General features: G+C 40.0%; 2 protein-coding genes across 2 annotated transcripts; one reads left to right on the top strand and one right to left on the bottom strand.

Annotated features, from left to right (window-relative positions):
- Positions 1 to 22,091: 22,091 nt before the first annotated feature.
- LOC139740362 (oncoprotein-induced transcript 3 protein-like) lies at positions 22,092 to 26,562 on the bottom strand. The gene is made up of 5 exons (XM_071650955.1): positions 26,413 to 26,562; positions 25,521 to 25,921; positions 25,005 to 25,104; positions 23,151 to 23,331; positions 22,092 to 22,243 (listed from the first exon to the last, which is right to left on the bottom strand). Exons 1-5 carry the CDS (start codon positions 26,560 to 26,562, stop codon positions 22,092 to 22,094), a joined length of 984 nt encoding a protein of 327 aa, XP_071507056.1.
- Positions 26,563 to 33,621: 7,059 nt separating this feature from the next.
- On the top strand, positions 33,622 to 59,410 carry LOC139740361 (scavenger receptor cysteine-rich domain-containing protein DMBT1-like). Its single transcript, XM_071650954.1, has 16 exons — positions 33,622 to 33,673; positions 42,599 to 42,988; positions 44,481 to 44,846; positions 45,741 to 46,109; positions 47,318 to 47,322; positions 47,685 to 48,057; positions 48,618 to 48,989; positions 49,227 to 49,610; positions 49,998 to 50,375; positions 50,952 to 51,090; positions 51,916 to 52,106; positions 52,466 to 52,644; positions 54,053 to 54,459; positions 55,039 to 55,144; positions 56,609 to 56,828; positions 59,256 to 59,410. Exons 1-16 carry the CDS (start codon positions 33,622 to 33,624, stop codon positions 59,408 to 59,410), a joined length of 4,086 nt encoding a protein of 1,361 aa, XP_071507055.1.
- The last annotated feature ends 12,679 nt before the right edge of the window (positions 59,411 to 72,089 follow it).

Genomic DNA, 72,089 nt, shown 5'->3' with positions numbered 1-72,089 from the left:
ATGAATCAGGGTTTTTGTATTTTTAATGATTTTTTATTGATGTATGAGGTAATTTGCTATTTTTATCATTTTTGAGAGTGACTGGATGACTAGTCTCGTATGGAGGCTCTTAACTTTTTTTAGAGCTGGACAACATCCCAAAATATGTTGTTTGCTTGAAAGCAGAGAAAATTTCCCTTCATCTACTTCAATTTTAAAAAAATCTATGATTCGATTGATTTTTCATGATTCATGGAATATGCTGCATTTAACACAGGTTTATATGGAAGTCCGGAAAAGGAGCGTGAGGCCTATACTGTGAGACTGGTATAGGCAGTGGGCATGAGAGTCGTCTGCTAGAATGCGATGTTCTCGCCAGCAAACGGCGTGCAGAGTGTACGGGAAGGTTCCCGGGGTTACTGCCATGGTACCTGCTAGCTTAAATTCGGAAATATTCTTTAAGGGGTAAGTCAGACCACTAGTAAACAAGTGTAGTCCTATTTCTAAGGTAGCCCTTGCCCTCAACTGTTACCATAGAACTAAAATTGAATCCATTGCCGACCCAAAGTTAGATTTCAGCCCCAAATCAGATTCTAACCCCAAATTTAACCCTAACATTAGCTTTTAAAACCCCTACCCTAACCCTAACCGAAACCCAAACCCTAACCCAACTCTAACCATAGCCCTAAAGTTGAATCCATTGCCGACCCAAAGTTAGATTTCAGCCCCAAATCAGATTCTAACCCCAAATTTAACCCTAGCTGTTAAAACCCTAACCCTAAAACCCTATTAACCCTAACCCTGTACTAACCCTAACCCTAACCTAACCCTAACCCTAACTAACCCTAACCCTAACTAACCCTAACTAGCCCTAACTAGCCCTAACCCAAACCCTAACCCTAACCTAACCCTAACCCTAACCCTAATCCAAACCATAGCCCTAAATGCCAACCCAAAGTAAGATTTCAGCCCAAAATCAGATTCTAACCCCAAATTTAACCCTAGCTGCCTAGTAATATGAACAAGGCTCAAATTTAACCCAGTCTAAGCTAGTGTAGAACTCTAACGTTAGTCTAAAGTTAGACCGAGTACCGGGTATGGCAACTTACGCCCTAGCCCTCACCCTGCCTAGCTTCCCCTCGTCCTAACTGTGGGCCTATAAATATATCCTTAAGTTTACTTGTACACCTCAAAACTAGCACCCAGTGACAGTGTAACTGTATTATTTTCACTTTTACTGTGAAAATGGAGAGCTATGTGTGTAAAAACTGTGATGGACGTGCTTGGTCCCATGCAGACAGTGGTTTTTTGTGTTGGAAGTTTCCTTGCTGTACGAATTCATGTTCACGCACCAGCCATGCATGTGCCATTTATTCACCACTCATGGTCTACACATTCACTCCATTGCATTTCATTCTAACAACGAACTCAGCATCATTCTCTCAGAAAAAATGTAGCAGGACTATCAGTTTTCAAAGTGTCATAGTCATTTACTGACATTTAATGAATAATATATCTGTGTTGCAGGTTGTCATACACAATATTCTGGTCCTGGATCTGAGGGAGCCAGCAGGTTTGTTCATGAACGTTTTTATACAACAGTGTTTGTTTCTTTCTTTATTTCTTTCTTTCTTTCTTTCTTTCTTTCTCTGTTGTTGTTTTTTGAGGGGGGGGGGGTGTTTTATGGCGACAAGCAAGAAGATTTGGATATGAATGCGGAAGAGTGGAGCAAACATTATTCCAAACAGTTAGAAATTAAGATGGACAAGAGTGCGGGTGATGATCCAGTGGTATGCTGGCTTTTTACAGGCCGAGTCAATAAGGCTGTGACCATGTAAATGTGTTGGAATAATAATACTGGAGAACAGTGAATAAAGAACACTTGCATTCTGACTCCAGATCAAAGCAGTCAAGCATCTCACTAACCGCACAAAACATAAAATGTATAAACCTGTACTCATGCTCTCTGTTGTTGCCCTTATGTAGGGCCATTCTGTAGGCATGTCCTGGAAACCCCCCCCCCCCCACATTTCCCATCCTATCTTATTCTATCCTTCATATTCTAACCTCTGTGAACTCTAATCCCTACCTTTATATCGAGTTTTACAGTGATATATATTTTAAAAGTACATCATAGTATATTTATGGCCTGGTGGTGGGCTCAAATGCTCCATGGAACAGTGAAATTGAACTTCCCTTTCTTGCTCTTTGAACTTAAATATTTACCTTGATATAATATGAATAATTATTTTGATATTTTGGGAGGTTTTCAGGGTATCCAGCATTTAAACCTTCAAACTGGACTGAATGAATGTCATTGAATTATTGTCTATTTGGGCCCTACATCCAATTTCACCGAACCCAAGGTATAATGCCAGCAAGGGTGCATTGATTGGATTTCAGTACATGGTGCATTGTAGCTTGATGGGGTCCACTCTGCTGAAAACAAGCATGAAATGTAAAAAGTTTTATATCGTTGTAGTCGGAATTAATATCTCTACAAGATGAAAGCGCTATACTGTGAGACTGGTATAGGCAGTGGGCATGAGAGTCGTCTGCTAGAATGCGATGTTCTCGCCAGCAAACGGCGTGCAGAGTGTACGGGAAGGTTCCCGGGGTTACTGCCATGGTACCTGCTAGCTTAAATTCGGAAATATTCTTTAAGGGGTAAGTCAGACCACTAGTAAACAAGTGTAGTCCTATTTCTAAGGTAGCCCTTGCCCTCAACTGTTACCATAGAACTAAAATTGAATCCATTGCCGACCCAAAGTTAGATTTCAGCCCCAAATCAGATTCTAACCCCAAATTTAACCCTAACATTAGCTTTTAAAACCCCTACCCTAACCCTAACCGAAACCCAAACCCTAACCCAACTCTAACCATAGCCCTAAAGTTGAATCCATTGCCGACCCAAAGTTAGATTTCAGCCCCAAATCAGATTCTAACCCCAAATTTAACCCTAGCTGTTAAAACCCTAACCCTAAAACCCTATTAACCCTAACCCTGTACTAACCCTAACCCTAACCTAACCCTAACCCTAACTAACCCTAACCCTAACTAACCCTAACTAGCCCTAACTAGCCCTAACCCAAACCCTAACCCTAACCTAACCCTAACCCTAACCCTAATCCAAACCATAGCCCTAAATGCCAACCCAAAGTAAGATTTCAGCCCAAAATCAGATTCTAACCCCAAATTTAACCCTAGCTGCCTAGTAATATGAACAAGGCTCAAATTTAACCCAGTCTAAGCTAGTGTAGAACTCTAACGTTAGTCTAAAGTTAGACCGAGTACCGGGTATGGCAACTTACGCCCTAGCCCTCACCCTGCCTAGCTTCCCCTCGTCCTAACTGTGGGCCTATAAATATATCCTTAAGTTTACTTGTACACCTCAAAACTAGCACCCAGTGACAGTGTAACTGTATTATTTTCACTTTTACTGTGAAAATGGAGAGCTATGTGTGTAAAAACTGTGATGGACGTGCTTGGTCCCATGCAGACAGTGGTTTTTTGTGTTGGAAGTTTCCTTGCTGTACGAATTCATGTTCACGCACCAGCCATGCATGTGCCATTTATTCACCACTCATGGTCTACACATTCACTCCATTGCATTTCATTCTAACAACGAACTCAGCATCATTCTCTCAGAAAAAATGTAGCAGGACTATCAGTTTTCAAAGTGTCATAGTCATTTACTGACATTTAATGAATAATATATCTGTGTTGCAGGTTGTCATACACAATATTCTGGTCCTGGATCTGAGGGAGCCAGCAGGTTTGTTCATGAACGTTTTTATACAACAGTGTTTGTTTCTTTCTTTATTTCTTTCTTTCTTTCTTTCTTTCTTTCTCTGTTGTTGTTTTTTGAGGGGGGGGGGGTGTTTTATGGCGACAAGCAAGAAGATTTGGATATGAATGCGGAAGAGTGGAGCAAACATTATTCCAAACAGTTAGAAATTAAGATGGACAAGAGTGCGGGTGATGATCCAGTGGTATGCTGGCTTTTTACAGGCCGAGTCAATAAGGCTGTGACCATGTAAATGTGTTGGAATAATAATACTGGAGAACAGTGAATAAAGAACACTTGCATTCTGACTCCAGATCAAAGCAGTCAAGCATCTCACTAACCGCACAAAACATAAAATGTATAAACCTGTACTCATGCTCTCTGTTGTTGCCCTTATGTAGGGCCATTCTGTAGGCATGTCCTGGAAACCCCCCCCCCCCCCCCCACATTTCCCATCCTATCTTATTCTATCCTTCATATTCTAACCTCTGTGAACTCTAATCCCTACCTTTATATCGAGTTTTACAGTGATATATATTTTAAAAGTACATCATAGTATATTTATGGCCTGGTGGTGGGCTCAAATGCTCCATGGAACAGTGAAATTGAACTTCCCTTTCTTGCTCTTTGAACTTAAATATTTACCTTGATATAATATGAATAATTATTTTGATATTTTGGGAGGTTTTCAGGGTATCCAGCATTTAAACCTTCAAACTGGACTGAATGAATGTCATTGAATTATTGTCTATTTGGGCCCTACATCCAATTTCACCGAACCCAAGGTATAATGCCAGCAAGGGTGCATTGATTGGATTTCAGTACATGGTGCATTGTAGCTTGATGGGGTCCACTCTGCTGAAAACAAGCATGAAATGTAAAAAGTTTTATATCGTTGTAGTCGGAATTAATATCTCTACAAGATGAAAGCGTTCAAAAAGTGTTTGGAAGCACTTGACTGCTCTATAGGCCTCACGCTCCTAATTCAACTCGCGCATTGCCTACCGGGAAGGCAGTACAAAGATGAGGTAATGTTATTTTTTACCAAGAAAATCATTAAAAATCAGTCAAGTGGAAAATTGCCACTTTTGGTAGTGTTTGACATTGCTTGAGGACAGGAGCTTCTGCAGGTTATAAAGAAATTGAATGAATCAGGGTTTTTGTATTTTTAATGATTTTTTATTGATGTATGAGGTAATTTGCTATTTTTATCATTTTTGAGAGTGACTGGATGACTAGTCTCGTATGGAGGCTCTTAACTTTTTTTAGAGCTGGACAACATCCCAAAATATGTTGTTTGCTTGAAAGCAGAGAAAATTTCCCTTCATCTACTTCAATTTTAAAAAAATCTATGATTCGATTGATTTTTCATGATTCATGGAATATGCTGCATTTAACACAGGTTTATATGGAAGTCCGGAAAAGGAGCGTGAGGCCTATACTGTGAGACTGGTATAGGCAGTGGGCATGAGAGTCGTCTGCTAGAATGCGATGTTCTCGCCAGCAAACGGCGTGCAGAGTGTACGGGAAGGTTCCCGGGGTTACTGCCATGGTACCTGCTAGCTTAAATTCGGAAATATTCTTTAAGGGGTAAGTCAGACCACTAGTAAACAAGTGTAGTCCTATTTCTAAGGTAGCCCTTGCCCTCAACTGTTACCATAGAACTAAAATTGAATCCATTGCCGACCCAAAGTTAGATTTCAGCCCCAAATCAGATTCTAACCCCAAATTTAACCCTAACATTAGCTTTTAAAACCCCTACCCTAACCCTAACCGAAACCCAAACCCTAACCCAACTCTAACCATAGCCCTAAAGTTGAATCCATTGCCGACCCAAAGTTAGATTTCAGCCCCAAATCAGATTCTAACCCCAAATTTAACCCTAGCTGTTAAAACCCTAACCCTAAAACCCTATTAACCCTAACCCTGTACTAACCCTAACCCTAACCTAACCCTAACCCTAACTAACCCTAACCCTAACTAACCCTAACTAGCCCTAACTAGCCCTAACCCAAACCCTAACCCTAACCTAACCCTAACCCTAACCCTAACCAAAATCAGATTCTAACCCCAAATTTAACCCTAGCTGCCTAGTAATATGAACAAGGCTCAAATTTAACCCAGTCTAAGCTAGTGTAGAACTCTAACGTTAGTCTAAAGTTAGACCGAGTACCGGGTATGGCAACTTACGCCCTAGCCCTCACCCTGCCTAGCTTCCCCTCGTCCTAACTGTGGGCCTATAAATATATCCTTAAGTTTACTTGTACACCTCAAAACTAGCACCCAGTGACAGTGTAACTGTATTATTTTCACTTTTACTGTGAAAATGGAGAGCTATGTGTGTAAAAACTGTGATGGACGTGCTTGGTCCCATGCAGACAGTGGTTTTTTGTGTTGGAAGTTTCCTTGCTGTACGAATTCATGTTCACGCACCAGCCATGCATGTGCCATTTATTCACCACTCATGGTCTACACATTCACTCCATTGCATTTCATTCTAACAACGAACTCAGCATCATTCTCTCAGAAAAAATGTAGCAGGACTATCAGTTTTCAAAGTGTCATAGTCATTTACTGACATTTAATGAATAATATATCTGTGTTGCAGGTTGTCATACACAATATTCTGGTCCTGGATCTGAGGGAGCCAGCAGGTTTGTTCATGAACGTTTTTATACAACAGTGTTTGTTTCTTTCTTTATTTCTTTCTTTCTTTCTTTCTTTCTTTCTCTGTTGTTGTTTTTTGAGGGGGGGGGGGGGTGTTTTATGGCGACAAGCAAGAAGATTTGGATATGAATGCGGAAGAGTGGAGCAAACATTATTCCAAACAGTTAGAAATTAAGATGGACAAGAGTGCGGGTGATGATCCAGTGGTATGCTGGCTTTTTACAGGCCGAGTCAATAAGGCTGTGACCATGTAAATGTGTTGGAATAATAATACTGGAGAACAGTGAATAAAGAACACTTGCATTCTGACTCCAGATCAAAGCAGTCAAGCATCTCACTAACCGCACAAAACATAAAATGTATAAACCTGTACTCATGCTCTCTGTTGTTGCCCTTATGTAGGGCCATTCTGTAGGCATGTCCTGGAAACCCCCCCCCCCCCCCCCACATTTCCCATCCTATCTTATTCTATCCTTCATATTCTAACCTCTGTGAACTCTAATCCCTACCTTTATATCGAGTTTTACAGTGATATATATTTTAAAAGTACATCATAGTATATTTATGGCCTGGTGGTGGGCTCAAATGCTCCATGGAACAGTGAATAAGTCAGACCACTAGTAAACAAGTGTAGTCCTATTTCTAAGGTAGCCCTTGCCCTCAACTGTTACCATAGAACTAAAATTGAATCCATTGCCGACCCAAAGTTAGATTTCAGCCCCAAATCAGATTCTAACCCCAAATTTAACCCTAACATTAGCTTTTAAAACCCCTACCCTAACCCTAACCGAAACCCAAACCCTAACCCAACTCTAACCATAGCCCTAAAGTTGAATCCATTGCCGACCCAAAGTTAGATTTCAGCCCCAAATCAGACCCTAACTAGCCCTAACTAGCCCTAACCCAAACCCTAACCCTAACCTAACCCTAACCCTAACCCTAATCCAAACCATAGCCCTAAATGCCAACCCAAAGTAAGATTTCAGCCCAAAATCAGATTCTAACCCCAAATTTAACCCTAGCTGCCTAGTAATATGAACAAGGCTCAAATTTAACCCAGTCTAAGCTAGTGTAGAACTCTAACGTTAGTCTAAAGTTAGACCGAGTACCGGGTATGGCAACTTACGCCCTAGCCCTCACCCTGCCTAGCTTCCCCTCGTCCTAACTGTGGGCCTATAAATATATCCTTAAGTTTACTTGTACACCTCAAAACTAGCACCCAGTGACAGTGTAACTGTATTATTTTCACTTTTACTGTGAAAATGGAGAGCTATGTGTGTAAAAACTGTGATGGACGTGCTTGGTCCCATGCAGACAGTGGTTTTTTGTGTTGGAAGTTTCCTTGCTGTACGAATTCATGTTCACGCACCAGCCATGCATGTGCCATTTATTCACCACTCATGGTCTACACATTCACTCCATTGCATTTCATTCTAACAACGAACTCAGCATCATTCTCTCAGAAAAAATGTAGCAGGACTATCAGTTTTCAAAGTGTCATAGTCATTTACTGACATTTAATGAATAATATATCTGTGTTGCAGGTTGTCATACACAATATTCTGGTCCTGGATCTGAGGGAGCCAGCAGGTTTGTTCATGAACGTTTTTATACAACAGTGTTTGTTTCTTTCTTTATTTCTTTCTTTCTTTCTTTCTTTCTTTCTCTGTTGTTGTTTTTTGAGGGGGGGGGGGTGTTTTATGGCGACAAGCAAGAAGATTTGGATATGAATGCGGAAGAGTGGAGCAAACATTATTCCAAACAGTTAGAAATTAAGATGGACAAGAGTGCGGGTGATGATCCAGTGGTATGCTGGCTTTTTACAGGCCGAGTCAATAAGGCTGTGACCATGTAAATGTGTTGGAATAATAATACTGGAGAACAGTGAATAAAGAACACTTGCATTCTGACTCCAGATCAAAGCAGTCAAGCATCTCACTAACCGCACAAAACATAAAATGTATAAACCTGTACTCATGCTCTCTGTTGTTGCCCTTATGTAGGGCCATTCTGTAGGCATGTCCTGGAAACCCCCCCCCCCCCCACATTTCCCATCCTATCTTATTCTATCCTTCATATTCTAACCTCTGTGAACTCTAATCCCTACCTTTATATCGAGTTTTACAGTGATATATATTTTAAAAGTACATCATAGTATATTTATGGCCTGGTGGTGGGCTCAAATGCTCCATGGAACAGTGAAATTGAACTTCCCTTTCTTGCTCTTTGAACTTAAATATTTACCTTGATATAATATGAATAATTATTTTGATATTTTGGGAGGTTTTCAGGGTATCCAGCATTTAAACCTTCAAACTGGACTGAATGAATGTCATTGAATTATTGTCTATTTGGGCCCTACATCCAATTTCACCGAACCCAAGGTATAATGCCAGCAAGGGTGCATTGATTGGATTTCAGTACATGGTGCATTGTAGCTTGATGGGGTCCACTCTGCTGAAAACAAGCATGAAATGTAAAAAGTTTTATATCGTTGTAGTCGGAATTAATATCTCTACAAGATGAAAGCGTTCAAAAAGTGTTTGGAAGCACTTGACTGCTCTATAGGCCTCACGCTCCTAATTCAACTCGCGCATTGCCTACCGGGAAGGCAGTACAAAGATGAGGTAATGTTATTTTTTACCAAGAAAATCATTAAAAATCAGTCAAGTGGAAAATTGCCACTTTTGGTAGTGTTTGACATTGCTTGAGGACAGGAGCTTCTGCAGGTTATAAAGAAATTGAATGAATCAGGGTTTTTGTATTTTTAATGATTTTTTATTGATGTATGAGGTAATTTGCTATTTTTATCATTTTTGAGAGTGACTGGATGACTAGTCTCGTATGGAGGCTCTTAACTTTTTTTAGAGCTGGACAACATCCCAAAATATGTTGTTTGCTTGAAAGCAGAGAAAATTTCCCTTCATCTACTTCAATTTTAAAAAAATCTATGATTCGATTGATTTTTCATGATTCATGGAATATGCTGCATTTAACACAGGTTTATATGGAAGTCCGGAAAAGGAGCGTGAGGCCTATACTGTGAGACTGGTATAGGCAGTGGGCATGAGAGTCGTCTGCTAGAATGCGATGTTCTCGCCAGCAAACGGCGTGCAGAGTGTACGGGAAGGTTCCCGGGGTTACTGCCATGGTACCTGCTAGCTTAAATTCGGAAATATTCTTTAAGGGGTAAGTCAGACCACTAGTAAACAAGTGTAGTCCTATTTCTAAGGTAGCCCTTGCCCTCAACTGTTACCATAGAACTAAAATTGAATCCATTGCCGACCCAAAGTTAGATTTCAGCCCCAAATCAGATTCTAACCCCAAATTTAACCCTAACATTAGCTTTTAAAACCCCTACCCTAACCCTAACCGAAACCCAAACCCTAACCCAACTCTAACCATAGCCCTAAAGTTGAATCCATTGCCGACCCAAAGTTAGATTTCAGCCCCAAATCAGATTCTAACCCCAAATTTAACCCTAGCTGTTAAAACCCTAACCCTAAAACCCTATTAACCCTAACCCTGTACTAACCCTAACCCTAACCTAACCCTAACCCTAACTAACCCTAACCCTAACTAACCCTAACTAGCCCTAACTAGCCCTAACCCAAACCCTAACCCTAACCTAACCCTAACCCTAACCCTAATCCAAACCATAGCCCTAAATGCCAACCCAAAGTAAGATTTCAGCCCAAAATCAGATTCTAACCCCAAATTTAACCCTAGCTGCCTAGTAATATGAACAAGGCTCAAATTTAACCCAGTCTAAGCTAGTGTAGAACTCTAACGTTAGTCTAAAGTTAGACCGAGTACCGGGTATGGCAACTTACGCCCTAGCCCTCACCCTGCCTAGCTTCCCCTCGTCCTAACTGTGGGCCTATAAATATATCCTTAAGTTTACTTGTACACCTCAAAACTAGCACCCAGTGACAGTGTAACTGTATTATTTTCACTTTTACTGTGAAAATGGAGAGCTATGTGTGTAAAAACTGTGATGGACGTGCTTGGTCCCATGCAGACAGTGGTTTTTTGTGTTGGAAGTTTCCTTGCTGTACGAATTCATGTTCACGCACCAGCCATGCATGTGCCATTTATTCACCACTCATGGTCTACACATTCACTCCATTGCATTTCATTCTAACAACGAACTCAGCATCATTCTCTCAGAAAAAATGTAGCAGGACTATCAGTTTTCAAAGTGTCATAGTCATTTACTGACATTTAATGAATAATATATCTGTGTTGCAGGTTGTCATACACAATATTCTGGTCCTGGATCTGAGGGAGCCAGCAGGTTTGTTCATGAACGTTTTTATACAACAGTGTTTGTTTCTTTCTTTATTTCTTTCTTTCTTTCTTTCTTTCTTTCTCTGTTGTTGTTTTTTGAGGGGGGGGGGGGTGTTTTATGGCGACAAGCAAGAAGATTTGGATATGAATGCGGAAGAGTGGAGCAAACATTATTCCAAACAGTTAGAAATTAAGATGGACAAGAGTGCGGGTGATGATCCAGTGGTATGCTGGCTTTTTACAGGCCGAGTCAATAAGGCTGTGACCATGTAAATGTGTTGGAATAATAATACTGGAGAACAGTGAATAAAGAACACTTGCATTCTGACTCCAGATCAAAGCAGTCAAGCATCTCACTAACCGCACAAAACATAAAATGTATAAACCTGTACTCATGCTCTCTGTTGTTGCCCTTATGTAGGGCCATTCTGTAGGCATGTCCTGGAAACCCCCCCCCCCCCACATTTCCCATCCTATCTTATTCTATCCTTCATATTCTAACCTCTGTGAACTCTAATCCCTACCTTTATATCGAGTTTTACAGTGATATATATTTTAAAAGTACATCATAGTATATTTATGGCCTGGTGGTGGGCTCAAATGCTCCATGGAACAGTGAAATTGAACTTCCCTTTCTTGCTCTTTGAACTTAAATATTTACCTTGATATAATATGAATAATTATTTTGATATTTTGGGAGGTTTTCAGGGTATCCAGCATTTAAACCTTCAAACTGGACTGAATGAATGTCATTGAATTATTGTCTATTTGGGCCCTACATCCAATTTCACCGAACCCAAGGTATAATGCCAGCAAGGGTGCATTGATTGGATTTCAGTACATGGTGCATTGTAGCTTGATGGGGTCCACTCTGCTGAAAACAAGAGCACTTGACTGCTCTATAAACCCTGTACTAACCCTAACCCTAACCTAACCCTAACCCTAACTAACCCTAACCCTAACTAACCCTAACTAGCCCTAACTAGCCCTAACCCAAACCCTAACCCTAACCTAACCCTAACCCTAACCCTAATCCAAACCATAGCCCTAAATGCCAACCCAAAGTAAGATTTCAGCCCAAAATCAGATTCTAACCCCAAATTTAACCCTAGCTGCCTAGTAATATGAACAAGGCTCAAATTTAACCCAGTCTAAGCTAGTGTAGAACTCTAACGTTAGTCTAAAGTTAGACCGAGTACCGGGTATGGCAACTTACGCCCTAGCCCTCACCCTGCCTAGCTTCCCCTCGTCCTAACTGTGGGCCTATAAATATATCCTTAAGTTTACTTGTACACCTCAAAACTAGCACCCAGTGACAGTGTAACTGTATTATTTTCACTTTTACTGTGAAAATGGAGAGCTATGTGTGTAAAAACTGTGATGGACGTGCTTGGTCCCATGCAGACAGTGGTTTTTTGTGTTGGAAGTTTCCTTGCTGTACGAATTCATGTTCACGCACCAGCCATGCATGTGCCATTTATTCACCACTCATGGTCTACACATTCACTCCATTGCATTTCATTCTAACAACGAACTCAGCATCATTCTCTCAGAAAAAATGTAGCAGGACTATCAGTTTTCAAAGTGTCATAGTCATTTACTGACATTTAATGAATAATATATCTGTGTTGCAGGTTGTCATACACAATATTCTGGTCCTGGATCTGAGGGAGCCAGCAGGTTTGTTCATGAACGTTTTTATACAACAGTGTTTGTTTCTTTCTTTATTTCTTTCTTTCTTTCTTTCTTTCTTTCTCTGTTGTTGTTTTTTGAGGGGGGGGGGGTGTTTTATGGCGACAAGCAAGAAGATTTGGATATGAATGCGGAAGAGTGGAGCAAACATTATTCCAAACAGTTAGAAATTAAGATGGACAAGAGTGCGGGTGATGATCCAGTGGTATGCTGGCTTTTTACAGGCCGAGTCAATAAGGCTGTGACCATGTAAATGTGTTGGAATAATAATACTGGAGAACAGTGAATAAAGAACACTTGCATTCTGACTCCAGATCAAAGCAGTCAAGCATCTCACTAACCGCACAAAACATAAAATGTATAAACCTGTACTCATGCTCTCTGTTGTTGCCCTTATGTAGGGCCATTCTGTAGGCATGTCCTGGAAACCCCCCCCCCCCCACATTTCCCATCCTATCTTATTCTATCCTTCATATTCTAACCTCTGTGAACTCTAATCCCTACCTTTATATCGAGTTTTACAGTGATATATATTTTAAAAGTACATCATAGTATATTTATGGCCTGGTGGTGGGCTCAAATGCTCCATGGAACAGTGAAATTGAACTTCCCTTTCTTGCTCTTTGAACTTAAATATTTACCTTGATATAATATGAATAATTATTTTGATATTTTGGGAGGTTTTCAGGGTATCCAGCATTTAAACCTTCAAACTGGACTGAATGAATGTCATTGAATTATTGTCTATTTGGGCCCTACATCCAATTTCACCGAACCCAAGGTATAATGCCAGCAAGGGTGCATTGATTGGATTTCAGTACATGGTGCATTGTAGCTTGATGGGGTCCACTCTGCTGAAAACAAGCATGAAATGTAAAAAGTTTTATATCGTTGTAGTCGGAATTAATATCTCTACAAGATGAAAGCGTTCAAAAAGTGTTTGGAAGCACTTGACTGCTCTATAGGCCTCACGCTCCTAATTCAACTCGCGCATTGCCTACCGGGAAGGCAGTACAAAGATGAGGTAATGTTATTTTTTACCAAGAAAATCATTAGAAATCAGTCAGGTGGAAAATTGCCACTTTTGGTAGTGTTTGACATTGCTTGAGGACAGGAGCTTCTGCAGGTTATAAAGAAATTGAATGAATCAGGGTTTTTGTATTTTTAATGATTTTTTATTGATGTATGAGGTAATTTGCTATTTTTATCATTTTTGAGAGTGACTGGATGACTAGTCTCGTATGGAGGCTCTTAACTTTTTTTAGAGCTGGACAACATCCCAAAATATGTTGTTTGCTTGAAAGCAGAGAAAATTTCCCTTCATCTACTTCAATTTTAAAAAAATCTATGATTCGATTGATTTTTCATGATTCATGGAATATGCTGCATTTAACACAGGTTTATATGGAAGTCCGGAAAAGGAGCGTGAGGCCTTCATGCCTCAAAGCCACACTCAAAGCACGCCGTTGTATTGAATACGTACTCACACTGACTACTGTATGTTGTACTTCAGTACTTTGTGTGCATCCTTCTACTGCCATCAACGTTCAGTGAGAACAGTTTTCCACCTCGGGGTTTTCTCCTTCCCGCCTTTGAAACAAGTTTAGAAGGCCTTAAAAGCGATTATTGATCCTAGACCCCTGGTAAATTATTTGGTAGTCCATGATTAATAACCCTAGCATGGAACTATGGCTATTGCTGATATACTAGTAGGCCTAATTAAATTGAATTTAATTGAACTGAATTAGATTGAAAGTTGTTTTATTAAAAATCATCCATGGTAACCCGTTTGAATTCGTTGAAATAGGTACAAAGCAATTAAAGACACACATAGAATAAAATATTCAAAAAAAAAACCGTGTCTTTTCCTACAAGACAGAAACAAATTTAATATTGATTACAATTTCTACTTCTTATACTATACGACCACAAGGTTTCCTGTCAATTTCATTGTTTTGTCAACCGATTTCGTATTGGAACAATTCATTTTTGCCAAATTTGCATCGAAAAACCATCAGAGAATCGAAATAGTTTTTCTTCGTTCAAATAATTGACTAATTTGGCAACCGATTGCGAATTTGCGCATTATGATTCATTCATTGAATGCTCATACATTTTCGGCAATGGTTATTTAACTTCGTCCCCACCTGTCACCAGATCTCAAGTTCGGATATGGGCAAACAAATGCGTACGACGTCCATTAAAATGCCCATTTCTTGTCCTACATCAATTTTTAAATTGAATGTTAAAACGTTTGTGGGTCACACATGATGATGGAAATAAGTATGTAAAATGAAGATACGATGACCATAATAGTTCAAAATAAAGATGTCAAATGAGATATACACAATTTGTTGGTTTTAATTAAAATAAAGATGTAAATTAGAGATAACTAATGTCATGTGATGACATGACGAACTGAGGATTTTATGTTGAAGTTTAGGTAACACGTTCAGCAAAGTAGGACCTCTTCGATGTCACGATGGGCTCATACGATGGAGCTGAGACATGCGAACTTGTGGGTGCATATACACCAGGAGAAATCGGCACCGTAATCCCGGCAAAGAAAACATCGGGCTCTACCGAGACGATGGGCTTGCCATTATCCACAAACCCCGCAGAGCAGCCGAGAACACCAAAAAGATGCTCTGCGAAAAATTCAAAGAGTTCGGGCTACAGATAACGGCCAGTACAAATGACACCATCGTCGACTTCCTCGATGTCACATTCGACCTCACCAAGAAGGAATTCAAACCGTACTCGAAGCCAGGGGACTCACACCTATACGTATACAGAATCCAATTATCCATCCACCGTCACCAAGAGAATACCACAGTCAATCCAGACCCGCCTATCCAACATCTCCAGCAACGAGGAAATCTTCAACAGCACCAAACCAGACTACGAGAACGCATTCCACGAGGCGGGACACCAAACAACATTGACGTACACCCCCAAAGAGACCAACAGCTGCAGAAAAGAAAGACAACACCAAAGGAAACGAAACATAACGTGGTTCAACCCCCCGTTCAGCAGACATGTTAAAACAAACATCGGGAAGAAGTTCCTAGCCCTCGCCGAACACCACTTCCCTAAAGGACACCAGCTCAGCAAGATACGCAACAAGAACACCATGAAAGTAAGCTACAGCTGCTTGGACAACATGCATACTATAACAAAGGCACACAACAACAAAGTAATTAACAACAGTCAAGAGCAAACCAGGGACTCCTGCAACTGCAGAAAGGAGGATTGCCCGATCCCTGGGAAATGCACAGCCAGGAACATCATATACGAAGCGAAGGTGGCGACCCTAGACGAGAAAGTACACATCGGCCTCACCTCAACCTCTTTCAAATCCAGATATGCTACACACAAGGCAAGCTTCACAAACAGGGAAAAACGACACCAGACAGAACTGAGTAATTTAATGCATCTGGGGACTGAAGGATATGAAGGCACTCCCTACTCACTCACATGGAGGATCGTCAGGCACGCCCAACCGTACTCGCCCAAAACAAAGCGGTGCAACCTGTGTCTATGGGAGAAATACCACTTCATCACGGCCAAGAAACCAGCAATCCTGAACTCAAGAACAGAACTCATTTCAACATGTAGTAAACATGATAGTGGGACAGATATGTGAAAAAGATGCTCACATCCGGCGGAGAGTATGAAATTTTACATTTAGGGGTATTTTGAGACGCTGATTTCAAACATTGCCGGATCCAAGAGATCTGGCCACGGGGTCGGTCGCCATTTTGAATTCCAATATGGCCGCCGTCAAAGATCCCTATCTTCAGTTCTGAATGACATTAGCCATTGGAATTTGATACATAAAAGCATGGTGATATGATGACTTCAATTACAGACTTATTTGATATGTCTGACAAGCTGCACGACAGCCAATTTGAATTTTTATACAAAGTTGCCATGTTGGAGTGTTGAAAATCTCTATCTCGGGTTTGTAAATTAGGCTACCTGATTGAGCGCGCGTTTGTAACTGATAGAGTGCGCGCTGCTGTATTTGCATTGTGACGTCAGTGAAAGTTGCATTATGCTTCCTTTTTGCTGCACTTTTTGACATGCCCGTGAATGTTAGTCGTGATGTTTGTCTTCGTAGCCACATTGGAATTCAAAATAGCAGGCATTGCGTTTGTCAGACACATCACATCAGTTAATATTTTAACTCAGTATGTTAGAATACTTGTTTACACCTAATTTCAGCGTCACTCACCACTTAGAAATCGAGATAGGGATTTTGAATATTTCGTCGTGGCGGCCATATTGAAATTCAAAATGGCGGCCATTCGATGTTTGTCAGACACTCCAAATCAATCTGTCATCAAATTCAATGTGTCAAAACGCTCATGTGTACCAAATTTTGGTGCAACAGGTCATTCAGAACTGAAGATAGGGATCTTTGAATTTGTCTTGTGATGGCGGCCATATTGGAATTCAAAATGGTGGCCGACCCCGTGGTCTGATCTTTGGATCCGGCAATATTTGAAATCAGCGCCCCAAAATACCGCTATATGCAAAATTTCATACTTTCCGCCGGATGTGAGCATTTCGACCAATTTTTGCTACATATCTGTAAGAGAAAAAGTTTTCCCTCGCAGAGCTTGGTTAGGCCCCCCCCCCCCCCCTGCGACCACATGTAACAATTAAAGCCATATTACCCCTGCCTTACGCAGTACCAGTGTCATTATCAACTTTATTGTGTTAAGTAACCACGTGCATGTATCTTTTGTATCTTTTGTTTGCTTGCTTGAGTGCACCAGAGCCGTATGTCTTACACTGTACTTTAATAACAAGAAACTGATTTAGTTGCTAACGAGACTTCGGCCGAAACAGACTGTCCAGCTAAGTCACTAATAAAGCAACGCCTTCCATCCTATATATCTAAATATATACATCTATATATATATATATATATATATATATATATATATAATTATTATTATTGCTATCATTGTTATTATTATTATTATTATCATTATTGTCATTATTATCATTATCATTATTATTATTATCATCATTAATATCATTATTCATTCGGCAATTCAACATACAAGCGGACATATAGAATACAAATAGAAAATCATATTACATGATATGAAGATTGTGGTGATTCCAGGTGCATGCCGCTGCTTGCCAGGGGAGGTTATATATATATATATATATATATATATATATATATATATATATAATATAATATATATATATATATATATATATATATATTATATATATATATATTAACGGGGCCTTGGCACTTATGCCGACCGAGCCGACCGTCCGTTTGATCGAAATATACGATCACTCTATGAAGAGGATAAAACCTTGAGTCTTCCACCACTCTTCGTACGTCACCAGTTTACACCTTGCACTTCACATCATCTGACTCAAAGGCACATTTTTACTTTCATATCTATCTCATCCAACACACTGACAAGAGAGTTCTTACTTTCACTCCCGACGTCGTTTCTAGAGTGCGTCGTTCTTTGACGTCGTTCTTCGCCGTTCTGCACCTTAGTTCAGAAGTACGTCGTTCGTACTTATCATTTCCAAAGTGATGTACTCGTTCTCCGACGTCCGTTCTGGAAGTACGTCGGACGTCCGTCCAGCGAATTAGTTGTCCCACGTTGCAGCAAAGCCCGCTCGAGAATGCTCGCAAAGGCTGCTGGACGAGTTGTCTTCTTGAGCAGAACCACCGGTCATCATCCTAGTTTCCTCGGCATGCAACACTCATTCCAACCAATACTGTTATCTTACTGAACACGAATGCATCACAACTTCAGAGGCGAAGTACCGGAACACAAACTTGTTTATTCGCAGGTATATAATAGCGTGTATACATACTCACTTTCAGATCGTCGTGCCGGGCACAAGACAGAAACGATGCTATCACAAAGAACAGCTTCGATTCTCAACCTCCTTGCACAGAAAGTATGAGCAGAGTAACGTGCTTGAATCACAACACAATACACAGGGTTAAGCTATCCCTTTAAACTCTTCAGAGTTTGATTGAAAACATTGACATCATACATCAACACCATTTTCAGCCCCATGACTGATCACGTTTACTAATTAAGTAAAGTTAATTGTCTAAAATGTGTCATATGGCCCACCTGTATACACATGTATACACACGCAATGCTAAATGTATGTGTCAAACCTCTGTAACGCAACTTTGAACTAACTCTAGGAATTATCGCTGCACTTATCACCCATACTTTTCATCACTATCTGAATCTTCACAAAAGCCATTAATTGACAAAATCATCAATACAGAAGACTGACTTAAAGGAACAGTTCAAATATAAAATGTACTCTTTTAAAATGCATAGCTTGTTACATGTATAAATCAGCATAAAATAACCACGACCACATTGTGTTACTGAATTGATATTAGCAAATTTCGCACTATATCTTATATGAGTGTCGATTGATATGCACTCTACATTTACACAAAATAAATATCATTTTGTTACAATATATATACATGTATATATAATTACATATACGCGTGTGTATATATATACATGTATATATATACATATATATATATATATATATACATACATATATATATATATATATATATATATATATATGTATATATACCGGGTGTCCCAAAAAAAAGCGGAACGGTGGATTTTCAGTACCTTGCGGTCTAAAAGTTATATATCTTTTGACATCATTAGAAAGAGCATCTTCCGCAGAAGACTATGATACCAAAATCATTACATTTGGTTCAGTACTTTTTATTCTACGCCAATTTCTGAAAATGCAGTCATTGTCAAATTTTGCCGGATTTTTGCGACTTATGAGATAATAATATGAGTGCGACACGCTATCCATACGGTGAATATTGTGTAAGCTCGGTGATCCATGTCAACAAAAGATACAGCTTTCACATTGAGCACGGCACGGGCCAGGAAAAAACAGTGTGTGTGTGTGTCTGTGTGTGTGTGTGTGCGCGCGCGCGCTCCCAATATGAAAGCGTTATCTTTTGTTGACATGGATCAACGAGCTTACACAATTCACAGTATGGAACGCGTGTCGCACCCAAATTATTATCTCATAAGTCGCAAAAAATTGAAAATGACTGCATTTACAGAAATTGGCGTAGAATAAAAAGTACTGAACCAAATTTAATGATTTTGGTATCATGGTCTTCTGCGGAAGATGCTCTTTCTAATGATGTCAAAAAATATAGCACTTTTAGAACTGAACTTTTAGAACTTAGTACTGAAAATCCACCGTTTCGCTTTTTTTGGGACACCCGGTATATACATGTATATATAAGTACATGTACGTGTGTGAGTGTGTGTGTGTGGGCCTATAGGTGCCTAAACTAACTCTCGAATTAGAGTTCGTTTTATTCGTTTTGTTCGTTTTCTTCTTCTTCTTCTTCATTGTGCTATAAGGGACGGCGTGACACTTAATGATAAAATACATTATTTGGAAAAAAAATAATATCATGCTCTTCTTCTCTCTGTTTTCCTTCCTTTTCTCTTCTGTCAATATTCTGCAATATCAGTATTCAAGCCTTTAACTGGCGTGTTTGCAAACTGACATTTGTCATTACACTCATTATCATAATTATATCAAAGATAAATTGTATAGTAATCATGTGCAATATTCTTGGAATTCAGTAAGATGATGCAATTATTGTTATTATTGACGCAGGTGCTAAATTTGTTTTTTGTCGATGCTTCTTGGTAAGTTTGCTATAGTCTATCGTAGGTTGAAGGGGTGACATGGAATGAGAAAGTTATGTTTTGATTATGATGTTAATTGCGTGGGTTTACATCAATGTCATGCTTTTATAGGATCGTTTCTTCCAATATGATTTTCTATATATATGATTGTACATATATTTATCTTTTTTGTACTATTTCGTGCTCTTTTTTGCCATTATACTGTATATATTATGTCTGTAAAAATCCCGCACTGAATTTCCTGTAATGCTTGAGTTGGACAATTGAATTTAATTTAATTTAATTTAATTGAAATGAAATGAATTGAATTGAATCGAATTGAACTGAACTGAAATAAATTGAATTAAATTGAATAAATCAAATTCAATCCTGATCCTGGTACATTGTCAGGAATAATGTTATAGTATTATATGGATTATATACATTTACAAAAGAAATACTCAAGCACAGACATACATATCAGGCGCACGCAGAATAATGAACCATTTTTGCTGAGCGAGTATAGTAGTATTGTGTCTATCTCAGTTTGCCATTCCTTCGTTTATTCATAGCTCATATTATTACAAAAATCACCTCAGTTGCAATTTTTATGTTTTTCTACTTGTGACATATATACATAAAATATCTACCTACAGTAAGACATGCTACCTCCCTTTTTTAATGATTTCTCTTATCCACAAAAATCAGTAATAAAGAATTGCTAGGTACAAATTCTTAGTTCCAAGAACCGCGCTTGTGGTTCTTGATAGGGCAATCATTGTACAATGTACAATATGCAAATTGCAAATGCATGTGAAAACACATGTAAACATGAACAACGCGATAAACGACATTATCAATTGATACCGAGAATCCGTTATAAAGTCAATTTTCCTTAACAAAAAAAAATCATCGTATTTTTGCAAGACCTATACAAATTTTGGTCTAGACATATTGACATCAGTTTACATTGGTGGACGATAAAGATGACTGTCAAGTGATTCCTATTGCCTTTAGCGATGACAACAGAAGCCACTTACATTCCAGATTACAAATTTAGAAAATGTTTTACCTCATACTTGAAATTCACCGCTCAGTGATATTGTTTTATACAACTATGATGGAAATTATTAAAAAAAGAGAGAAATGTCTTCTACAACAAACGTGACGAAACATACCCTTCCCTGAATGATTAACAATAACAAACAGCATATCACACACGATCTACGGGAGGAGAGAATGAGAGAGAGAGTGAGTGTGTGTGTGTGTGTGTGTGTTTGAGTGTGTGTGTGTGTGTGTGACTGTGTGTGTGTGACTGTGTGTGTGTGTGTGTGTGTGTGTGTGTGAACTGGAACTATCATGAGAGAGGGCAAGAGAGGGAAGGGAGTGAGATGGCAAGAGCAAAGTGTGACATAAAAGGTATAGACGAACCCATATGCATTCATGTCTCTGACACTCGGCACCCTCTTCTGCCCAGTTTCCAAACAGGGGCGGATCCAGGGAGGACCGCAACCGGCGCACGCCCCCCTTTATTGTTGGTTGAAACAAAAGAAATAAAAAGAAAAAATGGGGGAGGGGTGCGTGCCCCCCCCCCCCCTTTATTTTTGTAAACGCGCCCCCTCTTTACGAAATTCCTGGATCCGCCCCTGCCAAAGATGTCGATTGAAAGATGAGGAGCGGCGGAGGGAGGTGGAATGGACAAAGTTCGAAAATACAAGCGAAAGCTATACTCCACAATGCCACCTATATCATTTCATAATTTTATTAGACTTAATGTATATTATTCGTTTTCAAACCATTTCTTGAAAATGACTGGGGATTGATATGTTAATTTTTTTGCAGTATGAACAAAATGTTGGTTTCCAACAGTTTTTATTTTTTGTTGAACTTATTTAGGATGAGCAAAATCAGACTTCAGAGGAGATGTCCAGTGTCCTTTCATTGTAAGCTGATCAGAGCTAATCACCCTACGCTTCTTCCGTCTTTAGAGGGCGGTACCCCACAGGTCCTTGACGACGTGCTCTCCATTTCCTGACAGACACCATGGCAACCATAGCGACAAAGAATCCAGCTGTTCCAACTAGCATCATGTTGACTGGCTGAGACAGCCAAGAAGAATCTGAAGGTGCACATAGACGATAGAATACTCTTAATGACGCTGCATCTCATAAGTGGGTTACGAATAATATTTCCTCCAGCCTGCAGCTGGATGCCCTAACGAAAAAGGAAAGAGGGGGACACAAGGCTTTAACCATAACTTTACAAAGAGTATGATCATAACTTACTGGAACTGATTGTCCGATTTTCATCAATCCAGTTGATGTCTTCTAGACTAATATTTCTGCATTCATTGAATCCAAGTATAAGTTTTTGGCAGGTTTCCTTCTAAGCTGCGGTGGCCCTCGCTGCAGTAAAGAAACATCACTTCTATGAAGCATTATCTTAAAATATCGGTTACATGCTAGAGGATTTATCTGTCCATGTAGCCATGATTTAATTTGAGAAAAGGACCTTATATCTTGACAAGCAGGCGATGCAAAATAACATACATTCTCTACCTTGCAGGCAACATGGCACATGGATGTTGCCGGGAGAGTGAAATATTAGATATAAAGATACATTGATTTGTTGTACTGTATTGTATTTTAACCTCTCGTCTGACAACGAGATTATGTGTTTGGCAGCGTTTGCTTGTTTGTTTTTCTACCAGCCACAAAATATAACTCGAATTGCATAAATCGGATTTGGATGGAATTTTTAGGACATGTTCGTCATGTTACAACAGAATAATAACAATGATGATAATGATAATGATAATGATAATGATATAATAACAATAAAACCCCACAATTCTTTGGTCGTGATCTTGATCACGATCCGCATCCAGAATACATGATGAGTGAACAGTTTTTTTTAAAAGGCAGGGCACTTGTGACCCTATGGATTTACAGCAGGTTGATTCTTCTAGTGCTTTTGTTTTTGCCCCTTTATCTTTTGTTTTATACTGCATAGACAATGGAGCCTACCACTGTCACGTGATTCCAGGTCCTGCTGATTTGATAGTGGTCCGTTGGAGATGGTATGAGGCTTGGAACTCGTCCCTCTAGATCCAGAGGCACTGCGACGTGACCGATGGACACATCCTTGTGCACACCGCGAGTTGGGATCGGTGTTGTCACACACCAGAATATCGCAGTGCAGATAAACCTGTAGACGTTATCATTGACAAAAATGTGCATAATCTCTTGTTTTAACATTTAAAATGAGTCTTTCCTGTCTTATGTATAGTTGTTCTCACATTTCAAATTAAATGGGTGTCGTAGATTTAACCCTAACTAGGCCGGGGGGGGGGGGGGGGGGGGGGCCTCCGAGCCCCCCCCCCCCTCGACGTTCCGCGCGATGTATCACAATCGAAAAAAGCTATCGCCGCGACGTTTCATGGCTTTTTTCTTTCGAGTCTCCCGCATCTTTTGACACCAAATTTGCGACGCCCGGGCGCGTGGTTCCGAAGTTACGCATAATATGCACATGCATGTCAGACCAAAAATTGCTCAAAAACGTGAATTCGTGCACAATTTCAATGCAAACCGTGCTTTCAGGCAAATTTCATAAAAACATGATTATTTTGGTGTTTTATTGATTAAAATCAATGAATAACATATTTTCTTGTTCGGAGCGATGTCGCGGACAAATTTCATCGAAAAAACAATGAAATACATAAGAAATTAAAAAAACAATAAAATACTTAAGAATTTTTTCTGATGTCACAATTTTTTATATTACATTTGCTAAGGACACTAAAAAGAATATTTACACAAAAAATGTGCATGTTTTGAGCTTTATTTTGTGATTTATACCAAAAAGTCTGATTTCATGCATCATTATGCATAAATTAGCATAATTTGATGATAATTGATTGAAAAATTATAATTTCTTGAAAAATTAACTTCAAGGTACTTTAGATTACATCATAGGCAACGTGTGTGCCAATTTTCGTCGTGATCGCGCGGTCGACGGCCGAGATCTTGAGGGGGGCCTGGGAGCCCCCCCGGCTCTATCAACTACCTAAATAGCCCGGCCTAGTTAGGGTTAATTGGTTGAAAAAGAGTATTGTATGCCACAGCAGGAAATGTTTCTGATGAACTTTCTACATAAGGACAGCAGTGACCTACGAACAACCTGACGTGGCCAAAACAGAACTTTTCAATGATACTGATACATGTATGTTTCTACGGACCCGACTGAGCGATCTATACATCATTTTCCTGTTTGCTACGACATTCTGGTGTTTGAATTACAATATTTTTCACCATTAAATCAAATCAGCTGTTGTGACTCTTGCTGGAATTTTCACGGAGTAACTGTCATTTTTGTATGCTTACGTGCTTACGGTGTTATTGGTGTGTTTCTTAGGATTCGATGATGGCATAAATTTATTGACTCGAAAGAAGTTACTTCTGCCTGTCGCCGAACGATTACCAAAGTATATAAGGAGGTCTTAACTAAGGGTTAGAAATACAGTGGTTGGAATGTGATTTACACAAATTAAACAGAGACGAAGCTCTGAACAATGAAATGGGTATTAGTTATGTTTTTCATGATATAAATGGAGGGGTTGTGGACACATTTCGTCAAGTTGATACAGTAGGCCTAGTTATTGTGTATCCCATTGTGATAAGTGATAATGATATGATGCCTGATAATACCAAATAACATGCTGGTATCAATAAAGCTATCTTGTCTAATGTAGCAAACTTCACAGATAAAACGATGGCTCATCAAAAATTCGGTTTTCAGGAAAGGATTTGGGTTAGGTTAGGTGTTTTTGGCACCTTCGACACCAGGTTGTAACAAATGGTCATGCATAGTAGTCAGCTTACCTCTGGGTACTCGCCGATGAAGGCAAAAGCTTCAATGGAGAAACCCTTGAATAGTGTCCCCATTGAGTCGTAGAAGTCCACTGTCGAGTCTTCGGCACAGCTATTGACATACACATACAGACGAACAAATAAGGAAACACAGATAATCATATACACGGGAAGGCGAAATTTCAGAATTTCAGAGTTTCTAGCAATCCCATTTGCGTTATTCAAACTCATCATTTTTTTAAACTTGTGTCTTAAATCATGCGATTTATTGCTCATTGTGTCAGTATCCCACATGATTACTATCATGTGCCTATAGCAGGGGCGGATCCAGGAATTCCGTAAAGGGGAGGCGCCTTCACAAAATAAAGGGGGCGCTTGCCTCCCCCACTTTTTTTCGTTTTATTTCTTTTGTTTTAATAAAAAAAAAGAGGGGGAGCGCGCCCGGTACGCTCACCACTGGACCCCGCACTGCTAAAGTCACGTTTAACATTAGCGTAAATCGGACGAAACATTTGAGTTTCTACATACCCATCCTTGATGAAGGTGTATGCAGTTGGGTTCATCGGGTAGACATCCGGTGTCGCCCAGCAGCGGTCTGTCATAAGAGTGAGGTCCGTCACCGCTGTCAGATTAACTGCAAAATAGAGCTTCTCTCCCAACAAAACAAGTGCCTCCAGGTTTGAGGGGGGTGCGCTGAAGGAGTCATCAGAAAAGCGACTGAGACTCAAAGAAAAGTTGCCGTAGCCAACCTCTGTAAACTTGACAACGCCGAGCTTTGGTTTGAAGGAACTCCCCAACAGACTTCGACGGTTCAACTCACATGTCACAGGGATCTTCAGGCGGAAGTCTCGAGTGATCAAAGATCCATTCTCTCCAGTTGGCTTGAAGTAGGTCACCACGTTGGAGTACTTGATAACGGCATCAGTTTGCTGCAGAAATTCAAACCAATGAAATGCAAACAAAATAATTTTCTAAATACATTTTGGGGTACGCCGAAGTAAAAAAGTAAAGTATAGCTTTGTCTTAGCAAGAATCTGACTGTTGACACGGCTTTACTTCATAGCTATGTTATTTTCCTTAAAGATATATTCCACTAGGACCAGTTATTGATTTTATTTTTCGGCAGATCTGCATTCAATTAGGTTAATGTTCTCGAACCTGAGATTAAAGATCATAACTTCTAAACTGTTCCACGCGCTCAACATCTTGAAGTACCCCCCCCCCTTCTCACCTACCTTAATACATATAGGACGTAATAGCACACACAATTATGATTCTATTGACACTTCAATAGACTTCTTGTCATAAGGACTTGTAAAGGCATCTGATTCTGACATGGTTTAATTGTCTCAATCCAGCAAAGATGTGTACGTGAAAATCATTCCTTCATACTAAATGAGGTGATTTCTTTTTTCCTGACCTCAGACTGTGTGTCGCAATCGTTGTACCTAGTGGTTACAGCAACATATTGGCTGCCGTAGTCGTAGCCAGTACAGCTCTGGTCTTCGAAGTGGACGTCGCTTGCGACACCGTGATTTTCAAGGAGAGATTTGTCGAGGAACACCGTCATTGAAGTGCTGTCACATGAGACACTAGCTCCTGAATCACAGATCAAATAGAATATGAAACATCGAAAGATCGTACCTCGGTTGCGCATACAAAGTTATATAAAAGAATCCCGTAGTGGGAGCTATACTGACCATCACGTAGCAACCACCCCCCCCCCCCCCCCCCATCCCTACCTACCGCGTCATGCTGTCACTGAGGTGCAGCGAATACTGGCAAACTGGTATATCCTCTCCTCTGACTTTTGTGCATTACTTTGTCTTGCAATTATAATCATTTCAATTGAAAAAGAGTACAACAAATTAGCACATGATATGTTCCTGCAAAGACCATAATTTCTAACCTCAAAAGTGCGAATCTTGCCTGCAAAGAAACCACTTAAACAATATTCGATCTCTGTATGTGATCTATTACGGATTTATTATGTCTCTATGTAATGTAGTAAGTAGCTACAGACTCTAGTATGGTTCTTTCCCCCTCAGGCCTGCAATGACTTTTGGCTGACTATCCGTCAGAAGAAGACAAGCGTCTTGAGACAGGGTGTAGTATAGCGCCGGTATCCATGCAGCTCTGTCGATGACTGCGAGTTGGAATCTGTAAACCAGTCCACATTATCCCCAGCAGATTGGGTCCACCGTCTGCAGCAGCCTCTTCCGGGCTGGACGCAGAGTCCAACAAGCATGACAAGAGAAACGGAAAGGCTGCAATGCGGCACCCGCTCATCTTAGCACAGGAATGTTGGAGAACATCAAAGTCTCTATCCAGATGATAACGACAGTCTTCAATGTCTGTGTCCCATAGGACACCAGGAGTGAGACATGCACAACTTCGTGCAAACAAGAACGAGAGAGATTGAACAGCACCTTCCACTGAGGTTCATCCGCCGTACATTGGGCATATTTTATGGAAAGACAACGAGTCGAAGATCGAAGTTCTTTCTCGTGTCGGTATAATTATATACAAAGCATGTTCACCCTCCTCAGGCAATGCAGGTTTCGCTGGCTAGCCACGTCCAACGTATGGAAACCTGATGGCCGAATCCCCGCAAAAACATCTTCTATGGACATGAAACTGACAAGATGAGACACTGCCCGACCACTGCTGGGCTCCAGAGATGAGGTCAAGAGGGACTTGAAGGCTCTGAGATGAATACAGAGCACCATGGGAGGAACACGGCTCTGATCACTCGAGCTGACGAAGTGCCTGGTTGTGCAGCTGAGCTGAAGACAGGCCAGGAAAGAATGCAGCGGAAGAGAAGCGGACCCACAGAAACAATCCACAACTGCGACTTGTGTGACAGAGAATGCCTGTTCAGCCAAGGAGAGCTCTGTTCTGAACCTTTCTAGTATGATAAAAAACACTTGACCAACTTCTTTCAGAAATAAAGCAGAGACCATAAAAGCGTTACCCTATAAACATACTACGTCAGCATACTATAAAAAAGAAAAGACATTTTCTGGAATTACCTTCGTATTTTCTTTATGATTATCTTTGTCCTGCAGTGACATTTACCTAGCCTTCTCAACCAGCGATGGTGGCGCCAAAATTGTGAAAATACATAATTTTTAAACTGATTGTCAAATTTTCTTAACTTCCGTGATGTGTTATACTATATTGTTGTATACTATAGTCCACATGTACATATATATGGGTGTCATTCCCCTATAAGAGATGTAAGTAAAATATACTTTTCTTACCATCTCCATTCGGAGCTGCAGTTGTACCTGAAATGACAAAGAGCATTATACAAAGACATTTATGTTCAATAGAATGCTCCAAACAAACACGGATTAGTGCCTAGGAGAGACAATTATGCACGAGTGAAACCCGAAGACCATTACAGTTTCAAATACATGTAATTCAGTGTGTGCAGTATGAAGAACCAAACAGATATAATAGGTGAACTCGCCTAGTACCTCCCTGGAAGAGCCTGCTCTGTGCACTATACATTACTTTCTATACTAAGGAAAACGATCTTTATCGTTTGTTGAGTATAGTAGACCTAGCGATAAAAAAAAAAACTAATGAAAACGTAGTTTTAGAATTAAACCTATTACATTTTGTATATTTTGAGATACTTTTAATGTATTTGATCAGCCTGGACCAGTAAAGATGAATGATGAAAATTTTGCATACATACACTCCTCCATATGGATTTAAAGAATTGCTTTGTAAACTCGTCGAATTCTTTCTTTAACCGTTCTTGTGCAAAAGATATTTCAAAATTCTTAATGCGTTTAAAGCAGTGCGAAAACGTTCTTTCAACTTCCAGAAAGTAAAGTCTTGAGAGAGAAACGGGCTCCTTGTTACGGCTAACTCGCTCTGTCTTTTCATTTTTATGTACGAAAGAAAACAACTTTATAACCGCGAGGCAGAGTACTCAATCATTCCTCTTAACCATTTTAACCATAGCAGCGAGTGAGCAGGGCCGGCGGAGCGTTTATAAAAGTGTGGGGGGGCACTTCCGGGTTTCATGAGCTAACAAGCAAAAAAAAAAGAAGGCATTCAGCGCAACTTCTGGTGCCACTTCCGGGTTTCTTAAGCTGACAAGCAAAACAAAAAAAAAAGGTCTTCACCTCATCTTTCTCCTTCCACTTCCGGGTTTCTTCAGCTGACAAGCAAAGAAAAAAAAAAGGTCTCCAGCGCAAAAACATAACCTTACCGCGCTCACACTTCAAGGTCTCTATCTACTAGTATTTCTTTCTAGTGCCACTTACGCACTTCCAGGGTAAAAAAAAAATGGGGGGGGGAGGGGTCCAAAGTGGTGACACCTTATGTATTTCTTTGTATGGTGCAAAAAAAGTGGGGGCCGAGCCTTCCCCGCCCCCCCCCCCCCCCCCCCGGTTCCGCCGGCCATGGTGAGATGCGTGTGAGTTATCATGACCATCTTAAAAACTATGGATTCCGGTTATCAGAACTTGAATAATAAACGGCTTTTACTGCGCTCGCGGAGTGCAGAGTGCAGAGACCTATCCTATAGGTCCTTTGCAATACGGTAACTTTGAAGACGTCAGTTGCCTTTTCTTATGGGGCTCGGGACAGCTGCCACTCGAAGCTACAGCTTTCTCTACAAATGAGTATTGCCAACACTCCAACGAAGACGACAAAAAAAGGGGGGGTTGATTGTCAATAGTGTGAATAAATGGAAGCCGTAAAGTCTTACCTAGGGGGGTTTGCCAGTCTCTGGTTGTTTCTGAACAAAGCAGAGGAGAAAAATACAGCGGAGCTATAAAAAGTTGTAAATTTTCAGCAAAGACAAGGAGCCCGTCCCATCTACAAACATTTTTCAACATACTAAAGGTAATAATCTGGAAAATGTCCATCTGGAAAATGTCCAACATAATGAAATTGCAAGAACTTCTGAAATTGGCAAAATAACGAAAACGTGTGGACATGTATCAATCAAAAAAGAGCCCGGTCTAAAGCATTAGTTTATAGAAGGACAATTCCTTCATCCGGAAAGAAAGTTTGGCATGATCAAACAGCATTTGAAATGTGCCAAGTTGGGTAGGGTAGGGTTGGTCTGGAAGACTATACCCAGATCCCTCCCCCCCCCCCCCCTCCTCCTTGATCCCCCCAAAACACACACTACCACCACTATCGCGTACTGGTGAAAGATTATATCATAGCACACACAACTCTAGAATTTTGTTTTCATTACGGTGTAGATGAAGATAATTGAATGCGTTGATTGAGTGTGATTGAAATGAACAGTGATAGTTATGATAGACTATGCGTAATGTTGATTTTAAGATAACAGGGATGCACTTGAGATTGAATTAGACTTGTTTTAGACAATGCCTTTTGGTTAATTTACAAATACTGTTCAGAAATGAAACAAAAAAAATTGTCGTGAAGATAATTTGCAATATTTTTTTGAAAGGGAAATTTGTAAAAGAACTGAGGAAGATTTGAATAGCATAAGAAGCAATATCAATTTATCAAAAGCGACTGATGATATTCTGTAAATGGTTTGTGTGTTTTTTTTTTCTGTAAAGAAATGTTTTCACGGAATTTCCTTTTTCTACTTATTGTAATGTGATATAGAATGTTGAATCATGGAGACAAAAGATAACATGGTGGGGTAAAAAAAAACAATCAAATAACCTATGCCGTCAACCCTGGAAGGCATACCAACAAAAGAGTTGAAGGGATGGAATAATTTCGTTCGAGACCTGGCTTCAGGTTTCTAAATTTTATTGATGAGATAATGAGAAGCCTTCCATGAAAATGAAAGAGCATGTAATTCCAAAATAAATTCATATTTTATTCGATTGAAGATGGTTTTGAAATGTCCGAGATATCCTAAAAAAGGCGATCCGAATAAAAGGCGTGACACACCTTTTATTGAATGATCGCTTCGTTTACTTTGTTTTGGGATATCTCAGCCATTTCAAAACCGATTTTCATCAAATAAAGTTTTATTTCCTATTAGAATGGTATGGTCTGTAACATTTCATAAGTGGTTTTTTAGTAGCTGGCAAAAGTTAAAAGCTCAATCCTTATCTTTACCAATACTATACCATCCCTTTAATCCTCGAGAAGAAACCTTCTGATATATGACAAAAAAAAAGAGGATCTGTCATTCTGATAAAAGAAAACATCTATCAATTAGTGTTATCAGATACAATACATACATTCTAATGAATTAATTGGTAGGCCTAATAACTTCGATTGAACTTATTTTTTTCTCGGCAATTTTAGTGGAATTGGGCTCGTAGGACAATATACTTTTACAAATAAAAGTCAATTTTAATGGTATTTCTTGGAACTTTGAAAGAAGAGTGTGCGAAAATGGTAAATGCAAACCCCCCGAAAAAAAGAGAAAGAAAATTGATAGTTATCAATGGTCATGTTCCAAATGATGTACAGAGATGACATACAGAACAAATTGAATGAAGATTACACAGGTGAAATAGCATAACGAATTATTCTTACCAAATTGAGCAACGTCGAAATCATCGCCTGAAAAACAGAAGATAGAAATGCGACTTTTGTTAAATGCACATCTCATTACCATAGTGATGCAAAGTGATGCATACCGTAACTTCCTCCTTTCTAATGACAAGCATCCAAAGCATTTTCTTTTTGTCCGACAGGTCCCAGATGATAACTGGTACACTATTAACTTCATGAAGATGGCTATTCGAATTAATCATTAAAAAACAGACAGTTCCGTCAATCAGACTTTCTTCTTGAATACAAAGACTCAAATTGTTTGGCGTGAGAAATGAAACTCCCGAGAAATCGGACAATACAGTGGGTCAACGCTTTCATCATTTCTGCAGACTTTTATGATGAAATTTGGCGTGCATGTTTAGCCCCAGGTCAATTACTGTATATACTTAAAGCTTGATTTTACGAACACTTTCATCTCTGATAATCAAAAAAAAAAAAAAATCGCGATAAAACCTTAACTTTCCGTCGGGAAGGAACGGGACCATTGACTATACCCCCCCCCCTACACACACACACACACGCACACACACACAGACATACACACACACACACACACACACACACACACACACACACACAACACACACACACACACACACACACACATATGCGTGCACACACACAAGAACTACAGAATAATCTGGCATGAAATGCCTAAGCTCATATCAAACTGCATCTTTGATTCTCTATCATCCATGGTGCAGTGGCCAATTCCGAAGTTATTTGCATCTTGTTTCAAGTAACCAGACTAAAATAGCAATAATATCAACAAGAAAAATAACGATAATGATGATGATAACAGTACTTAGTGATGATGATAATAACAAAAATGTGATAGTATAGTACTCGGGTTAGATTCTTGAACAGTGCTAGCACTGTTCTTCCAAAGACACTGAAAGAGCCCTGCAATTATTACCGACGGACATGTTGAAAGAGCCACTCTTGGCGCATAGTGACAGACAACCATGAATTCATTTACGCATTACTAGATGTAGACTGATCCTGACGGGAACAGCAGAAGTTATGCTGAATATATTGCAAAAATCTACCAAAGAAAACTATTCGTTGCAACAACCAAAAAAAAAAATGATGCGAGCGGACTCCTTCGTGGGCAATCTACAATGGTATAACCTTTCTTCGCTCTGGAGTGATATGAACTTACCGTTGACGCCATGACTGTTGAAGCTCGACACAAGAAGAACACAAACGAACACAAACATCTGCGCCATTATCAGAGTTATGCTGCATGGGCCTATCGACTCTGAAATATGTTGGTAGCTCTCTGACAAGGCATACTTTGCTGATACTTTTATATCGGCCTTTCGTCGGATTTCTAGAATATATTCTCATTGAAAGCAAGTAACATGTTTCTCAAAAAGTAGGATGTCTGCGCATGCCCCGTAGGAAGACCAATCGCGTCATTTTTGTGACGTAATTGAACATCACTTATCTTATCATTGTTTCTTTAAAGTGCGGAATTGTTTTTATCCAAATCTGTAATGCTCTAGTAAACGTTTCATGATAAAAGTCATAGCTTCAAGTAACGAGTGCAAATAAGGTTTGCTTGTCCCAACTAAATTACAGAAAATATTTGAGGAAGGTCGACAAATCTTGACTTAAAAAAAGCAACAACAATAATTTCCTTGTCTCGTCTTCTTACGGAACATAAAAAAGTAGGCCTAATCATCAATGTTGACAAACAGAACGATAATTTTAATGAAGAGACATTAGAACGTGCCCTGTTTCCGAGAGTTTCAAGCTTCTCCGGGCAAAAGTAAATATCCTTGATGACTGTAAACTATTATCTGGAAATTATCGCCACTGAAACCCGCTGAGTGGTATCTTAGTGCAAACGCGGATGTTTGTCGAGTAAACGATTTAATTGTGGTTCGCACTCGTCTTATTATGAATCAGTGTTTTTTGTTTAAACTTCAGATAAATATCAATTGCGAAAAAAAAGTCAAGAGATTCAGCATGCTTATCACAGAAGTCTGTTCAAATGTTGTGATTCCTCAGGAAGCCTAATTTGTGTTTGACGCCATTGTCTGGTAATGAAATAGACCAGACTTGAATCTGATGCTGGATTGTCACAGATCATTCCAAGATGAAGAAGAAAGTCGTCTGTTTAATGGTGTTCATCGTCATGGCAGTCCATGGTAAGTTTGTTGGTTCCTTCAGTTTTAATTTACTTGTGTTATTCAGACACAGTGCGTGTCCGCTGCCGAGCAGTGAAAGTGTGCCTGTCAGATGTAAATTGTGTAGATACGTGTGCTTCAAACTTACAGTCATATAAAAATGAGAGTGTCCTGCGTGGCCCAGCTCCTAAGCATCTTTGTTGACCTTTATGCTGAAAAGAATCTTATATCACTTTCGTGATAATTTCGTGATTTCCATCAAATAATCAAAATACACTTTATTCTACCGCTCAAAACTGGTTTTCTCATCTATAAAAATGAGATATAATGTTTGATATCAGGTTTGAGTTTCTTCAGTTTGCCTCCCTCTACAAATGAAAATTTGTAAGATCGCCAACTGCTGATCTGTAAATTAACAAACATGTCGGGAAAAAAAGAGCCAGTGGGACTCGAACCTGTCAAGTACTGCTTTCCGGGCAGCGACACTACCACCTGGCTATCCCTGGTTGCCGTCAGTGACACGATGAACATGGAACAAATACCCAAGCTCCGAAATTCCGACATTGCTATTTTAAGTAGTCCAAGGCGGACAAGGCATAGGATAAATGAAAGAAAGATATTATTCAGAGGGGTGAAGGCTCAGGTTTGCGTTTCTTCAGTTTGTCTCCTAAATGTATTAAGCCTCTGAGCACTGCTGAGTGAACAGAATGTACATGTAGTACAGTTCATATCTCATGCATAAATCATATGAAATGCTTTCTGACGCATTTATGATTTTGCGTAAAGTCGCAGGAAGAGCGGTATAGTAGATTCCATTAAAGCTACGGTACAAAGATTCGTACGAACGATGCGTTCGTACGAATGTCACTGTTCGTACGAATTCTGGAGTACGGCCGCCTTACGAAGGGAGGTTTCGTACGAAATTTAAAAAAAAAAAAACTTGGACAAGACCATCGACCAGGCCACGAACTTACGAACGGTCTACGAATGCTGGTTTCTTACGGCCTTCTTATCAGAAGATCTTACAAAATTGTCTGAAAATCGTTCGTACGGCGTTCTTAGCAGTTCTTAATGGTATTTGTGACCGAGCCATTACATATTGAGCAGTTTCGGGCAATGCATATTATAATTGCCTCAAGCAATATGGCACACAAAAGTTCCTAATACAGAGAAGATGTCGATTCTTATTCAATCTAAGCAACTGTCGTCTAATCGAACAGTTTACACTGTGGTGGAAATTGAGAGTCATTCGTTAACATAATTTGAAAAGACCTGTAAACAATGTTCAAAGTCACAAAACATAAACTAACAAATACACATCAACATGATTGTATTAAACAGCATATCTCACTAATATGACCTCTTTTATTCACCTTTGCCAATAATGCAAGAAAATACGAGTGAAATGAATCACGTCATGATAGCTATCCCGTAACAGCTCATTTTGGCCAAGGATATGATATAACCAACGAAATTTGTGTAATATTCGGATGAAACAACCTTATTCAATTTTTGGAAGAACAAACCCTACAAGAACAACAACTATATGTTTCAGAATAACGAAACGTCAGAATTATAAACCTTACAAATAAAGAAAAAACAACAACCAAAACTGCGACAAGAAATGTTTGAATCAAGGAAGTTCATTTCATTTTCGAATGAACGAGACGGAAATTAATATGCGTCCTCCCATAGTCAGTGGTCGCGGAACTGCGCCCCCCCCCCCCCATTTTTTTTTTCTTGTCAAGGAAAAAAAGAGGAAAATAGCTAAAAAAACAAACACACAAACAAACAAACAAACACTGACTTTGACTGGGCTGATTTGAGCCAAAGTCGGAAAATGTGTACGGAAGCGGGCAAACATACTCTCCAAAACAGTACACCTGACGAGCCATAGCCTTTTTGTCAAGGCCCTCTCGCTCTAATGGGCGAGCGAAGCAAGCCCAGCCGAGCGCAACAGCGCAATCCCACTCAGCTGGGCTCTCTTCACAATACAGCGAGAGGACCTTGACAAAAGGCTAGACGAGCCATGACTGAATGATACACGCCTTAAAATCAAAATAGCAACAAAAACAACAACAACAACAACAACAACAACAACTTCCTGCCCTTGGCTGTGTGATCATGCTCGATGTAAAGCTTATGAATCTTTACAGTTTTCGTGCTGCTATCACTGGATAAGAAATCTATAATATTTTGTGGCGTCTCCCATGGAAAACGATGGAAAGAAAATACTAAAAACATCAACATATTTTGACTTTTCTGTCATAAAAAACACTTTATCTACCTCATTCAGAAATAATGGGAGGTCTAAATTTTCTCTGAGCACATTTCAGTAACAAGTATGGAGGGAATGTATGATTTCACAAAAAGACTGAATTTATGGAATTTGTTACATTGTTTTTCATACGTGGCGTACAAAGTGTTGTGGTCTCCTTATCCAGCAATAACACCTCCGAAACTTTGAAAATTCAGAACTTACGAAGGAATTGCCAGATCTTCATTAAACTTTCACTGATGTGCTCTATACTAATATTGCTGCATTTGCTTCATCCATATTATGTACATTCAATAATAAAGTTTAGAGGGCTGGCTCATCGACTCTCAGTGGTGGTCTTTGCCTTGAGTCATTTACTTACCTTATCCTTTCTTTGACCAATCTTCACAATTAGGATCTTGATGAAGCCTTGTTGCTAACGGTCATTGTCTGATAAAAGTCTACCGGTCGCCCATGTGGGCTTACACTGTTATGGAATCACCCAGCTTTAATAGACCGTTTGCCATCACATCACATGCAACTAAGTTTATGAGATGAGAGTCAGGTGAAAGTTGAATTGATGAGTTATCAACAGTTTGCTCTCAAAACAGATATAGTAAGCGGGCGGTGCAGAATATCGTTTATACACCAGTCCTCATCGACAAAGATGAGATGTATAAAGACAAGGGAAGCAAAGTTTATTGCTTCTGGTCACACACCGAAATAGGCTATATTGGGTCGCAATCTGATGAATCCGACTGTGTTGGTCGACTATCAGGTCATTGTCAGTCATGGCGGGCGGTGATCCGATGAGATAAGATCGCCTGATGTCTGACACTGACCTGATAGTCGACAAACTCAAGTCGGATTCATAAAACTGTGATCCGATACATTTCGGAAGCAAAAAACTTTGCTTCCAACGGACGACGTGTGACCGATGAGGAAAGAATATCTGTGGAATCAGATTATCACCCTGAGTGTTGAATGAGTGCTGAATTTGTCATGAGCTGCTCTCGAACACATTGAGCAGACCGCAGATTGGAATCAGATGAGCCTCTGTTTAAGTATAATCACCCGGTCCGGACATTCCACAGTCGACCAGATACGTCCGATAGCTGCTCGACATAAATTTGACACTTATCAGGCTGACACCAATTCTCACCAACACTCATCCGACACCAATTCGAATTGCTACTGGAAATGGCGTCCGATGGCGAACTAAATGCTTAGCTTAAGGCCCAACCCACTGACCATCGGAGGCTCATCCGATCCCCGAAATGTCAAAATTTCGGCGTTCTGATGAGTTCCGATGAAATTTTAGCCGACAAGCGGAATTTGAGGACCCTGATTTCTTTCGAACCCAACAAAGCTCTGATATTGGTGGGAGTAATCGGATCGAAGGCAGGTAGCCGCCAGAATTCTGTCATCTGTTCATCTGATTGTGATTGGAGGGTAATCTGTCTCTGACCCAACACTTCCGACAATCGCAGGACACCAGTTCGGCTAATCGGCCAGTAATCGCATGGTAATCAGACTGAGACCACATACTGGGCTGGTTCGCGCTAAAATCGGAAATCGTGTATGGAAGCAGATTAAACAGACTCTCCCAAACAGCACACCTCCTGACGATAGTTAAATGCCGATTCCATGTGTCTCCGAAGTCTTTAGGATAAGGAGGACGCTAAAACAATTCAAAACAACAATGTTTGTATCATAGACAGATACTTGTCTAATTACTTTTTACTTCAGTTTCGTAAACTCAACTGTACTTCCCATCTATGAGGGAGCCCTGAGTTTCAACAGTATCATTAGGGGTGACGGGGACCAGAGTATCCTCCGTCGTTGAATCCTCGGGAGCCGTAGGCGTAGAAGTGTATAAGTGCGATAGTCCACTGGCATTTTAGGCAAAGGCGCAGCTGGAGAGTCTGCTGGCACTTAAAGAAGATTCACTTCAAAATGAATGTAAGCGCAGATTAAGTATGGTTTTAGACGTTAGTGAAATGATTTTGAGGAAAATCGGTCAATCAGTTGAAAAATTATGAGTCCTAGCTAAGGTTTCGGTGCTGCTATCGCTGGATCAGAAGTCTACCTCATTTTGTCATTTCGCCTATGGAAATTCAAGTAAGGAATTATAAGAAAATATCGTTTTCCATGACAGTGGTTACATCACAAAATGCTGTCGTCCCCTCATCCAGCAGTACAACAGCGCCACCGAAACTTCAGTTTGTTAATGACTGTGTACTTTCTCTGATTTGTTCAACTTGCTACATTAATTCGACCAACATTTTCGCCTCATCGAAACACGCCCGACATGTCTGACAGTGACTTGATGGTCGACCAACACAAGTTGGATTCATCAGATTGCAATCCGATGCACTTTACTGGGTGACCTAAAGCAGCAACAACCAAAGCAACAACAACAACAAGAAGAACTAGATCTGTCGTCTTTGGGACATGATACATATATGGTATAAGATTAAAATTGTTAGGCAGAGGACTTTCTGAGCTAACCTCTGCACAACGTTTGAGGACAAATAAGAAGAAGAAGAAGAAGAAAGAATCCGTACAGAAAAAGAAGGTGATCCGAGAGGATACTCGGATCACCAAACAAAATCATTTTCGAGGAAGTTCCCGACGATTAAACAGTCATCGGGGGAGGTTAACTCGAGTCTTTAGTTCTGGAGCTTTTTTTTTCCGCCATTGGTGTCACACTCTGTGAGCCTTGGTGCGAGTCTTTGGAACTTGTCTGGTCAGATTTCATCGGAACACTGAAATTTGAGCATTTGGGGAATCATTTGAGCCTCCGATGGTTAGTGGAACGGAGGCCTAATTGGCATGCATGTCTTCCTTTTTATCTTTAGTCTTACGCTCCTCCTTTTTCTTCTGTGTGTGTGCATTTTTTTCTTAATGAGACTTGTAATACTGCAATTCTTTTTCCTGTTATCATAGTAAATGGTGTCATTTTTATAAAGTGCTCATGTCCTATAACGGGGGTTTGTCTATCTATTTTATCAAATATTGGCTCTCATTGCATAACAATCGATTCATTAATGCTAGAGGTTTTTCAAACACTGTAATAATGTATCAATTATAAAAAGGAAATGTAAGAAGAAAGAAAAAGTGAGGCGTGGTCTCGGCTGAATGCCAACTAGAGAAAGAAAAGGACAGTTCACGGGATCACTGACACACTAGCAATCTAAGTATCACGGATGTGTACTTATCTTGTTTGGGTTAAATCATTATTTGTCGTCCGTATCGTGTCTAATTTACTTAACGATAGCTGCACCTGCAGACTGGGGGTAAATCAGGTGCTTGATCCACTTGATTCTATTAATGTTTGATGTGTGAAAAGGACAAACACGATCCCTTTGTCTACACATGATTATACACAACCTGTATAAGGGAAAATTACCGAAATGTCTTTCAACCGACCTTTTTATTCCTATATGCCCCTCCTCTGTTTAAGAATGATATGAAGAGAAGATAATCTTAAAAATGAATAAAATTTATGTATATACATGTAGGTCCTACATACATATGGAGAGTTCTAATGTAAACGATTAACGTTATTTTCATATATTTTAGGTAAAGATCACCATCTTGATAAAGAAAATCAAATCTTTTCAATGAAAACTGTGCTTGTTACACAACAAAATATTTTTAAAGATTTCATTAAACTCATCCCGTTCAATGAATTTCCTTGTCTTTCGACCTCGATCTGAAATGTCTAAAGTTGGTAAACATATATTATGATATACATATATATATACATACATATATGGTAGAAGAGACATGTGAACATCAGCTTCATTCACAATAACAAATAAGTTTCATAGATTCATTATACTGTTCTCGCATTCATCTTTTCCTTTTATATATAATGCGTTTCTCCACGTCGTAGTGCTAGGAAGTGCCTTGAGATTTAAGGGACCAAGGTTACCATAGTAACGTACCGTTTCTCCCGGTTCCTGCAGTGCCTCTTCTCTTGTCATTGTGGGGAGCTGCGAATATTTGACAAACACAATCATGCCAAATCCCAACACTAATAAGCTACATACTGAGACCTCAGTAGAGAGGATCATCATGGGTAAAGTGCAATGAATTACAAATAACATGAACATAGAAAACAGTTCATATTTGATGAATTCATAACAAAGAAAATGTGAAATCGAAAGAAAAGAAAACCATAGATAGGAATAAGGGAAGAAGACTGAAGACGAAACAAATGAAACGCATTGAAATTAATGTATCGTGTTATCGTATCAAAATGAAGGTAATATCAGGATATACGCTAACATGGTAAATGATTTTGTTGTAACGATTCTCATTTTATGGAGTAATACTGTGAATCCATAATGTAGCGTGAAAGTTCTGTAATCATCTGCGTCTTGAGATAACACAAACATTTCCAAGGGCATATCAAAACAACTAAAAAAGAACGTTTTTCTGATTTCTAAATGTATTGATAAAGTTGTACGAGTTTACTCTATATAAACTTGATCAATCTCGACAATGAACACGAACTAGAGATAATGGTACTGATAGTTGCCACTTTGTAATTTTTCCTGCACGTTTTGTTGGTTTTTATGCTGAAGTGTTTGTTATTTACAAGTATTCAAGTATTTAGATTTGAAACAAAACAAATATGATAAGCCGTAGATACTTGATGTTGACTTAATACTTCAGGGATGTGGTCTGCTAGATTTGTTTCCCATACACGCATCTCATGAACATGTGAGTAATATCAGAGTCGGCTGAAATGACCTCCTTTAAGAGAAATACATAGTTTCGAAGGTTGAAAAGGACATACGCATGATGAGGCACTTAGAATTAACTCTTAATAACAGATCACATTTACGGGTGTTAAAGTGGACTAAGGTTCCCTAGATAACAAAGTTCAAGATGATGATAAAGTTTCAATGAACTGAATACTTAAACATGCAACGATGCGTGTGGCAATGCGCCAATTTTCTCTTATTTTCCATGCAATCTATCTTTTTCTTTTACTATTTGATGCTGGTCAAAAATTAAAAACCGCATTTTCTAACAAAGCAGCTGACGAGATGAAATTTGTTTGAGATTGCAATCTGTGTACACATATCACGCTCACTATTGTTTTAACGCTGCACGTGGTTCGAAATTTCTAGTCAATATCCTTTATATCATCCATTTTATGAAGTAAAGGCAGTAAAAATGGCGCGGGGGGGGGGTAAAAAACCTGTAACAACAAGAACAAAAATTGTAATGATCATTTTCATACAATATCATCTTATGATTCTAAACCATTAACTGTCTTTTTAGTGTGTCCTTATGAGATCCACGGACATCCAGAATGGTGAATATATAAATGATGAGGATTCCAGTAAATGCAAGAACATTCATACTTTTTCCCCATTCTTTACCCGTCTCCCTCCCTCCCCCTTCTCTCTCTCTCTCTCTCTCTCTCTCTCTTTCTTTTTTGTAATTTCTTTGTCCTATCGTTCCCGGTTTAGTTTCCATTATGTGGCTTATGGAAAGAAACTCTAATTAAAAAAACTGAACAATCAATATTTCACTGGATACCGGGTTAAATTTCTTCATGTGAAGATTCTTTATAAGATAAACTTCACACATATAAAAATACAGTGTATATACAAGTGCACTATCACACTCTGGCATGTATCGTACAAATTCTCTTTGTCAGTGATTGCTGTATATATTTGCGATGATTTTGTATGATTTTGATATGGAAAATGAATGAATGAATAAATGAATGAATGAATGAATGGATGAAAGAATGGATGAAAGAATGAATGAATGAATGAATTTTACATGAACACCAAAATCTACAGTATTCAAACTCAGGCACAAAGGGGATTTTTTTTTTCTTGATGCCTAAAGCCCCGGTCACACAGCACTCCACGTCCAAATCACGTACAAAAAGTTATAAAAATCTGGTGGACGTGGTCGTAAGTGGTAATTTTGTGGTCAATTTTGGTTTGGCAGTGCTTTGTACGGGGTTTGGCCGTTGGCGGCTGTTCCACTGCTGAAGCACTGCCTAAGCACGGCCAACCACGTCCAGCCACGTGTGTGTACGCGGAAAAATCCATTTGTCAGCGATAAGCCGCTAAACACATGCTATTTCCCGTGATACCGACGCGTCAGATGACCGTGCTCTGCCCGTGACAGACCGCTAAACTTTCGCGTCTTTACCGCGTCTCCCCAAGTTTTAATCACTGCAGGAACACGGATTATCACGTGTGTTTCAAGTGTGTTGCACGTCTTTACCCCGTGTGCCGCCCGTGGTTGTCCGCGGAATAAAATTTTGAGCAATTCAAAACTTTTTACCGCGTCCGACGCCGTTCAAATTTTTCCCCGCGTCCTGCCACGTCTATAAATCGACCGTAGCTCGTCTTAAACTCGACATCAACGCGAACAACATCGTCTGCTTCACGGGAGACCACTTTTTGACGTGTTTTGGCCGTGATTAGGCCGTAAAGCGCTGTGTGACTGGGGTTTGATGCGTTACCCAACAATACTGTACTCGTCGCACTTGATCATTCCTTCCACCCCCTCCCCTTTGTGACGAAAGCTTTATGTTGTCTCAGATCGGATAGTAAGAACGATCGTTGTTTTCGAATTTGTTTTCATAAAAGTCTTACTTTGAGATTGTCTGAAGTTTTCTCTTCCTCTGTTTCTTTCACACACAGCCTGTCATGCAGTAGACGTCGGTGATACCATTCCCACCCCATATTGCGGTGGGTTCCTCTTACTTCATACACAGACTCCATCATATCGACTCCAAGCCCCCAAAGTCCCCATTGGCTTCGCTGAAGCTGATGGAAGCTGTACATGGCATTTCCACGCTCTACCAGGTGCCGTGATCAAGGTGGACATCATTGACCTGGATCTTCGCAAGAACGAATCGCTTCGACTTTATGATGGCCACAAAAGCCTTCTTGGTGTGGGAGTGGATGCAAAGTACCTTGACAACGGAGAATTCATCAGCAAGTCAAGCTCACTCTCACTTCGACTAAGCAGTGGGCCAGTCTTTGAAGGAACGGCCATTATTCTAGTTTCCCTTCAGACGGTGACTTCTGGTACATATACAGACAGAATTTCCCCATACCTATATATGACCTCGTGATATACCTGTTATTACGTCTCTTTGATAGCATTGTTTGGTATGATTTTTGTGACATGATCATTGCAGGAAAATGTAATTTCTTTTATCATCGATTTCTAAGAAAATCAATTGGTACCGTTAGCAAAAGGAAATAAAAACATATTGAAAGCTTGCGATATGAACGACCATAGTTTTACAGTATGCATAAAATCAAAGCACTCTAGAACCCTGCTCACAGTCAAGTCAATAACCCATGGATTCAAACTATGTAAAACATCAAAAAATCTGTTATCGCAAATTCCTTTCAAAATTTGTTGGGATTTACATAGCTTCACTGTGCTTACCAAGTCGAAACTTTTCACAGTGAGCGCATGTCTTTCAAGAACGCAGATAGCTTAGCCAAAACATTTATATTCTATATTTCTATCCCAAAGCCTTCTCTCTACAGTAATACTGCTTTCTTCTTTTTTGTGTGTGTCAAAGAATAAAAGGGAATCAGGTTTCGTCCTGTGCTATAATAGACAAATACTTTTAGACTGATGGTGCCGCACTAGTACTTGCGTGGGATTTGCTTGTTTGTTTCCGCGGATAATAATCTTGCTTGGGTTGGGTATGATAGAAGCAAGGGCCCCGGAAGCGGGGGGGGGGGGGGCAAAACGAGTGTTTGCCCCCTAATCCCAAATGCCCCCCAATCCCAAATGCCCCCTTTAACAGATAATTAATCAATTATCTAAAGACCAAAATGAACAATAAAGGCGCGTTTCTTGCATAAAAGTTGTCAATTTCATAACTGATAATGCGAAATTTTCGCCCCGTTAGGGGCCAAAAATCATAATTTGATATACATTATAATATCTAATACACTAATATTTACTTATGAGTAAATTTAGTGTATAGATGGTAGCCTCGCGTCCTCGAGTGTGCCCCTAAGATATGCCTTTAGCAAACCATACATTTTCCCTTTCTTTTATGCTTTTTTAGCAACATGAAAATGATTTTCATTGCTCGAACAATGCGATCACTTTTAAGCTTTTAATGAATACATTTCAGACGAATGGCAAAGTGAAAATGGCGAGCTCGCTCTGCCCGTACAATAAATTATAGTAAAACGAACAGTTTTCATAAGTTATGATCATAGTCCTTCGCAGTGATTTTTTTTACTACGTTTAATTCTATCAGTCTCTCAGTCCACTAAATAGAAAAGAGGAAAAGGGGAGAGAGAAATGCATCACACGGGGGAGTATGACATGGTATGAGCATGTTCTAATATCGGAGGGTTAATTCTTTTGGTGTTGTTAGTTATCACTTGACATTGAACTAACAATGCAGCTTGAACGCCCATCATTGATTGTGTGTGTGTGACACCAATAATCCAGAACAGGGCAAAACAGAATGCAGCTAAAACTGACACAAGATTGACATAAATAAATGTCCTTTTTAAAACATGACCTAAATTCTCTTTTCAGCAAGAAAGGTAAATCTCTTGTCGGCCGACCCGTCACAATGCGGGGGTACGATCACACTGGACTATGGTACACAGACGAAGAGATTTCAAGCAAACAACCATCAACCCGGTGGCAACCCTGCCTACTGCATGTGGCATATTGTAGCCCCCTCGTCTATGGTGGTAAAGCTCTATTTCGTGCAGATGTTGCTGGAGCTTTACGACAACTTCGTAGTGGTGGACGCTACCGGAGCACGCCTAGCCGAGTTTTATCATATTGATGCCACACCGCATGAAGTAATTTCAGACTCGAACCAAATGACGTGTCTGTTCGCTGCAAGTGCAGTGCAGAGCTCATCTTCAATTGACATCGAGGTCACTTTCCAAGGTACCTCTGTTTATGGTCATTGTTTTGTTTTTCTTTTTGTTCTCAGTTATGCAATATTACTTTCCATGAAGATCTAGAGCCATGACTTTGGCAAGTTGCTTTGTGTAAATTGTAGTGCATTAACAGCATGCATGTCCTAATATACAAACAAATATGAAAAATATCATCGAAAAGCGTAGAATATAGGTAATTATTACCTATACGAGGTAGTTTTGCGAGGCAATTGCAGTTGGGATTTTGCAGGGTCGTGGAGTTCAGCAGGCGACATTAAAGCATATCACGAACATCCGGGGTTTTGCATATACAGTGGACTCCTGTTATAACGATCACCCCTCGGGACCGGCAGTTTTCTTTCGTTATATCGGAATTTCGTTGTAACCGAACAAGTGAACAATAGAAATACGTAGAGTGGATGACATTGCAGCCCACATTTTTACTTCGTTATAACCGTAATTTCGTTATAACCGTGTTCGTTATAACGATTTTCAATTATTCGACATGTTGGTGATGATCTACAGATTGTCAAATGTGGCTTGATCTATATCATAGTGTATAGCCGTATTCATTTTCCTAATCTACCTAGGGGATAGGTAATAATTATTGTATTGACTGGCCTTGGGGGAGATACCAGATAAATATTGCCCGCACTGAAAGAATATTGCCCTCGTCCTCGATTCGGGCAATAATTCTTTCAGTTTGGGCAATATTTTCTAGTATCTCCCTCAAGGCCAGTCAATATTATATAAATATACAGAGTTACCCATGGGTAAAATACGTTATTGCATATAAAGCATTTCATGTCATGAGAAAGCAATGATTGTTGGAATCAGTCTGCTAACCACGAGATACTCAGTTTGAATCAGTTATCTATATTTCCTTGACCTTGGTTGACAGAGATGACATCAACGTTTGACCCGAATGTCACTCACGCTTTAAGCGGTGGTCACATCAACCTGACTGCCAGTACGCCAAGCTTCACGTTTCTTTCCAACGACTTTTCAACCATGACGAGTGTCTACGTCGGAAGCTATTGGTATGTCACCAGTCCTCCTGGCACGAGGATCAAGATCGAGTTCTTGAGTGTAGACACGGGGTCTGGAGTCTTCTTGGACATTCGCAGTGGGTTCAACACCCCTCTGACAAGTCTGTCCGGCACTCTGTCCTTAGACCCCGTCATCACCTTGGACAATAGCCTGGTGATCTGGCTTTATTCTCAGTGGAGGAACCCGGGGAGAGGTGTAACAATCAAAGTCAGCTTAGCAGGTGAGGATGAGGGGTCAAGGGTGAACGAGCTACAGAAAGTAGATTGGCAAGGGAGCTAGAAGCTAACAGTGTACATTGGTAGGGATAGAGCCAACAGTGGGAGAGTAGTAGGGAGCATTTGCCTAGCGGGGAGACTTAGGGAAGGATCCGTGGGAGAAGATTCGTAAAAAGGGGAGCCACATGTGTAGAGGGTGGGTGGGGAGCAACAGTAGAAGAGTGAGCTCCCAGAGAGGTGAAACTGGAAAGGGATGTGCCACAGCAGACACATTGGTTCAGGAGGAACCACAGCAGGAAGATTGGTAAGGGAGGTGCAACAGTAGGGAGCTTCGGAGGGGAGTAGCCACAACAGGGAGATCGGGAGGGGAGGAGCCACAGCAGGGAGATTGGGAGGGGAGGAGCCACAGCAGGGAGATTGTGAGGAGAGGAGCCACTGCAGGGAGATTGGGAGGGGAGGAGCCACGGGAGGGAGATCGGGAGGGGAGGAGCCACTGCAGGGAGATTGGGAGGGGAGGAGCCACTGCAGGGATATTGGGAGGGGAGAAGCCACAGCAGGGAGATCGGGAGGGGAGAAGCCACAGCAAGGAGATTGTGAGGGGAGGAGCCACTTCAGGGAGACTGGGAGGGCAGGAGCCACAGCAGCGAGATCGGGAGGGTAAGGGCGACAGCAAGGAGATTGTGAGGGGAGGAGCCACTTCAGGGAGACTGGGAGGGCAGGAGCCACAGCAGGGAGATCGGGAGGGGAAGAGCGACAGCAGGGAGATCGGGAGGGGAGGAGCCACTGCAGGGAGATTGGTAAGGGAGGAGCCACTAGGGAGCTAGGTGCCACAAAAATTAATTGCCAGGAGAGCAGTCACAGGTGCGGAAAGACGTAGGCCCTACGTTGTATGGGGGAAGTCACTGGGGAGCCATAGACTGGAAGAAGCAGCAAAGGGTAGCTTGTGTAGACGAGGAGCTCCCACGAGGAACAGTTGGTAGGTTAGGAGTCAGAGTACGAGAGTCAGCAGTTGGGAAGGAGTTGCTTTAAGGGGGTCAGACTGGTAGAGGAGACCCACACGGGGTGTACTCGCTGGGGTGCACGGCTAGGGCAGACACAAGTTAAGATTGGTAGCGGTAGAAACAGCTAGGGGTCAGTACTGGTAAATAAGCAGCCATATCTTCAGACATGTATGGATGGCGAGTGAAAGGGAGAGAGTTACAGTACGGAACAGAGATTGTAGCCACTGGTCATATGTTGTTAGGAAAGATTTGGAGACGGCCAATTGTCAGGAATAGACAGGAAAAATAGCTTTTACCGCTCAACAGATCTGTACGTTTCCCTGAATATATTTACCTTATTCATGGGTGACTTATTCGTTTGTTTTCCAGCATTATGACACATGTAGGCCCAACCGACAAACCATTGCGACAGTAGTAAGGGCAGAATCTTCGAATTATCAGATTGTAGCTCACCATCCTTTTCTGTAAAAATAAGCTGTGTGTATGAATGAATTCTGAACGAAAATTGTCCTTGGTCAATAAGTTAGGGTTTGTCAGTGATTTTTGTCATTGTTATTGCTGTTTTTGTTAGGACATGAGACGTTGGATCCTACAGCAGTTCTGTCTTCGTGTGGAGGCTCTGTTTCTCTCGACCTCGGCAACTATCAATCGATACCTTTCTCATCTCCAAACTACGGCAGCACTCTCCGACAGTACACGGTCTGTTATTGGTACTTTGCCAGCCCGTCAAATACCCGTATCGAATTGCAATATGACGACATCCAAACAGAGAATGGCTATGTCTATATCTTCAACAGCCTCAACTCACCCTCGGTTACCGTTTCTAGCATCTCTGGGGAGGGCGTCCTTCAGCCCTTCCACTCATCGACCAATGGCTTAACTATACTTTACAACGATTTAGCGGATTCCCAGAACGGACGCGGATTGCTTGCAAGAGCCACAGTCATTGCTGGTAGGCCCTACATTGTGGTATCATTCTAATTGCTTTGAAAGTATATCCTATATACCGACTGCTTTTAGGGTAGGTAACCAACATATATTGTGATTATGACAACTAGTGTGATAAAAGTGGTGATGTTGATGATGCTAGGATTAAATACCATTTTTACCATTGTGGTGTACAATTTAGTTGCCCTTAACCGATTTTATGCATGCAGATGTTAACAGAATTGGAGGAGGAAAATGGCTCAATTCTCTTGATTCTTATACCCACCAGACAAACACATGTTTGACGTCGACAATGAAAATGACTTGGGTCAGACGATGGAGCCATGATTTACTCTGACTTTAAAGAAACTAGATACTAGTGATAAGAATCGTTCGTTCATTCATTCTCTGTATCAAAATAGATATCCCATTCATTCTTTTGTACAATATCTCATCAGCTTTGACCTCACACATGACATATATTTTGGTGATAGAAATTTTCTGTCAACAGTTTCTGCTCCAATGATTGATAGGGAATGACGAATGATTCACAAAGAAACGCATGACATGATTCACTATTTACAGCTGACACGCCTCGTCCAGAATCCTCCTGTGGAGGTCTGCTCGCCCTGGACACCATGACGTCATCTAGTGCTTTAAAGACTCCATGGTACGATACACCCGTTGGTATAATGGCCTACACCACTTGCTACTGGTATATAACGTCACTCACAGATGAAGAAGTGTCTCTTGAATTCTTCGACCTGCAGACAGTTGACGCAGTAGTAGAAGTGTTTGACTCTGGAACCTCCTTGAAGAATCAGCTGGCAACACTAAAGGGTGACTCGGCCTCAAATCAATTTCTCTCGTCTGCAAATGGGCTTACGATAGTCTTTACCGATTTCCCGTCGACCAGCTACACAGAGCGCGGATTTTCTGCTTCTGTGAATTTGGCAGGTAGGAGACAGCATTCATAATCAATGTGAATATTTCACCCTTGCGTTCATTCAGCAGTCGCAGTGTTAAAACCAAAAATGGTTTTTATCTTAGATTCAACTGAACTTAATGCACATACAAATAAAAAGACATTGATGATAAAGGAGCTGTAGGGAATAAAAATTGTTAGCAAAGCAACACTTTGTCGAGTGACTTATTGAAATGATCTTTCCTTCATCTTCTTTTCCTCTCTTCTAGACAAGTTTAGCTGGGACCAAACAACGGTCATGTCGTCTTGCGGAGGGACGGTCACCTTTGAACCTTCGTCGACCAGTTTGACTTTCTCAACCCCGTTTTACCCGAACAATTCGCCCGATGGATATTTCGACTGCCGATGGTCATTCAGTGGACCTCATGACATGACATTTGTTCTCGAGGTCGAAGATTTCGACACGAGCCAAGCAACCTACTTCTTCGCCTACGACAGCGAGGCTGTTTCAACGAGCAAACTAATTTCTGAACTCTCCGGAAGTGGCATCACCACCACGATGATGTCATCTGAGGGCGCCCTATCAGCTAGATTCTATGACTCTTCCATGACTGATTCTGCTAGAGGAATCCGGGCAAAGGTCACCCTTGCAGGTAAATTCTTCGTCAGCGTTCTTCACATCGGTTTATGATTATGACATAGTCCATACAAAGACAAGAGCAGGAAAAGAGTAGATTTTTGTTAACAAGAACCGATAACATCTCATGAGAAGAATAAAGAATGATTATAAATAATTTATGTCAAAACGAATTCAAATCACTCATCGATATTTATTACAGTTTTCGCGTTCCCCTGATTCCCCACTTCTCATAGGAGAATCTGTAAGATATCATTAGCAATATTGCTTGAATTATTGCAATCAAAATTCCGTCCAACCATTGCAACTACAATGTATTCGTAATTTTGGTATCAATATCAAAGGCCCGAATGTCATGTATGACTGAACTTTTCTGATGACAAAACCCTGGTGACCAACTTAGATCCACCTTCCTGGAGCGACACGGGAACCTTGGACAGCTGTGGGGGTGGTGTTGGGCTGAACTTTGACACACGAAGCTTCTTGTTCACTACTCCTGACTACCCATCCACACTGGGAAACCACTACGATTGCCGCTGGTTCGTCACCAGTCCTTCCGACACCGTGATCTTGGTGGAGTTCATCGACTTCGAAACGGACCCAAATTCCTACCTCATTGTGCACGATGGGAACAGCCTCTCCGATCGGGAAATTCTGCGAGCTTCAGGAACGACCTTACCAACCGCTGCCAACTCGTCTGCAAACGCAATGACACTGCAATTTTATTCAAATCGGGCCTCCAGCGGCCGTGGAGCGTCACTCGTAGTCACGGTTGTTGGTGGTAAGATTTAAAGATGTTTGTTTCATTTTTACTTCAGGCGAGAAGAAACATTATAATTACACTCTTTCCGCAAGACCAATTCTCTTCATTCTTATTGTAGCTGAATGCTGAGTATGTATACCCTCTTGGAGAATAAAGAATGATAGATAAGACCAATTTGTGAGAATAAGTTAGAGATGAGGCATTGCTACATAGGTTTTAGTTCCAACTAGTGCCACCGGCCGGTACCTATAAGCAGAAAGTGGCGGGTTCAAATCCCACACTGGTTTCTTCTTATGTTCTCGGTGTTCAACAATCAGCCAGATCCCACTTTCAGGAGATTTAAAGAATCATCTGCCATGTTTGAAACTACACTCTCTCCGCAAAACAAGTTTTGTTTTGAATTGGCCCGTCATTCCCCACCTATTATCCTTATATCTATACGAACAATCTAGAAATTAGAACCCCCCCCCCACCAAAAAAAAAAGGCAGAATCGGTCTCAAATATCAACCGCTTATTTCCTGTTTAAGATTTTATAAAGTACACTAATAAAAAAAAAAACTGTCTAAAAAGAATACTTCTGTTCATGCTCACAGGTGACAAACCAACCAGTGATGTGCGGTTGGTCGGGGGAAGCGGGCCCCATGAAGGACGTGTAGAGGTGTACTATAATCACGTCTGGGGAACTGTCTGTGATGACCAGTGGGGAGTTGAGGATGCAACGGTTGTCTGCAGGTATAGGCCTACCACATCTTTTATATCATCCCTTCTAGCTGTCTTAGCTTACAAGAGACTGACAAGATTTTACCTCACTTGCTATCAATGATTTTACACTACAAAGAAAATTACAAGAGCCTAATCAGCTGGGAGATTCGATTAGCCTAGCTCTAGAAATAGAATCATTGGTTACTCTGATCTTTTCACTTTGTGTCTTGTTTGTTTTCGGATTGTTTACTTTAGTGAATGGAATGTGAACTAGAGTGTCACTTATTTCTAAAAACATGTGCATTGTCATGACAATATAACTATCACTCATTAAAGGGGATGGCTAGTAACTGATCAGTGGGAATCAGTGGGAATGCTGAAGGATGATTGTTCTAATCCTTGTGGGATTCATTTAAGAGTACAATATATATATATCTATTGTTGTGTGAAAATTATTTGCTTCAGAATGGTCCCACATTCAAGTAATGTGCAGTTTAATGTTTCCAGGTTAGCGTGCCTGGTCAGTGACGGGGCATTAATCTGCACATTACTTGAATATGAGACCGTTCTGAAGCAAATAATTTTCACACAACAGTAGATATATAATGTACTCTTAAATGAATCCCACAGGGATTGGAACAATTATCCCCCAGCATTTCCACTGATTCCCACTGATTGGTTACTAGCCATCCCCTGTAAGCATGTAGGTCTGTGTGAATTTAAAAAGCGAATTACATCAAACTTGTATATCCTATTCTTGCATTGGAAGAAAAATCATCCGAGCTTCCTTGATGTAATAATTACCCACCACGTGTGATTCTGATTTGAATTATTGTTCAATCTTTCTGGTTGTAGGATGCTAGGATACCGGACAGTAATCGCGGCTTGGTCCCATGCACACTTCGGACCAGGTACAGGTCAAATCTGGTTGGATGATCTACAGTGTACTGGTGATGAAGATCACATCACGTCTTGTACGCATCGTATGCCGACAGGAAGTAATAACTGCGGTCATTCGGAAGATGCCGGGGTCACTTGTGGCGAAGGTATACATTCATGATGACACAAACACATGAATATGCGACCAAGATGAATAAAAGCTTATGAATCAAGTTTGCATAATGCCAATGAAAGTCTACATTTTGTGGAATAATGAAAACGTGTCCCTCCAAACAGTGCTAACAGAAAGATGTATAGAAGTGGTTAAGAGATGTATACGAGAATTAATCACGACCAGTTATCTCTACGATCGAGGAGTATATGGCTCCCCTGTCAAACAATCTTGTCTCGCTCCGTTATTGCCTCCTACAATTTTCACCTGTAAGAAGGCTATATAACGCTATCACACACGTTAATAAACACTGCTGTCACGTACTAATCTTTCTATATCTATGGATAACTGTAGGAGCTCAGATCATTTGTGACAGTAACTCCATGACTGTCCTCGTCGACCGGGTTCTGCTGGCCCCGGGAGATGGAGCAGGGGATGTCTACCTCGTGGATGAATCCTGTCGTGGCTACGACCATGATAGCGTCAAAGTTGCCGTGTCAACGACATTCGGTCACTGCGGGACCAAAATGGAGGTACCACAATAAAATTTTACATCATTCGTCTTTGCATAATTTTGCTTTCACTGTTGCTCCCCATCACCTGTCTTTTTAAGCGCTGATTATGCAACAACGTGCTTAGCCGATCTAATTGCCAGCGACATTTTTATGTTGAGCAAAGGACACCATGTCTTATGGTATCATGGTATTAAGTTACACTCAGAGAGTGGATCTATTGAATGGAACCCCCCTTTCCTTTGCAGTGTATTCTTCTCTTGATTGATTTTCAGTGTCGACTGCATGGAAACAACAATGAAAGATGTATAAAGAACACCCACACACCATGAGATGTTGAGTTATTACAAGGCTTGTTCAAGCTTTGCTATGGTCTTATGATATGCAAAGATGCATTCTTTTCTCTGTATTATGATGTCAATAAAGTTACGGTCACAAAGGTCGTACGAATGTCACTGTTCGTACGAATTCTGGAGTTCGTAGAGATTCGGAGACGGGGCACAGATTCTTACGGCCTTAACGAATTTCGTACAAACGCTGTTTAATTCGCAAGAACAAATTGTGTACCTACGCCATACGAGTCCCTTACGAACGCCTTACAAACTCGAAGAGTTGTTCGTAAGAATGCCGTACGAATCTCTGTTCGTAAGGCATTCTTACGAAAGACGTAAGAGTCCTCTGTGAACAACTTAAGGCGTTCTTACAATCATCGTAAGAATTTAAGGCTTCAAGAATCGTCTCTCGACCCTGCAAAATCTTGCGTAGCTGTTACGATGTTTGTACGACGCCTTACGAAGAGAGGGTTTCGTACGAAGTTTAAAAAAAGTCTTGGACAAGACCATCGACCAGGCTGCGAACTTACGAACGGTCTACGAACGGTCTACGAACGTTGGTTTTTACGGCCTTCTTAAGAAGATCTTACGAAATTGTCTACAAATCGTTCGTACGGCGTTCGTAGCAGGTCTTAATGGTATTTGTAACCGAGCCTTTAGACTACGAAAGGCCCCGGTAAAGCAGTCTGCCCAGCTGCTCTTTACATTCGATAGACATTTCATGTGAAAACGAGATGATTGGATATCATGGTGCAAGGTTCTTGCGTAATGAGATGAAGTGGTTATAGAATGGACATCAGGGCCATGTAGAGTAAATCTTTGACATTACATAAACTGATTTTCATTGAAGATTTTAATGTCTGCATCAGGATGAAAGTTATTGCGTCAGTCGGTGATTTGATAGAGTGGAATCAAAAGCATGTCATCACTCAGTAAGCACGTTAAGCCAATGTATTTAGTCTTGTGATATTCGTGAAATCGTTTAAGTATCATCTTGAATTCCGACACGATAATCATTGGAGAAAAGTGAAATGTTTCCACGCTGTCATATCGACTCTCCTTATGACTTGTTTATCTCTCTGCACGTCTTGTTACAGGAAACTGAGAGCACGTTTACGTTCTCAAATGTGGTGACTTACTTTGTGCCCAAGTCACTTGGCGGAGAAACGATCACTAGAGAAGAAATCGCCCATGTTCCTGTCTCCTGCACCTTTAACCGACATACCATTCTTGGAGGTAGTTCGTTCCAACCACAAGTAGGCGTTGTTTCCTTTAGTGAGACGGGATATGGAAACTTCTCCCTAGAACTCGCCCTCTACGCTGATGAGTCTTTCGACTCGCAGAACCAACCTGCTGAAGACACCAAAATTCCTCTTGGCGAGTCCGTCTTCTTCGGTGTTAACCTAACTGCAGTAACCGATCTGACATTGCTCATCGAATCGTGCTGGGCCACACCTCACCCTTATCCATTTGACCCCAGCAAATATCTCATTATTGATAATGGGTAAGAAGGATTTCACGTAAAAACACTGGATCTATTGTCAATATCATAAGCTTCATTGCCTTTTTAGATTTCATGTAGTAACATCAAACCACTCTCCTTCTCCTACACCTACTAATTTGACTACAGGTCATTTCAACACATTTATAAAAGAACACCAAATATAGTATTAAGCATTACTCTTAAAAAAACGGACTTGTTTGACGCATAGGATAACGTACCTAATGGGAGTAGAGAAGACTCTCACAATGACAAATCCCTATTATAAATTTATTTTGACATTTCGGTACACATTGATTATAATGGGTCATACCCCATAGACTTGTAAAAGGTTTGATTCTGTTATAGAGTCATGAATTTAGCCAGAGATCTCTCCCAGGCTAATGTTGACAGGAATCTAAAACTTCACACCCACAGGGCCACATTTAAGTTTTAAGGCCTACACTCATGCACGCTACTTTACTTCTCTGATACCTCACAATTTCTTGTTTGTATTCCATTTGTTATCGGCCAACTTAATAATCGAATATCCCTAATAACTTCCCGTTGGGTTGATTCTTATTCTAAATCTGATCGTAACAGATGTGCAGTGGACTCTACAGTGCAGTTTTACGATGACGTCATAAGGAATCCTCTCTTTTCGTCCTTCTCCGTGGCTTCATTTTCCTTCGTAGGGGACAATGAGCAGGTATTGCCCGCCGCTTTTTTTTTTTAAGTTGATACAATATACTTTGTAACAAAACTCATTTCCTTTCATTTTTTTAATCATTTAAAATTTTCATGTGAAAATTCAATTTGATTCACTTTCTCCTCCTCCCCCACACGCACAGATTAATAAATTAAAATGTCCTTGTTGACAGCATTGGCTAAAATTCTTTAACTTGTGTTCATCTTATTTCCATTCCTTATTTATGAAGATGAATTGTGGCATAAACATAGCATATCTGTGTAGATTTGTCATAAACTAAGTATATACTACGAACAGCTGACGAAGGCAAGTATTGCAGGTTATATCTTGAATATTTTTCGCATTCTTTCGAGTGTTTAAGTACTGTCTCCTGTAAGTAGAAGACTTTTTGTTTGTTTATTCACAAATTGATTCACCATTGTTTGCAGTAAGTGCCTAAAGATGTCTTTCGATCACACAAGCACCACCCTTTCGACCGCCATAAGCAGCTCACAGTAATAAATATTATTGGCATAATGGATCTGTAACTAAAAGCTCCACAAAAAAAAAAACACGAAAAACTAGCAAAACTTCTATAAACTCTGAAAAATCACAGAACTTATATATTTGATTCAAAATCCTCTTAGCCTGTTAAGAAGAAAATGTAATTAAAAAATATTTATGTAATTAAAGCTGAAATAGAGAGGACATTGAAATCCCCCCAAAAGAATGTCAATTTAATCATCGTAAACCCACTCTATTTGAAATCTTTGTTTCTTCTTTTTCTGCTTCTTTTTCTTCCTTTTGGGGAAACATTGAAAAGATTAGGCCTTCTCTTCTCTTCCAAAGATCCTGGCTAGGACACATATTACAATGTATTGTTTTTCTTTTGTTTTCCGTTATGATAAGTTTTTAGCATACATATAGGCCTACATTCCAGGTGTACCATCACATAATATTATGCCTATACACGGCGAGTATAATAGTTATTTCCCTTGGGGCAATGTCTGATAATGTCACATGTTGGCAGCTAATCAAAACGGTCGTATCATTGTTTTTCAGTGTTCACTACCCCTGAGCTACCAAGTCTCACGCATTCTGCGTGAGAATCAAGCATTTAGGGGCCGTCTCACGATCTCACGCATTGCACCCATATTTCTCAAGCATCGGGCAAAGTCTGAAACTTGGGCCTATGATAATGAGCATAGCTAAAAAAATTGAAGTGATAGGTGCAATTGAAGGTATATTGTCTTTCAAATTAAGTAAAAAATATTCACTTAAGTATGCACCTGATGGCACCATTAAGAGCTAAAAATTGAAAAAGCTCCCTACCGTGGACGGCCACAGGGGGAAAACCCCTCCCTTGCCCTCGCTTGCGTGCTCATTCGCTTGCCGAGATGCCGAGTCATGAAAATCTCACTCATAAAATTTTTTTGAACTTGGCATGCCTGCTACCCCTCCCTTTCTTCCCCTCTATCTCAATAGGTATTCATGCACTGCCAGGTTGTGGTATGTGACAACGAAGATCCGGGCTCCCGGTGCGAGCAGGGGTGTGTGGGTACAGCAGGGCGTGGCAAGAGAGCTTTGGGGGCAGGATCCAGGGGTGCCAGTTCGCTACCACACACCATATCAAATGGACCTCTTACCCCTGAGGGCTCTTCAAGGAAACAAGAACATGGACTTACATCTTCCGAAGCTCATTCTGGTAATCCATGATTTCAACACTAATTATATTTCCGTCTGTATAACACATGTAATAGATCATTGTAATTCGATTGGTTGTTTGATATTAGTCATTTATCCAATTTAACTACACTGTACTGAATGTACGTCATCATTCGCAGTTATGATCGTGTAGTAATTATTGTGGCTCATATATCGTGCAATCTTGGATCTATACGATTTGCTCCATTGCAAGTAAGCCGACTCAGAGCCAGGCCGGCACACTAACATAGTTTCTTACGTAAAACGCTTGCGTTTGCAGTGTGTATGCGATCAAGCATATATTGACGGACAGCGCGCTGGCGTCTAGCGCCCAACACTTTCTCTATCTCAGATCTCACACATTATCTCTTTGTTTCTGAATTCATAAAACATCAAATGACAAAGATATATTTTAGTTGTTATGTAAAACAAATGATTATTGCTTTTCATTCGTGAAAGGGACAGATATTTCATTCGGTAAAAGATGAAATTAGTGATCCATTCACCTCGGGTGCGCCTCGTTGAATAGATCATTTAATCTTTCACCTCATGAAATATTCTTTCCTGCCCATTGCACTCATAACCATTCTATTAAATTGTACAAAGTCGAACTTTCGCTCTCTATTACTCCCCCCCCCCCCCGCCCTCTTCATATACATCACACATGATGTAATTATGGTATATTAGGCCTATGTACACACATACTACACGGGTGTATATAGTATAAATGACATGGAAAGGGGAAGACAGTATTGATCAGCGGTAGCTTGGATTCAACTCCGGTCTATTTCACCAGGTTTTCGATGTTCTACAGACCTTCATTTGGGCTACACAAAAATGATACATAATTTATGACTCACTGATAAAGTGTACATGATGATAATGGAAAAACAAACATTTGATGAATTCCTATTAGAAGTTTGAAATATATCTTTATACATGTAGGTCCTACATTAATACACTGTATTCCAATCAAAACTGATCACAGATTTTCATAAAAGCTTTCCAAAATTCCTATATGAATAGTAAAACACAAATCATGATGTATACAACTTGATAAATATCATAAAATCATGCATAAAATCCAAAGGGTATAACAGACAAATTTGCGTTACATTTTAGCAAATAAGTCCTTTCAAACTCGAAAGATCGTGACTAAAGACAGCTCAAACAAGTGAAGATTAACCAGGCTATAGATCACGCGGGTCTCACAATTGAGAATATATTGATCTCGTTTGTTTCTTATAGTGTGTGGGTTTTTTTTTTTCTGTCTTACTGCTCGTTACCGGGATGGTGAAGGCCTGAAAGACATTATGAACATCACATCCTATATGCCGGATCATAAATCCTATTTTACTACAGTATCTACCTTGTTATGACCAAAAGGTGGAAGATCGCTCTTTCCGTCTCCCTGTTGTTTAAACTAACCAATCTAAAACTCTTTATCTACCGACGGTGGACACTAAAATATGTCCGCAGGCTACCGTGTTTTTTTTTTTTTTAAAGTTATCTTTTAATGGTCTAATCGGGAACTAAGATTCAAAATGGACTCTTTAAAGGGATGGTACAGTATTAGTGGAGATGAGAATTGGGCTTTTAAGTTTTTGCGAGATACCAAGAAAACACTTATGAAATAGTACAGAGCGTACCATTTCAAGATGAATTCAAAGTTTATTTGATGAAAATCGGGTTTAGAATGGCTGAAACATCCAAAAACAAAGTAAAACAGAGCGATCGTAATAAAATGTGGGTCCCACACTTTACTAGAATCGCTGTGTTTTGGATATCTCAGCCATTTCAAAATCAATTTTTCATCAAATAAGTATTGAATTCTTAATGGAATTACATTCTCTTTCATCTTTCTATTTCATAAGAGGTTTCTCATTATCTCAGCAAAAAAATGTTAGAAACCTGAACCAACCAAAACTATACAATCCCTTTAACGTTTCCTTTTATTTCGATCTACTAAATTTTTATATCTAAAGATGTAAATGGCCCGAACGGGCCACATTACCAGAAAAAAAAAGAAGAATATAATGTCGAGCCCTGCATACCGATAAGCGACCAACTTCTTCTCCTTCTTCTTACATAACGATACTGTCCATCACCCGAATTCAGAGGCAACCGAACAGAGGGTATGGCGATATTAATGGTGTATCTAGTTCTAAGCTCAAAGTTAATAACGTTGCTCTTCGGTCCTGAATGTGGGGAACTGCTTATACAATACAGTGGCTGTATGATTATTTTAGGCGAATTTCTGTACGATAGGTACATGTAGCCTGAGTGTAGTTTTTCACTCAAATTGCTCTTCTTATGTGTCATTAAGTGTTTTGGATGGTATTCATATCTTTTTAATACATGTACCTCTCCATAATTTCTTGTGTTTCTTCTAGCATTCTACTGTCAGTGTTTTCTCTTCTGTTTTCAGAAAACAATGGGGACGTAAGACAGATGTTCCTTGTTGGAATATCCGGCATCTTACTTGCAGCTGGGTCGATGATGGCATACATTACTCTGAAGAAAGATCGACGATCTGCGGGATATCGGCGCCTGCCCACGAAAGAGCTGGATGAAGGAGTTTAAACGAGTCATACACGAGTTGTTATCTCTTCCTTCCCGAGAGGGAGAGAGAGATAGGCCGTCATTATCCATAGCGAAATGTTGCACGTCATTATATAGATTCTCTTTTAGGTACCTCTTATAGTTTGAGCACATTTTCTTACAATGTCGGAATGTATGGCTTAAACAGTTAGACTAAGAGCAGAAGAATGGAACGGAATTATTTTTTTTTTCATTTAAACAGGACTGCAATAAAGAACTGGATTTTTAAATTGTCATAGGTTTTATCAAATATATAGATAGTGGTTGCAATCACACATCCAGATAAGCTGAGGAGACTATGACATGTATGACATCAACTCTGTCGACTTGGTATTATGATTCAAAACCTTTCCCCTTCCAACGTCATTACACACATCATAAACAGACACGCACACGCACACACACACACACACACACACACACACAATAATGTATGCATCGTACTGTGACACCATTAAAATTCATGTACAAGATGCTAATTTTCAATAATGTGAGCCAAAGTTCATATCAGCTGCTGCAACTCATTGGCCGTTAAACGTTTTTTAGTTTGTATCTGATGCGTGGGGGGATGGGGCGGAGTGCTCGTTGTAACTGTTTGGGCAAGGGTCATCCCCCCCCCCCTTGGAAATTGAAGAATTTCTGATGGAACCCTATGAAGTCGTGAGTTCTTTTCTTGTGCGCATGTGTGTGTGTTAATTTTCTATTTCTTCTTTCCCAAAAGTTTGGGCGCCATGCTCCCCCACCCCCCCCCCCCCCCGTTTCGAAAGCCCTGTTACACTGCAACTTTCAACGCTTTGATTTTAGGTCCGGTGTTCTTGAAATCTACCATAACGGTATGTAGTAAAGACAAACTTGAGCATGGCGAGTGACTGCACCGAGTACAGCCAATGAAAAAAAAAATACATAGCCTATATATTATGAGTATAGAGTGCGAATCTTCATTTCTTCTAGCGTAGTTGACTTCGAGGATCTTATTTTCTTAGCATTCATAGCTTAGTTTACATTTGCTTCATGAAACAACATTCCACAAACGGAAGACTTATGGAAATTGTTAATTACCGTCTAAAACATAATGCATTGCAGTCAGCACGTGTTTACTGCTCTCCTTTGTTTTGCTCTGCGATGTGTGTGGGTTCTTTTTTACATTGTCATATATAGTGATTTCGTAGTGAAACATATCAAAATGATGTGCCCATTTTAATCAAACCTATTGGTATAAGAGAGCGATGAGAGTAATTATTTTACCAGATAATTTTCGTTACAAAGGAGTCTTACGTAAACTGAAATTAATCTTTTGCACGGTATGTATAGCACACTCTTTTGGGGTGTATGCAGCCTAAATCGAACATTCTTTTGGAGGTCTAAAAAAAATCCACCAAATACGAAATAAGCTGGTTTACATGGGAGAGAGAGAATTACTTTGAGGATAAGCACTCGTGTGAATCATTGTGGGTTTGTAACACTTGCCGATTTGCCCATACAGACACAGTGAACCCGATGGAAACGGGGATTGACGGCTCTTCACCACAATAGAGTGATTCTTTAGAAAAGAAAAAGAAGAAGAAGAAGAAGAAAACGATTATAATTATGTTCATTTTCTACACACATAGCAAAATATTATTTTATGATGGATTGTAAGTAGTGAATGTTTATCAAGCAAACTAATGTTCATATCCATTTTGCTTCGAATAAAACTTATAGAACGAAAGTTGCAATAGTTGACGTGAGAGCACAAGCATGATATGTGTTTCCTTTATTTAACAGTGATGAGTGGAGCATACACTTATTACAGGTACTCTTGTGAAGATTATGGATACATGCATGCATTAAACTATACGTGTGTATATATAGTATACATACACACATACATACATACATACATACATATAGACGCATGCGGTCTACACACACACACACGCACGCACACACACACACACACACACATATATATATATATATATATATATATATATATATGAATATATATATATATATATATATATATATATATATATATATATATATAAATTGTACATGCATGTAATTGTATATACATTATAAATCAGGGATCGACACTTAAAATTTTTTTTTCTTTTGGCGGCCAGCATGGGCCACAAAACTCTTTGACTTTGAAATCTTGCTGGCTCGAATTAAAAGCAAATCTAAAATGGAATTTTGAATTTTAGCATACCCAATCGCCCAAATCGGGCCAGAAAAGATATTCTTTTTAACTTTAGTGGCCAAAACTCGATTTTAGTGGCCCCGCAGGCCAACGCCAATGTCGAGCCCTTCATAAACAAGACTCGACAAGAGCTGGATGGCCTGGCGGCCCTGGGTCACCAGAAAGAGATCTCGGCCACCACTTTAAGATATGATACGAATGTTTTTGTATGATACATTTTGATGGTTTGATATTGGGCCATCGAAAACTTTGTTTGCATTACAGTGTATTTTCATGTGTTTTTATCATACAGCAAAAAATAACTCGCGGCTCAGTGCTTAACAACTGCACGTAATTAAGTTACTATAGAATATTGAGTAATCTTCACGATCGAACTCAGTATATTTTATATTTTACAGAAAAATTCGCCCAAACTTTGTTTTTGACTGCCAAATATAGGTTTTCCCCTGCCAAATATAGGTTTTCCCATCCATTTTCGCACTTTTGTCATTCAATTTCAAAGATTTATCATTCACTTTCGTCCCGAGAAGCACGTGGAACGCAAATCCTAACTTCAATTTCGTCAATTGTCATTGTCATTCGTTTTTCGTCGAACATTTTCGAAGACATAGCATTCAGAATCGTCAATTGTCATTCAAATTCATTCCTCCCGCTGACGGATCGCAGAATGTGAAGATCAAATTCTTTTTTGTTCACACAATTTCATTAATTTTTCATTCAAATTAGTCAGATGTTGTCGATTCTTTATTTTGCTGGTGAACCAACTTTAAGCCGACATATTTTTACTTTCTCTGGTAAATTGTGTCGTTACACATTATTCCCTAACCATTTGTTAAGACAATGCACACGAAAAACATGACTGCCAACCAAAATTGATTGAAGGATAAACGACAGTCAAAAGACATAACCCAGGACATGTCAGTGTCATCTTATGAACTTTAACTCGTAATGTTCAGGTTTTACCCTGGAAAGCAGATATGTTATCCATTCTTTGACATTGATAAAATCAATTTACACATCGATTTTCCTTCTTTGAATCATGTACTTGTAATCTTCTTATTGATATTCCATGTGATATTACTGAAAATAATCTTGATTTATGTATGAAATTGTGTTGGAAGAAAAATAAATAAATAAATCAAACAAACAAACAAACATAAAACAGGCTACAATTCTACACTTAAATTTTGTCTTTAATCATGTTTGCCTAGAACATAGTTTGTCAGTGTTTTCGTTTGCGACACGGTACGTCTGTTTGTATCAGTGTGTCCCATTCATTTTCAAACTTTTTTCACTCAATTTCACAAATTTTTACTTCAATTTCGTCGCGGAATGTCAGGAATAGGCCAATCTTACTTTCAAATTCGTCTTTCGTCTTTTCAAATAAAGTCCATTCAATTTAGTCATTTGGCATACATTTCGTCATTTACAGTTCAAATTCGTCAGTCTCACTCGCAGCACTCAAAACAGCAGGATCGATTTCGTCTGTTGTCAATCATTTTCGTTAAATTTTCATTCATATTCGTCTCATATCTCTATCCTTGTGATTTCCCAGTCATTCATGTATTTTTTTCTGTAACCGTTCACATTTTACATCCAGGAGTTAGCATACACACAAGTGTCCCCCCCCCCACACACACACACAGAACCACAGATACACACACACACAAACATTATTAAGCAAAACCGAGCACACACTGATACAAACAGACGTACCGTCTCGCATACAAAAACACTGACAAACGATTTCCAGGCAAACATGATTAAAGACAAAAATTTAAGTGTAGAATTGTAGCTTGTTTAATGTCAAAAAATGGGTAACATAATTATGTTTGCTGCTTTCCAGGGTACAAAATTTAAAGTAACGAGAGAAAGTAAAAATACGTCGGCTTAAAGTTGGTTCACCCTCAAAATAAAGACTCGACAACATCTGACTCATTTGAATGAAAAATTCATGAAATTGTGTGAACGAAGACGAAGTTGATCTTCACATTTTGCGATCCGTCAGCGGGAGGGATGGATTTGAATGACAATTGACGATTTTTAATGCTATGTCTTCGAAAATGTTTGACGAAAAACGAATTACAATGACAATTGACGAAATTGAAGTTAGGATTTGCGTTCCATGTGTTTCTCGGAACGAAATTGAATAATAAATCTTTGAAATTGAATGACAAAAGTGCGAAAATGGATGGGGAAACCTACATTATACTCGGATTACTTGTGTGTGTGTCAGTATCTGTGGTTTTGTGCGTGTGTGTGTGTGTGGGGGGGGGGGGGGGGGGGGACTGTGACGGAGAACCGTGATGTGCCTTGGTGAAACCAGGGTCAGAATAAAAGTGTCCATTCGGGACATGAGAGTTGGAGTTGGCAAACATGGCGTGAACAGTCGCAGTCATTCGGTGCTGATCCAAGAATGTTTTGTCGGTGTATGACAGATGTTATGTCGGTGCTGACGGGTGTTCTGTTGGTGCCTGACATGTGGGGAACATGTCCGGGAAATGAACGTACAAACAAGCCATCTTTTGGTAGTATTTCGGTGTTTGGTACATCGTTGTAATGGTTGATGCCCGTTGGGGGTACAGTATGTGTAGTGTTCGCACTCATGTGAGATGTGTACACACAGGGTAGCGAACGCAACAGTGTCGTTCGTTCGTAGCGGTATTGTACTGCGTGACATTGCACGGTATGTGTAATGGGGCTGCGTTAGCAGTGGTTGTGAATGGAAGTGCGATTCGCGAAGCGATGCTTTGCGCACTTGTACTGGTCTTCTCGCTAGCTGAATACCAGGGTTGCAGCATTGATTGCTGGAAAGGAAGGGTACGTATTACCATTTCCGTTGTGTCATTTTATCAGATTAGTGTGTCACTTTCTGGTTATTTGGATTAGCATCGTTAGATGTGGCTTTACGAGGAAATTGGCCTCGAGATATACGAGTGTTTGTCCGGTCTGAATTGCTTAGACTATTCTCGTAGTTCGGTACGCAGTGGAGTGTACTGTAGGAAGTTGCGTTAGCGACGTAGTCTTGAAATCTAGTCGGAAAGCTAGATGTGAATAAATTATGGCAGCCAAGTTCGATGCTGCAGAGTTTGTGTAAGACGTCACTCTTGGTAGATTGAGAGGGTTAGTGAAAGCCCAGTTGATTGAGGTTGCAACTCATGTAAATGCTGATACCAGAGAGTGTAGTCGAAAGAAAGAAATTTTTGCAGTTCTGGTGAAGAAGCTTGAACTGGGTGGTGTAGAATATGAACACACAGACCAGAGTGATAGTACAGATGAGATTGAGAGTGCTGGTAGAAAAACTGCTCCAAGTACTACTACTATTACTAGACCTAGTGAGATGAGGGTAGATTCCACCCAACTAGAACTGGCTAGATTGGAGTTAGAAAAAGAAAAAATGAAGTCAGAAAATCTGAGACTCGAACAAGAGTTAATGCAACGTCAAATTGAGTTGACCCAGGCCCAGTCCAGTAGCGTCCTAGGGGATAGGCCTAATGTTACTATGTCGAGACCAAAGACGCCCGACATTGCAAAAATGGCAAACACAGTCCCCCGCTTTGATGAAGAGGATGTAGACTCTTTCTTTTTCTCCTTTGAGAGAATAGCCAGGAATTTGGAGTGGGAGAAGAAATATTGGTCTATGATAGTACAACAAAAGCTCACAGGCAAGGCACAATCAGTAGTGTCTGCTCTCTCGGATGAGGAAGCAAATAACTATGACACAGTTAAGGAAGCAGTCCTTCTTGCCTATCAGTCCCAGAAGCCTACAGGCAAAAGTTTCGAGGATATAGGAGAGGTTCTGGACAGACCTACGTAGAGTTTCAGAGAGAAAAAGAAATTCTGTTTGATCGATGGGTTCGATCAATGAAAGTAGATCTCACTTATGAAAATTTGAGAGAGATAGTGTTGATGGAGGAGTTCAAGAAATCGACACCTCCAGATCTGAGAACATATTTGGAAGATCGAAGAGTCCATGATGTAAGGAGTGCAGCAGTCACAGCTGACCAGTATGAGTTGACACATAAAGTGAAAACAAAAAGTCCTGAGGGAAAGAGGAAGTTTGATCAGCTGAGAAATCATGACACTCAAAAGTGGCACAGTAGTCATAGTGAACGCAGGGATAAAGTAAAGACTGAATCACAGAAAGAGCGCCCAAAATCGCCACGGCCTCAATACAAAGAAGGGAGATGCTTTTTCTGCGGGAAAACAGGTCACATTAAGTCTGAATGTAGGCGATTGCTGGAACAAAATGAAGCAAAAGAAAAACAAAAGCACAAAGCAACACATGGTTTAGTCCATGCAGACACACGTGCACAGAACAGTTCAAATGCTGAAACAAACGAGAAACCGAACCAGACAGCCACCAATGGTTTTGTTAAGTCAAGTGTAAGTAATGAACAGCGTCATCCAAATGTGAAAAGCAGTGTCTCAAAAATGACAGATACGTGTACAAGTGGTGTGGATGAAAAGTACAAGGACTTCATTTCCAAGGGTACAGTAACCATTGCTGAATTTAGAGTATCGGTTGTCATCCTTCGTGATACTGGAGCTACACAGTCCCTCATGGTAGGAGATGTGAAGAGTATGCCCATAGATTGTAACACGGGTAGAAAAGTACTGATACATGATGTCAACGGAGGAACACAGGCGGTCCCTCTATTCCGAGTGAATTTGGATAGTGGACTGATTTCAGGGGAAGTGATTGTGGGAATTGTTCCATTTCTCCCCATGGATGGAGTTTCCTTTTTGCTTGGTAATGACCTTGCAGGAGGTCGAGTGAGTGTCCTTCCGGTTGTTTCCGAAGTCCCAGTGTACGAGCAGGAAAGCGAAAAACTGGTCGATGAATTCCCAGAAGTATTTCCAACATGTGCTATCACCAGGTTTCGAGCAAGTGAAGCAGAGCGTGAGAGAAAGGAGTCTGAAAGTGAAATTTCTCTTGATGACACATTCTTTGGTAAGGTGACTAGTGAAGATGAAAGAAAACAAAGTTGGGAAGAAGGTGTGTTCAGTCAGCCGGCTTTAATCAAAGCACAGATGGAAGATGAGGAGTTGTTGAAGTTGAGAGAGGGTGCATTGACTGTAGATGAGGCGAAGGGAGTGCCAGAATGTTTCTATGTAAAGTCTGGTGTTTTGATGAGGAAATGGCGTCCTCCAGATCGTCCCGCAGATGAGGACTGGACGATTGTGGACCAGATAGTTGTTCCTCCGCCGTATCGAAAGGAAATTCTACGTCTTGCACATGAAATTCCAATGGCCGGACACATGGGTGTCAAGAAGACTTTGTGTAGAATTAGAACTCACTACTTCTGGCCCAAGATGAGAAAGGATGTGTCTGAATTTTGTCGAACGTGTCATAAATGTCAAGTGGTAGGAAAACCACAACATGCCATTAGACTTGCGCCGTTGATTCCTATTCCGGCTTTTGAGGAGCTATTTAGCCGTGTGATGGTAGAAGAAGGAGGTGCAGTTGTGAGTGAGAGTGTCCTACACAGTGCTGAGAAAAGTGCAGAAGAGTTTGAGCCTGATGCTTCAGATTCTCAGAGTGTGAGTTTCAAGTCAGGAATGATTCCGCGAGTAGAGAACTCAGAGGCACTAGAAAATCCAGAGTTACTGCTCAGTCATTTGTCTGATTCGGAGAGGCAAGATGTTGTCGACATCTTCCAGGAATTTCCAGAGGTTTGCAGTGATAGATTGGGCTGTGCGAAAGACACTGTTCATACGGTTGATGTTGGTGAAAATGCATCCATAAAGCAGCATCCATATCGGATTCATCCTGCTAAGAGAGCACAGGTGAATAGGGAGATAGACTTCATGCTTGCAAATGGAATCATAGAGCCTAGTAATTCAAACTGGACCCACAGTAGTGCTAGTCGCAAAGGCAGACGGAACGTCCAGATTTTGTATAGATTACAGGAAGGTCAATACCATAACCAAGACTGATTCGTTTCCGCTTCCTTTGATTGAGGAATGTATTGATCGGGTAGGAAGTGCTGAGTATGTCAGCAAATTGGATTTGATGAAAGGGTATTGGCAGGTGCCATTAGACGAGGATGCAAGAGAGATCTCGGCGTTTGTCACGCCCTCCGGGTTATACCAGTGTCGTGTCATGCCCTTCGGGATGAAAAACTCCCCCGCCACTTTTCAACGGATGATGAATCGAGTTATTGCTGGTCATGATAACTGTGTTGTCTATATAGACGATGTGTTGGTTTTCAGCAATACGTGGGAGGAGCATGTTGCTCATCTTCGAGAGCTGTTCCGGAGGTTGTCACATGCAGGACTCGTGGTGAATCTGGCCAAATGCGAGTTTGGGAAAGCTTGTGTGAATTACCTAGGTCACAAGGTAGGCCGAGGTAGCGTCGCACCACGAGATGCCAAGGTCCGAGCCATCGTAGACTTCCCAGTGCCGTCATCGAAACGGGAGCTTCAGCGCTTTTTGGGAATGTGCGGATTCTACCGGAGATTCGTCCCCAATTTCAGTCACTTGGTGGTGCCCTTGACGGACCTGTTGAAAAAGGGTACAACATTCCAGTGGTCGGCGAGCTGCCAGGATGCGTTCCGGAAGCTGAAGGCCGTCCTCATGAACGATCCCGTGCTCATCGCACCAAACTTCGATAGGAGCTTCCAGCTAGCTACGGATGCTAGTGACCGAGGAGTAGGAGCCGTGCTACTTCAGGACGACGACAACGGACACAGCAGACCCGTGTGTTTCTTCTCCAAAAAACTGAATCGCCATCAGCAAAAGTATTCAACTGTGGAGAAGGAATGCCTCAGTGTCGTTCTAGCGGTGCAACATTTCGAAGCGTATTTGGACGGTGGAAGAGACATCGTGGTATACACTGACCATAACCCATTGACATTCTTAGAACGCTTCAAGCACAAGAATCAGCGTCTCTTCCGTTGGAGTTTGATTCTCCAGCCGTACCCACTGAGAATTGTGCACATAGCAGGAAAGGACAACAAATTAGCAGACGCTTTGTCGCGAGTTTGAAACTGTGCACGCGCTGATAATGTTGCCGAACGATAACAATCTCAAACCTACAGTGAAACCTACATCAAGCAGAACATTTCAAACAAGACTCAAAACAGACAAGAAACTGATGTTGATTTTTTTTTTGTATATGACAACGTATACATGTGTTTATGTATTTTCGTTCAGTTTTCTTCCTTTCCTAAGTTTTCTTTCCTTTTCCTATTGTGATTTCATTCAATGTACCAAAGAGTCAAAGGATTCAGATTTGTATGTGTACCGATACGTTACAGAGTTAATGCTCGCAAATGCAAAAACAGTATAGCAAAACACAACCGGTCAGTCACAGGAAAACTGTTGATCAAATTTTGAGTTTTATATCAACCGATTTGTGTTAAAACAAAAGAATTTGTGTTGTTTTGTATAAATGAAAAAGTGATGAGTGACAGTGAGGCATAAAGAAGCCAAGATATAATGTCACTTTTGTAAATGAATAACTTGTACATGTATATGTATTTCGTTACAACATTTGTGTGTCGGGTATGATCTCGATATTTTCCAGAGTTTCCACAAACATTGTATATTATAACATGCTAACGAGTGACAAAACATATATGTGTGGAGTGACAAAGAGAAATGTCCGGTGGTTACATTTTTGTTGTTGCTTTGGTTAACTTATGACGCAGAGTTGACATAAGTTTAAGATTTATTAGCAAGTACATTGAGTAGATGTACACATGTGTTATAGTGTTTAAATACGATGTTGTTATAATCAAGAGATGCGTGCTGTTATCTCATCCAGTGAAATTCCAGTGAAAGTTTGTGTTGGAGAAACAGACATTATCTTTGCAAGAGTCAAAACAATTTCATGAAGAAAGCGTATTTTTGGTTTTCACATTTGAAGATGAAGCGTATGTGTTACCAAAAACAAAACAAAAAATATGATATACATGTTTGGAGTTATGTAAGTTTATTGGTCAAGTATGTGAGGATATAATTACAGTCGAGACTACCAGAAAGCACAGTCTTAGTCAAAATATTGATACAGCTTGTACTACTGGAAAAATGATTGATTACATTTGGTGTAATCTTTCCGGATTATGTGCACCCGTATGTGCACCCGTTGAAAACAGTTTCACATGTGTATTAATGTAGACATATTGATATTGTTTTTACATGTTTTGTTGGGGGCTTGTCAAGTTTTCATATATTGTTCTAAAAGTGGACAATTGATGCCGGAGTTAACTGATTCTGATAAGGCTCAAAATCAGTAATTATAAGTGTAGTATGCCAGGTGAGGTTGTGAGAAAACAACACCAAACTATTTGAGTTTGTAATCGTGTAAGCTGAATAGTACGCAAGAACAGTGAAGTAAGCCGTACAACGAAGGTGTTTATAGTCGAAAAGTTACATTCATAACTTTCCTCTTGTTGGGGGGAGGTGTGACGGAGAACCGTGATGTGCCTTGGTGAAACCAGGGTGGGGTGGAATAAAAGTGTCCATTCGGGACATGAGAGTTGGAGTTGGCAAACATGGCGTGAACAGTTGCAGTCATTCGGTGCTGATCCAAGAATGTTTTGTCGGTGTATGACAGATGTTATGTCGGTGCTGACGGGTGTTCTGTTGGTGCATGACAGGACACTTGTGTGTATGTTACCTCCTGAATGTAAAATGTGAACGGTTACAGAAAAAAAATAAAGTATTGACTGGAAAATCACACCGGATAGAGATATGAGACGAATATGAATGAAAATTTAACGAAAATGATTGACAAAAGACGACATTGATCCTGCTGTTTTGAGTGCTGCGAGTGAGACTGACGAATTTGAACTGTAAATGACGAAAATGTATGCCAAATGACTAAATTGAATGGACTCTATTTGAAAATGAAGGACGAAAGACGAATTTAAAAGTAAGATTGGCCTGTTCCCGACATCCTGCGACGAAACTGAAGTAAAAATTTGTGAAATTAAATAAAAAAATGTTTGAAAATGAATGGGAAAACCTATATTATATTTTCAGTTACACGTATGTATGAATACCCTATGTTGAACCGTAGGCCTAAATCACTCAGTATTAATTCTTGAATATGCGGTGTCATGGGACGTTCTGTTTATGTTTTATTAAGTTATTTCACTCATAATTTCCTTTTACTTCTTAGCCGAAGTAATACATAATACAAGTACATTGTATTTGAAGCACTTTATTACACCTGCAAGTTTTTACAAACTGAAATCTATATGGATAATTTAATTGGTTAAATATTTGGTTAAGATTTACTTTTTGGGCCACTTTATCTCATTGTCAGACCACAAGAAATCAAAATTTGATAATTCCGATGGCCCGAACGAGCTACCACAAGAAAGAAAGAAAGAAAGAAAGAAAATGTATAGTGACAAACCGTAATGTAATTTACAAGGAGGTACAAGAGATGGAGCTAGGAGTCACAATTGTTTTATTCTCTCTGACCCTTTGTTCGATGCAGCCAATAATTATATATATATATATATATATATATATATATATATATGTATGTATATATATATATATGTATATGTATATATATATATATATATATACATGTATATATATATATATGTATATATATATATATATATATATATATATATATATATATATATGAATCATGCGTCAAACTAGATCGGTCTCACAAATATGGAAATTGATGAAATAAGAATGAAAAAATTCTCGACTGGGCATGTCCGGGGACCCGTGTTGATTTATAAAGAACTATACTAGAAGATTATACGTGTACCATATCAGTTTTATTTGTCGGAATTGGGGGGAAAGATGATAAAAAAAAGTTAGTTTTCTAGGAGGCTATAATAGTTTCAAACACTTTCACAATATACAGCTCTGATTTACGCGTTCACACTTTTTTTTTTTTTTCTGGACGAGGTTGACGTTTGTTTTATATGCTTTAGCATTGGGAGGTGTATGGGGAGGTGTGTATGGGGAGGTGTGTGAAGTGACAACCGAAAGACACCAATAGACGCGCTGTGTGTTGAATCACCAATGGACCAATTTATTAGGGTTCGGGGCTCAGTCCTTTGTCTCTGAAGCAGCTGTTGCATAAGAATAAGAGTTATACATGTATAACACATATGTATGTGTATATATATCTAGCATTAAAAAGCAGAGTAATACAAGGCCAGTGTATAAAAATTCTTAAGATATGGGGTGTATAAAACAGAGAGAGCAGTACTTTAAAGACAACAGATATACAGTGTACATGTACATGAATACTGAGGGATTTTCCATTCAGCTGTATCAACAAGGACACTGCTGTTCTTCCATGGATCCCAAGAGAGTACAATTCACATGAATAATCAACTCAGTAAGATACACATATAAAATGAATCAATAAGAGTCAGTATGGGATATATGAAATTGAGAATTACAAGAAATCAGAACAAATATTCAACTTAAAAATGTCTAAAGGATAAAAACTTTCAGACAACGTAAGAGGGACCGGTCATGTCATACTT

This window comes from Diadema antillarum, unplaced genomic scaffold, assembly GCF_040938485.1.
Source record: "Diadema antillarum isolate AM-2024a unplaced genomic scaffold, OU_Dant_1.0 seq00000849_RagTag, whole genome shotgun sequence".
NCBI lineage: Eukaryota > Metazoa > Echinodermata > Echinoidea > Diadematoida > Diadematidae > Diadema > Diadema antillarum.
The sequence above is the reverse complement of the archived record's forward strand: the minus strand, read 5'-3'. Positions and strand labels throughout refer to the sequence as shown.

What these genes read in the sequence shown, in the direction of transcription:
- LOC139740361 (XM_071650954.1), top strand. Translation starts at nt 33,622, where the DNA reads ATGAAGAAGAAAGTCGTCTGTTTAATGGTGTTCATCGTCATGGCAGTC. An exon ending in TCGTAGGGGACAATGAGCAG is followed by an intron (nt 55,145 to 56,608) that starts GTATTGCCCGCC and finishes CTATCTCAATAG; the next exon opens with GTATTCATGCACTGCCAGGT. An exon ending in ATCTTCCGAAGCTCATTCTG is followed by an intron (nt 56,829 to 59,255) that starts GTAATCCATGAT and finishes TTCTGTTTTCAG; the next exon opens with AAAACAATGGGGACGTAAGA.
- LOC139740362 (XM_071650955.1), bottom strand. Translation starts at nt 26,562, where the DNA reads ATGACGGTGTTCCTCGACAAATCTCTCCTTGAAAATCACGGTGTCGCA. An exon ending in ATTGCGACACACAGTCTGAG is followed by an intron (nt 25,922 to 26,412) that starts GTCAGGAAAAAA and finishes GAATTTCTGCAG; the next exon opens with CAAACTGATGCCGTTATCAA. An exon ending in TACACCTTCATCAAGGATGG is followed by an intron (nt 25,105 to 25,520) that starts GTATGTAGAAAC and finishes GTATGTCAATAG; the next exon opens with CTGTGCCGAAGACTCGACAG.